The sequence below is a fragment of the Pseudorasbora parva genome, chromosome 15 (genome assembly GCF_024679245.1).
Source record: "Pseudorasbora parva isolate DD20220531a chromosome 15, ASM2467924v1, whole genome shotgun sequence".
Classification (NCBI taxonomy): Eukaryota; Metazoa; Chordata; class Actinopteri; order Cypriniformes; family Gobionidae; genus Pseudorasbora; species Pseudorasbora parva.
Genome location: NC_090186.1, coordinates 42,087,576 through 42,159,664, shown reverse-complemented (window position 1 = coordinate 42,159,664; position 72,089 = coordinate 42,087,576). Strand labels below are relative to the sequence as shown.

General features: G+C 38.4%; 2 protein-coding genes across 2 annotated transcripts in view; one reads left to right on the top strand and one right to left on the bottom strand.

Moving 5' to 3' along the window:
• The window catches only part of tmem121ab (transmembrane protein 121Ab), a 76,457-nt gene extending 75,645 nt beyond the window's left edge, over window positions 1–812 (top strand). The window contains exon 2 of the mRNA XM_067418205.1: window positions 1–812. This exon is cut by the window's left edge and continues 2,451 nt beyond it. Within this exon, the coding sequence (XP_067274306.1) occupies window positions 1–86 (86 nt within the window). The 3' untranslated portion in view covers window positions 87–812.
• A 19,126-nt stretch (window positions 813–19,938) lies between these two features.
• Window positions 19,939–70,295, bottom strand: slc24a4b (solute carrier family 24 member 4b). The gene is made up of 17 exons (XM_067418204.1): window positions 69,716–70,295; window positions 62,239–62,352; window positions 41,643–41,719; window positions 37,477–37,551; window positions 37,180–37,264; window positions 35,676–35,779; window positions 33,956–34,030; window positions 33,038–33,063; window positions 32,879–32,932; window positions 32,617–32,708; window positions 31,239–31,408; window positions 29,860–30,001; window positions 28,978–29,144; window positions 28,707–28,821; window positions 26,476–26,588; window positions 26,258–26,323; window positions 19,939–22,437 (listed from the first exon to the last, which is right to left on the bottom strand). The coding sequence occupies exons 1-17, from the start codon at window positions 69,894–69,896 to the stop codon at window positions 22,288–22,290; spliced, it is 1,806 nt and encodes a 601-aa protein (XP_067274305.1). The 5' UTR covers window positions 69,897–70,295; the 3' UTR covers window positions 19,939–22,287.
• Window positions 70,296–72,089: the final 1,794 nt, after the last annotated feature.

Sequence of the window (72,089 nt, the reverse complement as noted above, 5' to 3'; positions counted from 1 at the left end):
ACTCTGTGGGACACGGACAAGCTCTTCCGAATGCTACAAGCCTCCCACATGAACCCACTCCAGCACGGGAGATCATGGATACATGACCAAGGAACCAAAATGGAGTCTTTTATTTGACCCAATTGAACTTGGAGCCAACAAGGAGCATTTGAGCCAAGAGATGTTAACTGATTAACTGTTTTGGGGTACTTTGGTACATTTCAGCATTATAAGGTGCTCCGTCCTGTTTATGACTGAGGTAAATCAGCGAATTTTGAGCAGTGTTGTTCAAAGGAAAACATTCAGTGTTTTATCATTTGTTCTCCTCCATCTTCTCCACAGTTAGCTAAGAAGTGCTGTTTACTTTCTGTACAGTAGTGGAGTGACTGTGGTGCAAAAATGTTTTCCAGTTTGAGACCAAACTCTTGTTCCCACATCCACTTTTTTGTGTCCGTCTGATTTGCTTCTCTTGCAAGTACAGAACGGTGGAGCTAGACTTTAATGAGTTCATTATTGAGGGAAATAGATAGATGAGGTTGATGATCATGACCATGACCAAATGTTGAGGAGTAGTCCTACATGCCTGCAGTATGTGTTTGCGCTCGTGTTTTATGATGTGTTGATGACATTACAGAAATGAGAATGAATAAGAAAGTAAGACATTTTTATCCGATGACTATATGGAATTTCTTAGGAAATAAATACTTAAATGCACTTCCATTTGATTGGAATATATGAATTATTATTATTATTATTATCATCCTCATTATTATTATATATACCACTTGTGTACTTGTTTTTTTACATTTTTGTTTGAGGACTCTGCTGTGTTTAATAAAAATGAATAAAAAAAACAATTGCTTGAAGGGTTTTATGCTAACAAAATACAAAAATGTGATTTCTTACTTCTTCACATAAGAAGTAACATACTTTCCTGTATTTTACATAGTTGTGGCTTGTGGGAGATAATTGACACAATATCTATGGTCACATTTTTATTAGATAAAGGTCATTTTTTTAAAATGTATTAAATGTTGTAGAATTAGGAAAATGGCCATTTAGGACCTTTATATAAAACATATTAGCAAAAGTAAATTCAATATTTTGATTACACGATATTTGATGAAAATAATTATTTTCAGCTTTAAAGAAAACTTTTTACGGAAAATATTATATTGTTAGGGCCTGCAACATCTTGTGATCAATGACAATGAGTAAGCAAATGTACAATCGAACCAAAACGTATTCAGACACTTTCAACATTCTCTCAAATTATCAGTTTATTCACTATAGTTTAGTTAGAAAATGTTATAAAATATGGTGGGACAGAAGCTGCATCTGAGTTGGTACAATTACAACTGCATTGATAATGTTGAGATTAATGTTTTAAAAATAAAATTGTTTATTGAACGTTTATGTGAAATCCTGTTTGCAATCGTGCTCATATTTGAGAAAACAGCATTCTTGATCATGATGATATTGCTTGATTATCATGTTAAAACAGTAAACAAATATCACGATTTCATTCAATTACTTTTTTTTCCTCTTTTTTTTTCAATCATGAATTTGTGGGCATTTGTATTCATTTTTGACATTTTTTGACAATTGACCCAGCTAAAAAGAAATCAATTTAGAAATACATTCAAACAAAAATGTATTCCAAGTCTTTCTCACATTAACTGCAGTTTATTGGCTATGGTTTAGAAAATGATAATTATTAAAATAGGACAGCCTCACAGCTAAACTGTGTCAGAACAAAATAATTTGTATAATGTCAGATAACTTTGATAGAAAGGAATGTAATGGATTACAACCAACCATTCAGCTGTTAAATTTACCAACAAAATTAGATAATACCAATTTAGCTCAGCCAATGACCAAGCAATGCTTCATTTTGTTCAGTCTGTGGGGTCAAAGGTCACATTAGCAATTAAAGAAAAAACACAAAACATGCTCAGGTCAAAGTGTCTGAATCATTTTGGTCCCAAATTTTAATAAGTATGACCGGTAGTCACTGTATGAAGCATTTTTGGGTATAATATGTCAGTTTACATTGTTTAGCCATCCTCAGTTACAGAAATAAACAATAGTGTCCTGCATCCACTATTTCTGCACATTATATTTATAAATGTTTAGATATTTGTACTGGAAAGCAAGACAAAAAATATATATATATATATTTTTTTTTTTTTTTTTTTGCAGTGCTCTTTTTGTACAGATGATCACACACTTCTATTTCAGCCCTTGTTTAAATCAGTTCCTCTAATATTTGAGTAAACACACCGTGTCTTCGGAAGCAGATGGCAGAGTAAATGGCATCTGGGAAAATGAAATAAATTACGCATGGCCCCCATCAGCAGGGACTCACCTTTCTAGAGCCACACAGCGTGAAACTGATTCCTAAAACACTAAGACCTAGACACTCTTCTCTCTGTACGCAGTGCGAAAACCATTTACTATCCACGTCCGATTTATTCAGCATATGTAGCAAGCTGATGTTTTCCATTTCAACAACATGAATTTATTGCCACCTGCATATGGTGGGCGGTCTTGGGTGGCGTTGACTCACTTCACTGCGTATTGTGCTTTTTAAGAATTTCTCTACTTTAGCGTCCACCCACCATCTGACAGCTTGAATACCCCTTTACCGTAGACTTACAATGTTTCATATGGCAACATACCATTTACTTCACATCAACACTATTTAGAATAAAACAAGATGGATTGCGTATTTCATGTTTTTTCAGTGAAATTGTAAAAATGCATTTCCTAACTGCAAAGTTTTTTAGATATGTTTATACATTTTTGCAATTAAAAATATAGTGTTTCTATTAGTATAACTATCATTTAAATTATGATAGAAGAATGAATTCCAACACTGAATTGTTCCAATTGTCCCTTTAAAACAATTTTAATGAAATTACTAGTCATATTTCATATATGTTGCCTATATTATAATTGCTGAAAAGAAAATATTTAAATTAAAAGGAGAAAGTGATGCTTAAGCAGAACTAATATTATATATATACATAAGACACACACACAACATTATGACCAATATAACATTATTTATCTCTGATGATCTCTTCATCACAGCATCTGTTAGCATGTGGGATATATTAGGCAGCGAGTGAACATTTTGTCCTCAAAGTTGATGTGTTAGAAGCAGGAAAAATTGCTAAGTCTAGGGATTTAAGCGAGTTTGACAAGGGCCAAATTGTGACGGCTAGACGATTGGGTCAGAGCATCTCCAAAACTGCAGCTCTTGTGGGCTGTTCCCGGTCTGCAGTGGTCAGTATCTATCAAAAGTGCTCCAAGGAAGGAACAGTGGTCATGGGCGGCCAAGGCTCATTGATGCACGTGGGGAGCGAAGGCTGGCCCGTGTGGTCCGATCAAACAGACGAGCTACTGGAGCTCAAACTGCTCCAGAAGTTTTCTTTTAAATCACATAGAGGGTCTGGTGCGTGTGCATCACTTACCTGGGGAACACATGGCCCCAGGATGCACTATGGGAAGAAGGCGAGCTGGCGGAGGCAGTGTGATGCTTTGGGCAATGTTCTGCTGGGAAACCTTGGCTCCTCCATCCATGTGGATGTTACTTTGACACGCTCCACCTACCTAAGCATTGCTGAGACCATGTTCAGCCTTTCATGGAAACGGTATTCTGGTGGCTGTGGCTCTTCCAGCAGGATAATGCTCCTGACACAAAGCACAAATGCTTCAGGAATGGTTTGAGGAGCACAACGAGTTTGAGGCGTTGACTCGGCCTCCAAATTCCCCAGATCTCAATCCAATCGAGCATCTGTGGGATGAGCTGAACAAACAAGTCTGATCCATGGAGGCCCCACCTCACAACTTACTGGACTTAAAGGATCTGCTGCTAACAGCTTGGTGCCAGATACCACAGCACACCTTCAGGGGTCTAGAGGAGTCCATGCCTCGACGGGTCAGGGCTGTGTTGGCAGCCAAAGAGGGACCAACACAATATTAAGAAATACATACACACACATACATGTATACAGGTTTATTTTTGGATGACAAAAGTTAACTGGATAAAAATTACATGGTTGAAACACAATAAGTGCAATTAACATCTGACAACATAATGAATATGTTGTAATATTATATTCCAGAAACTTTCTCTGACTCCCAAATATGTAAATATCATGTGCATCCCTGAGAAGTGGATGCAGTGAGAGCCCACAGTTACATATATTACTGTGCAAAAAATATATATTTTGTGTTATTTTCTTTGATAAATATTAAAGATTCAGCCTTAACCTTCAGCCCTGCAGCATTACACTGTGATCTATAATTCAGTAGTGTGGCTGTTTACCAAAATATTTATACTGTAAATGCAAAAAGTGATAGAATTGAAAAAATTATAAATCTGAGAGTGCAAATATTATGGATCTGCTATTATAAAATGTCAAATGAACTGGAATTGATTTTTGTGCACAATGCTGGGAGACACACTTGTTATAGTTCACACTGTATGAAGAGCAAAGAGATGAAGGAACATCATTTGAAATGCATCAATAAACCACGTTCAGATGTCAGCAACCCCGCAGGCACTCTTAGATTTGCTTTACAACATTAAAGATTCAGATTCACTCTAAAACCAGGCAAAGGGACTCTACGCCTTCAAATGTGTGTTTAGTGCTTAAACAACAAGGAGAGAAAGATGGCAACACTTGACTTGAGGCCTGTATATATAATGCACTATTTAAAAAAGGATTTTCAATGCATCATAAGTACATTCACGTGCCAATGTCATTTACTCAAACTTGCGTCCTTTACGTGGTTGCCCTTTTAAAGACTCAAATGGGTAAAACGTTTGATGTAAGATATGAAATTGGTTGTCAATCATGTGCTTTTATAAAAATAAAAAGATAAGTAGGTCTATTTTATTGGTTTCCACTGGCAAATAAAACCTGAACATATCAGATATTTTAAAAGGCATGATTGCCAAGTAATAATTAATTAAATAATTTGAATATTATGCATAAAATCTTGTCCCCTATGGGATTAATAAAATTGTAATTGTAAACAAAAATAACAAACAAAAACAGTAACGATTAAAAGACAAAAGACATTATATCTTTTTCTTTCACATAAAGTTATAACTCATTGCAAACAATATAATATGATTTTTAAAGAGTTAATAAGTAAGAATTTTCACGTTGGCCTAGTAATCACTTTTTATATTGCCAATGTGTGAACAACTTAACAACTTTAAAACTTAAAAATGAGACCTTCCCCGACTTACGGTTGTCGATGAGAGCATTTTATGTGAAGGGTACGCACCTTTTTGCCGGGAAAATCAAAAAAAAGTCCGAATATTTATGTGAACACCTCGCTTCCGTGACAGATGAAACGCGTTGAATAAACTGCCATGTCATCCAATTTGTTTCTTTCAAAACTTCTCTTAACTTTTCAAAGTAATTTACCTAAAAAGGTAGAGCAGTATAATTGGACATGGAAAAAGTACGACTGATTTGGTTGACTATTAGTTGTTCAAACTAGTTAAGAGTGTAATTCAATGTCTCACAGCCAAATCTACATAGTCTAGAGTCTTAAATATACTTCATAATCAAACTATCATAACAGTATAATTATAAAATAATTTTAATTACCTCATCTGTCGACATGATGCCGTGCAGAGCTGGTGCAAACCAAGCCTGTAGTACTACTGTAGATCTCCTCTCAGAAACTGAACTCCGCGCCTCGATCGCCCCCAGGTGGCCAGTCCCGGTATAGCTCAACCCCCGCCTCTGTATTATAATGGACGCGAAACAAACTAAACAATCAAATTACACTTCAATTTTTTTTCTAAAGTTGGTTTCTGTCATTGTATGCAGTTTTTGTCATGATGCTTTAATTTCACGTGTTCGTTTTTTAAATAAGTTTGGTTTTAGTTAGTTATTTGATGCTATAAAAAAACGGGGACCTGATGTCATGATTGACAGCTGAGATTGACAGCTTCTCTTTCACACTAGCACTTTTGGTGCGCACCCAGGTTCGGTTGACGTCAGAGTTCAGCTGGTTTGGATGATGTGAACACGGTCTTCAACATTGCACCCGCGAACCGCACCCGAGTCCGTTTAAAGAGTTGGTCTGGGGTTCGTTTCATGTGAACTCCGGTACGGTTCGCTGCTGATGTGAACGCAATCTTACTAAATCGTGGAAGTAAACCACTATTAATGACATACGAGTTGATAAAAATGTGTGTTTTGTGTGCGTTTCACTCATTTACCTGACGAGCGTCACTGACATACTGCAAGCAGAGTGCTGTAGATATCATTTCTGCTCGTCTTCGGATTTCTTTAGAGCATTTGCAGTGCATTTGCGGCGAATAGACGCAAGTGCCATAACCTACAGAAGTTTTGGTAACAAAACCAAAGTTCAAAAACAAAAATATAAAAGTGACGGGAGCCACACTATGCATTTCGCTGCCTTCACGCTCGCTGTCGTTACTAAGCAACCGTGTAAACAGCCGCTGATTTGATGACGCAAACAATCCAAAAAATATAATATGAACACAGTCCAGCAGGGGCAGGGGGAGGGGGGAGCAATCAAACTCGGGTTCGGTCCAGGCAATCGAAGAGTGCAAGCACCCTAAGTGAAGTATAGTCACTGAGGCACAAACAGACTTTTTCAGGATCTTCGGAAGGAGATTGGTAGCCTGGTTTTACCAGACTCTCGTACATTTCATTTGTACATAGAGTCTGGCCACTCTCCATTGACAAGGGTTTATTTCCACAAAGGCGGGCACCCTGTTGAGGTTTAAAACTATTGGATCTGCCCTGAGCCACTCTGGATCTGCCATAACCAATCGCTAACGTTTGGTCATGACATATGTCATGCGCCCTTCGCCTGTGCACATGTGCATGCCACCTCAGTAATAAAACTATAGGATAAAACCTAAAACTCGTGCATTCGGAATGTGATTTATTCACGCCATGGTGGAGAGGAGAGTTTTGTTATCGGGAACGCGGTGCTCATGTCGTCCGTAACATCATTGTATGCTGTAAATAAATTGTCATATGCTTGGTATGATAATAAATGCTGCTGTAAATAACGGACCAATTCAAATGTTTAAGTGCTTTTATTTTCATTTGTTTGAGCGGTGATGAAATATATTGCTCTTCTAAATACTTGCCAGCATTTTAAGGAAATACAAGTCTATGCATCCTAATAACAGCAAAGCAACCGTATGATGTTCTGCAGTGGTCAAAAATGATTACAAACAGTGAATTTTGAAGTGATATATTGTTGAAAACTCAGAGATGTGGATTCGGACAGCTGTTACATCAACACCACCTTGCGTTTGTCAAAAGCAGTAGGTTAGGTAACTCGGCCGGGGATTTTTCCGCGGGTGGTGAGAGACGGACGGCAATAAAATAACTGACCAGTCCCTGTAACTTAAATGATGGCAATACCTTCCGACCCCAAGGGAAACAGTTACCGTCCGAATAGCTTCAGCAACTCCTTCATCACAAACGAAGTGAAAATCAAACTTTTCCCGAATTTACCCTGTTGGAGGGCCACAACATCATGGCCACCAACAAACCCCACAATGCAATGAATGTTTTAGTTCGCATCTTTCTCCGCCGCCATTACTGAACTACATCTCAAACTAGCGCTCGACATCAACGTCATCATTCTCAGCCACGCCGTCTGTTCGCTGATTGGACCGGTAAAAATTTGTTCAGAGAAAACCTAAGACTACACAGAAGTCCCAGAAGTAGTACTGAAGGAAAATGAAAATTGAGCGGAAGTACGTAGGAGGGCAGAGCCAGGCTAGGAGATTAGAGCTTCAACTTCAACTTCTACATTTCCATAAATGTTTATTTTGCATCAACATGAGTTGTTTTGCAGTAATCTGCACTGGCCAAGTGTGCCACACAAGTCCTGAAAGGTGAAGCCAAAGCGTCTTGATCGCCCCCAGGTTGTTTGTCCTAGTATAGGTCATAAACCCGCCCTCTCCATGTAATGTAATGGGATCTGAGAAACTAAACTATAATAATTATTTCCAAAGATGATTTCTGTTATTTTAGTTATCACGCTAATGTGAGTGTTTGTATTTATTAAATAAGTGTGCATGAGTGCGAGCACGAGCAATAGGTTGCTGGCTGCAGTTCACTTAATGGCCACCGATGTCACTAATAACAAGATTTTTCTGAATTATACATACAGCCCCTTTAAAATCATATTCCAGTAATTATAAATGACTGGAAAAGTCACAAATTCATTTGTTAAAAGGTGTGGGAACCTTGAGCGTAAAGTCTTCCAGGTTACTGCCAATATTTCTCCGTTTCCTGTAGCCTATGTTATGGATTTTATTACAATGATGCAGCACATTATCAAAAAAGCAATTTGCATTAATAAGACTGAGGCAGATTTATAATGTTAGAAAACGAAGGTGCAGCTTGTTGCAATCACACGCTCACCCGTAAATGTGTGACTTGGGCGTCCTCCAACACTAATGCTCATGAACTCCATCATAGAAAACATCTACAAGCTTCCATTAGAGCGCTCAGGATCTGCCATCATGATTTGTTAACTTCAGCAGCCACAGGTTAAGCAATTTTGTGATCATTTTTGATATGGGGAATTCTGCCATCGTTCAGTATTTCAAGGCAACTTATGGAACTAATCCAGAATTGCAAATGGTTTATTTGGGAAGTCTACCATGACAGGTTCGTTTAAACTCTAATTGAATAGAAATGCATTTTGTGTGCTGGCACGATTTGTATGGAAAGCACAACGGAGCTCGTTTTTAGAAGGACAATTTTTAATTAGATTGTGCTAATGAAAACAAGTTGCTTATATGCATACTATTTTGTAATCTTTGTTAAAATTTATTTGTTTCAATATCGCATTGCACATTGCGCACAAAGTGTTGACCCAACTCAACCATAAGCATATTTGTACATTATATATATGTAACAGAGGCCAGCTAGTCAATCAATCAATCAACTTTATTTATATAGCGCTTTTACAATCACGATTGTGTGAAAGCAGCTTCACAGTGTCAAACAGGACAACATTGCAACAAAATTTGATTTGGCTATACAGTCGTTCTGGAGAAAACAGTGAAAACATCATCACAGTAGTCCATATGAGACATCAGTGGGTTAATTAGAGTCTCTTGAAGCATCCAAAATACATTTGGGTCCAAAAATAACAAAAACTACGACTTTATTCTGCATTGGCTTCTCTTACGCCTCAAGTAAAGATTCAACCGGTCATGAATCAGCGTTTTGATTCATGATTCGGATCGCCAATGTCATGTGATTTCAGCAGTTTGACACCTGATTCGAATCATGAATCGATACACGTTTGAATCTTTATTTGAGGATTGAAAACAAACGCGAAAGAGAAGCCAATGCTGAATAAAGTCGTAGTTTTTGTTATTTTTGGACCTAAATGTATTTTGGATGCTTCAAGAGACTCTAATTGTCTGATGTCTCATATGGACTACTGTGATGATGTTTTTATTCCCTTTCTGGACATGGACAGTATAGTGTGCATACTGGGTTAAAACAACCCAACTGCTGGGTTAGTCCATATTTTACCCAACATTGGGTTGTTTTTTACTCCGAATTTTTTAGAGTGTATAGTGTGCATACACTTGCATACGCTCCCAGACTAAATATAAAATATCTTAAACTGATGGCATTAGGGTGAGTCATTAATGACATAAATTTCATTTTTGGGTGAACTTACCCTTTAAAGTTCTAAATAACTACATTCTTTGAAACAGCAACAGTAGTAGGCTATTTGTAAAAGGATGGAGATTTGCTTGGTCGCCATAACACTCTCTGGGAGAAATGTTGCACGCAGAGTGATACAAACTGTAGCCCCTTTCACACTGCACATCGGACCCGCAATATTCCCAGAACATTGCCGGGTCGCCTTCTGTGTGAAAGCAACAACGTCCAGGAATTGATTACTGAATTGAACCCGGGTCGGGGACCTAGTAATATTGCGGGATTCAATCCGGGACGAGCGCTGTGTGAACAAAAGCCAAAACTAATGCCGCAACGTGTAGGCTACGTGCCTACTGTAGTTATCGTGCGACTCCTAGAGCTTGTTTTTTCAATAATACAACCCTGCAGTGCCAGAAGAGCTAGTCGGTGTTTTAAACGCAGAGAGTGTTCGTATACAAAAGAAACTAAAATTAAACAAGCAGAAATGTGCACAAACTGGACACAAGTCGAGACCACGGAGCTCCTTACTATCCGCGCTGAAGCTGAGATCGCTCGCCGTTATACGTCACATCAGGATGTCACGTGTCAACTCGATCCGGGACCGTTACGGGTTGTGTGTGAAAGCGCACATATTACGGTATTTCGCTGGCAGTGAGAATGGACCAAATCTAGCGGCCCGGGAACAAATGCCGGGTTCGCATTATCCGTGTATTTGCTGGAATCGCAGTGTGAAAGGGGCTTGTGAAACAGTTAAGCCCCTTTCACACTGCGATTCCAGCAAATACACAGATAATGCGACCTGGCATTTGTTCCCGGGCCGCTAGATTTCGTCCATTCACACTACCAGCGAAATACCGTAATATGTGCACTTTCACACCAAACCCGTAACGGTCCCGGGTCGAGTTGACACGTGACATCCGGATGTGACGTATAATGGCGAGCGATCTCAGCTTCAGCGCGGATAGTAAGGAGCTCCGAGGTCTCGACTTGTGTCCAGTTTTCGCACATTTCTGCTTGTTTAATTTTAGTTTCTTTTGTATACGAACACTCTCTGCGTTTAAAACACCGACTAGCTCTTTTGGCACTGCAGGGTTGTATTATTGAAAAAACAAGCTCTAGGAGTCGCACGATAACTACGTACACGTTGCAGCATTAGTTTCGGCTTTTGTTCACACAGCGCTCGTCCCGGTTCGAATCCCGCAATGTTACTAGGTCCCCGACCCGGGTCGAATTCTGTAATTAATCCCGGGACGTGGTTGCTTTCACACAGAAGGCGACCCGGCAATGTTACGGGAATATTGTGGGTCCGACGTGCAGTGTGAAAGGGGCTTTAGAGTGCCGTTAATGGAAGAATATTACATGGCTCTCAGCCAATCAGATTTGAGAACCACAAAGTTTGAACAAACTGTTGAATAAATATATAAATATGACAAAGCCTTGACTAATGGATGGATATATAATTGAGACATATGTGACTTGACAACCACAAACAAGCATAAAAGGCACATGCAAATTCCTGCTTGTTAGACGGGTCTGTGCAAAAGCTCATTAGGGAGAAAGAGACCAAGAGATCCGCTTCTCAGCACCAACCCCCTGGTGTGAGTCTCATTACTCAGAATCAAGTGGAAGGAGTTTGTCTTGAGCTCAGATGGGCGAAGACATCTGACGGATCACTATTATCTTCAGACACTCTCATTACGCTGTCAAATTATCTTACGTCTGTCGTATGGTTTGTTGATCGGATGCACGGCCCACTCTGAAATACCTCTCATTCGTTTCGTAGGCCTACTTCTGCATATTCAACTCTATGCCATTAGTGGTTTTGATTATCGTGGATTAAAACGTTTTGTGATGGATTGCAGTCTAAGATTGAAATGTTACCGAATGAATGAAAACAAACAAGTGTGTGTGAATGCAATCTTTACGCTAGTAAAAACGTAATAAATAAAGTCCCTGTAGGATAAAAATGTCGTGTATATGCAGTTATGAAAATTACAGTCATTCAGCTAAAGGCAGGTCAATGCTGAAAAAGCCCTGACAGAGTTAACCTAGCAGGCTGTTTTATCCGCTTGACTGATAGAGCAGAATCGCAGCTTTACCAGTCAAACTGGTGTAATTATGGAGCAAATGCTCCAGCACTGACAGGTGGTGAATTGCCCCCTTGATAAGAGGTTTTACCTGAAAATGAGGGAGTTTAGCTTTTGCAGATGGTTTATATCTCTTACACACAAATACTCCATTAAATCAGACATCATTCAGTTTTAAAAGCTCAGATGATGTGGCTCACAGAAGATTTTAAAAAAGGTTTATAGCCAAAGGCTTTTACGAGAAAAGAACAGTTAACTAGATGTGATCCCATTGTATTTATTCTTTGTCGTCGCACATAGGCTAATTAATGCACATACAGTGACCCCAAAACACATTTGCACACTTTAAAACGTCTGAATGTTAAATCAAACCAAGTCTCAAAGCTAAAATGCTGCAGGAGGTTTTATATGCGTTTTCATCATTCATAACAAATGGGTTTTAATGCATCTAATACAAGCATTGAGACATACGTGCAAATATTATCTGTGGATCCCTTGATTCGTTACTGCAAAATCTCTAAATGAAACAGTGGTGTTAGTCTGCCACCTGCTGGTCATTGAATACAATCATTTAAGCATTTGAGGTTATGGAGGGTGTGAGGGATGCACTTGTTCTTTTTTAGAAATAAGTCATTATAATCATTTCTTAATAGCCTATTTAATTGGGTATGCCAACTTAATTTACAGTTTTTTCCAATTGCTAACACACTAAAATTACATGCACAGCACAATTATTTAAACTGACACATGGAGCGCAAAACCTCTACTCAAGTCTACTAAAGTCTAAACACATTTTCTGCTTTACACACATTTTGCAATTCAAAATGGCTCTTTTTAAATGCGCTGAACACGGTTTTCTGCATAAGACACAACAATCTGAAATAAAGTCACATGTCTGCCATTTTAAAACATTGCCATTCAAAATGACACTAGGCCTACATGAGCTAAAGAGCCACCTGGCCAAACACCTCGTTGGTTAATGGTTAACACTTCCATCAGGATGGAAAGGACTATGAAAATACCACAGGTGAGCACCTTTTTTATTTTGTTTTTTACAACAATGGAAGACGTTGCAGAGAGAGGAAGAGAAAGAGGGAGTTTGCCATTTTCTTTTTCAGCTTACTGTTTTTTGAGGGCCTATTTTGTCCAATGTAAATATATCTGCTGTGATTATGTTGCACTGACTCATTTGGTGAAAATGTAAATAGTAATGTTTTAACAGCATGTGTGTGTATCTGCATTTCTGTGCATGTGAACAATCTGAAGAATTTTCTACAATTTGAACTTCACATATTTTTATATTTTAGTATTAAGGCAAAGCCTAAAGACGAGAGTCTGTTTCATTATGCACAACAGTGTGTAGTTGGTTAGACAAAAATCTGGTAAATGAATTAAGTGTGTGCCATTTTGTGCAAAAGTTTGATTTTGAGAATGCTATATGTAGTTTTGGTTGCAGTGCTTCATTTTGCAGTATATGTGGTGTTTTGCAGTTTGGGTGTGCGGTTTAGTTTGCAAAACTGTGTGTTAGCAATTGGAAAAAAACTGTAAAGACCCATGTGATGAATAGGTATGTATGCAATGAGAGAATATCTGCTTTCTTTGCACTGTATGTAATGACGCAATGAAATGGACCTTGCTGTAAGGCAGTCATACTTCAGGAAAGGATTTCTTTGGGTTTTATTTTATTTTTTTGTTGTTTTTTGTTTTTTGCAAAGAAGAAACCGAACTGTATTTGAAATACAAAGAACATAAAAAGAAATGGGGAAATTATAAAAAGCCTAAACAAAGGAAACCTCATATTGTAGGGAAGATAATCGTCCTGATTCTTAAGAAATGAATTATTCTTAGTAGGCTATTATTTGTGATTAAGAAATTTGTTTTCAAAGCAAAGTGTTTGAGACATTGGTTATTTGAATAAAAAAAATGGCAGTGTGATTTATCAGGCTTTACAAGACACACAACTGATTGGTTCTTGCTACATCAAAGAACTCAACGCTCAACCTTCAAATACTTGATCATTTGCTGTAGCCTTTTGCAGCGCGCTCTCAGAAACCCTCCACCTTCCCCAGCTCCACCTGTATAGATCTGCTACGGGTAATTCATGTACACTATATTGTACAGCAGCAACAATAGCAGATGTATTCCGCCAAGACCAAACATATCAACATATCCATAATAAAAACACTCATAACAGAAATAATATTCACGTAGACATACATGTACCGGCCACTTTATTAGGTACACTTGCTAGTAAAGGTTGGACCCCATTTTGCCTTCAGAACTGTCTTAATGCTTAATGGCACAGATTCAATAAAGTGCTGGAAACGTTCCTGGGAGATATGGGTCCATATTTCCATGATGGCATCACACAGTTGCTGCAGATTTGTCGGCTGCAAATCCATGATGTGAATCTCCTGTTCTAGCACATCCCAAAGCTGCTCTACTGGATTGAGATCTGGTGACTTTGAGATCATCTGAGCTTTGTGACACAGAGTGTTATCCTGCTGGAAGTATCAGAAGATGTGAACACTGTAGTCATAAACGGATGGTCATGGTCAGCAACAATACTCAGGTCGGCTGTGGTGTTTAAACGATGCTCAGTTGGTACTAAGAGGCCCAAAGTGTGCCAAGAAAAGCCCATATTAAAGCACCAGCAGCCTGAACCGCTGATACAAGGCAGGATGGATCCATGCTTTCATGTTGTTTACGCCAAATTATGACCTTCCCATCTGAATGTCGCAGTAGAAATTTTCTCAGAGACAATAATGTTTGTTTCCACTTTTTAATCGCAGCAAGACGTGTTGTGCGTTCAGAGATGCTCTTCTGCAGACCTCGCTTGAGTTATTGTTGCTTTTCTCTCAGCTGAACCAGTCAGGTTCTCCTCTGACCTCTGGCATCAACAAGGCATTTTCTCCCACAGAACTGCCGTTCACTGGATATTTTCTCTTTATCAGACCATTCTCTGTAAACTCTAGAGATGGTTGTGTGTGAAAATACCATTATATCAGCAGTTTCTGAAATACTCAGACCTATCAACAACCAAGTCACTTCTAATGCTATTTAAACTTCAGCAGATTGTCTTGACCGTGTCATACCTAAATCCACTGAGTTTGCTGCCATGTGATTGACTGAATATATATTTGCATTAATAAGCAGTTGAACAGGTGTAGTTAATAAAGTGGCGGCGAGTGTACAATTCCTTCTAACCACACAATCGGAGGACTTCCACTAACTCTTCCATTAACTAACCCTCATCAGTGTGCGGTACATCTCACACGGCAACAGAAATTGTTCTAGTTGCAAAAATATACTAGCTTAACATTGCCTTTATCACTCCGTTTGACTTCTGTCGTTTCTTAATTGTCCACAAACATTCAAAACACAGCCACAAAAACAATGGCATTGTTTAATTTGTGACATTTTAAACATTCCTTTCTCAAAGATTCATATGACAAATGTACAGGAATAATTCTTTTCACATATATATTTATATATTTTTTATATTTATATATTTTTTTAATGTTATTGCTTTACAGTAAAATGCATTGTTTGGATACTGTATGTCCATTAAAGCATGACGATACATTCATATACGTTTTACAGATGTATTCAGTTATGGTTCATAGTAACTAACTTGACATGAAATAGATACATTTATATTTTGATCATCATACATTTATTAATATTATTATTGGCATGAATCCCACATCACGTTGAGTTCACAGTGAATGGGGTCGCAGTTCATACACGTATTGAATGAGTGTGCGCTTATTTTGTAAGTTCCCATACAATCCACAATATGAAGAAGTACAACAATTATGCCATCTGAATTCTACTTGTTAAAAAAGTGACTTCATAAACAGATATGTGATACATCATTAATTGTGTGTGTGTGTGTGTGTGTGTGTGTGTGTGTGTGTGTGTGTGTGTGTGTGTGTGTGTGTGTGTGTGTGTGTGTGTGTGTGTGTGTGTGTGTTAATATACAACAAAACCCCAAATGAAGTCTCAAATGAAGACCCCACCAGTTCAACTGATGGTAAATCAGTCATTGGTCAAAGCATCTCAAACATATGTACAAATAATCTTTATCTAAAGAACAAATAAGTTGCAACAGCTGTAAAATTCTGCATTATCAATATGTGCATTTCCAGGGCAAGTCCAGAAACTGTCCAAGTCAAAATTCACCCACAAATAAAGATATTATATTTTGCATAAAGAAAACAAAGTCCAAAGGACCAAGATATTTTGCACAGAAAATATTCTCATGACAATTGCAGCACATTTCCCTCAAATTTTCATTATTAAAAGCAAATAACTGGTAGGCAAATAAAAACCTGATTATTATTGTAACGCTACGGAGCTTCTAGAGGGACATGGCGGTGAAAAATTTGGGAGAAAAGTTTTGGCGTTCGCTCATAAATCATTTTGCATTACCACGGGAAACTTTGTCTTTGCTCGTAAATAGTTTTGCATTCCCCCGAGAAACTGAAAAACCTTCACGTACTGAGAAACTCTGCATTCATTTACAAAACCTTTGCGGTTTCTCAAGAAACTTTGCAGTCGCTAATGAAAAACCTTCAGGTTCTCGAGGAACTTTGCGTTCGATCATGAAAAACCTTCCGGTTCTCGAGGAACTTTGCGTTCGATCATGAAAAACCTTCAGGTTCTCGAGGAACTTTGCGTTCGATCATGAAAAACCTTCCGGTTCTCGAGGAACTTTGCGTTCGATCATGAAAAACCTTCAGGTTCTCGAGGAACTTTGCGTTCGATCATGAAAAACCTTCCGGTTCTCGAGGAACTTTGCGTTCGATCATGAAAAACCTTCAGGTTCTCGAGGAACTTTGCGTTTGATCATGAAAAAAAACTTCGGTTCTAAAAAACCTTCACATTCTGAGAAACTTTGCGTTTAATCTTGAAAATCTTTCACTTTCTGAGAAAATTTGTGTTCGCTTTTAAAAAACCTTTGCGGTTTCTTAAGAAACTTTGTGTTTGCTCGTGAAAAACCTTCACATTCTGAGAAACTCTGCGTTCATTCACAAAACCTTTGCAGTTTCTTGAGAAACTCTGCGTTCGTTAATAAAAAACTTTGCATTCGTTCACAAAACCTTTGTGGTTTCTCAAGAAACTTTAAGTTTGCTCGTAAAATGTTTTGCGTTCCCCCGAGAAACTGAAAAACCTTCACATTCTGAGAAACTCTGCATTCATTTACAAAACCTTTGCGGTTTCTCAAGAAACTTTGCATTCGCTAATGAAAAACCTTCAAGCTCTCGAGAAACTTTGCGTTCGATCATGAAAAACCTTCAGGTTCTCGAGAAACTTTGCGTTCGATCATGAAAAACCTTCAGGTTCTCGAGAAACTTTGCGTTCGATCATGAAAAACCTTCAGGTTCTGAAAAACCTTCACGTTCTGAGAAACTTTATGTTCATTTACAAAACCTTTGCGGTTTCACGAGAAACTTTGCGTTCGCTTGTAAAAAACCTTCACATTCTGAGAAACTTTGCGTTTAATCGTGAAAATCTTTCACTTTCTGAGAAAATTTGCTCGTAAAAAACCTTCACGTTCTGAAAAACCTTCTGGTTATGAGAAACTTTGCATTCTCCGATAAACGTTGTGTTCCCTCGCAAAATGTTTGGTGCTCCAAGGAAAACTTTGCATTTGTTCACAAAACCTTTGCGGTTTCTCAAGAAACTTTAAGTTTGCTCGTAAAATGTTTTGCGTTCCCCATTGAAACTTTGCATTTACTTGCAAAGAACACAAACGATTTTGCGTGTAAACGCAAATATTCTCATGGCAATGCAAAATGTTTTGCAAGAGAAAGGTTTTTCCTCCATCTAATTTTTTTATTCTTCACCATGTCCATTTAGGGTCTCCGTATTCACAATGGGGAAAAAATAATATGCAAAATATAATATTGTCTATGGATCTGGGGTGAAATATGGACCTTTTTGTTAGATTTAACCCCTTTTCTTACAAAATGGCACTAGAGATTATTCATCTATGCTCGGTTTTGTTCTTTATATGTTCCTTTGTCAGACAGAAATGCATGAAGTGTCAGTGCAAAAAGTCAAGAGGAACTAATTGTCTCTGGGTGAAGTTGTGAGGGAAGATATCATCTCAAAAACACCTTCATGGTCTACATCCTTTCTCACTGAAAGTCGTCTTCCACTGAAAAGTTCAAGGCGGCTCATAGGTCCGTGTGCGAGTCTTGAACTGCCCTGTGAGGAGGAAGTCAGCACAGACACTTCCTCCCTGCATAGTGTCCACAATAAGTCCAAATCCTATTGCTATTTCACTCCCAACATTCATGAAGAAAATGCTTTTATATTGTCCCCCTCTGACATCCGGAATGATGTGCACAGAAACAGCAGTGTTCATATTGCATAAACCCACAAAAGCAGCTGCGGGTTCCCACAATGTCTGTGTCACGTTTTATCCCACATGACGTCTCCACAGAGGTTCGGTTCTGTAGCTGCCAGGTCGAACTGGGCAAGGGCCGTGGTTGCCATGGAGACGGCTGTCCGGAGATCACCTCGGTGGAACGTCCCACAATGCACTGCAAGCGTGTGCTGTTGGTGGCTGCGCTCACGCTTAAAAAAAAAAATGATGTCCTTCCACAGTATTTTTGTCTTGTTTTCTATAGTATAAGTGTCTAAACATTGTTAAATTAAGATACAATCACTTGAGAAGCAAAATGACTTAAGATATTAAGTCTCCCTTTGTAGAATGTGTCAAATTAAGTCAGTTTATGCTTAAAACAATCTGACAATGATGTAGGGAAATTATTCAATCATTGGAGAATTGTTATAACCTAACAATATTTAGTTTGATTTACACTTAAAAAGAAGATACATATTTAGAAATGCAAGAAAAATTTAGTATTGCACATCATCCATCAAAAATATAAAACATATTTTTCTTGTTTTAAGCAACAAAAAAAACTTCGTTTTGACACATTTACAGAAAACAAGACTTAATATTTTCAATCATTTTGCTTCTCAAGTGCACTGAAGATGACTGACTGAATGACTGAAGATATTAAATCTTGTTTTTTTTGTTTTTCTTTATATATGTTAAAATTAAGTTTTGCACAAAACAAGAAAAATACATAAAAACATTCAATCATTGGGAGTTTTTGGAGGAAAATGTGCTTAATTTCCTTTTCTTTTCTTTTTTAACTTAATGTGCAAAATATAATGTAGTCTTGTCTTGATTTGATTTGGGGTGAAATATGGACATTTTTATTAGATTTAACCCCTTTTTATTACAAAATGACACTATAGAGAATATTCATATTCATATGCTTGGTTTGTTCTTTATATGTTCCTTTGTCAAATAAAAAATGGATGATACACATTTCTAAATATTTTTATTCTTTTTAAAGAATAAATCTATAAAACTACATTTGAAACTATTTGTTAGTGATGTGGAAAAATCTTAATCAAGACACATTTACTTAAGAAGAGCAAGAAAAAAACATCTGCTAATGGGGTCAGAAAAATTTCTCTTGTTTTCCATCTGAGTTCCGTTTATTTTTCTGATAAATGTTTCTTGTTTTAAGCATAAACTCACAGAATTTGGATCAATTTCTACCTAAAAACGGTCATATTGCTTCTAAAGTAAATGTATCTTGTTTTAGGAATGTTTAGATAATTGTACTGAAAAACATGACAAAACTAATGAGGAAGATTTTCATTTTTTTTGCAGTGCATGGATTGGTCAGGTGAGGGACTGTCGGGAAGATACACGCAAACACACACGTCTGACAGAGGGAAGCACTTTGAATGAGACCAAACCGCTCACTTGCTTTAAAGTGCTAATTTCTCTGTTTCACAATGAATGAGCTCCATCAGAAACTAGGGGACGGAATCTCATGAGCATCAAGACCACATTAGAGATGCTCACTTATAAATTAACATGATTAAATCTCTTCATAGGCAAGTTTATATTCACAGAGCCCTCAAAAAGGCTACATCAAAACATGATGAAACGAGTTAAATTCAACAACTGCACTGCAAAACGAAATGATTCATTATCAAGTGAGGTTTTCTTTTTTTTAAATCGAAAAATTCCTTAAAACAGGATAATTGCATTTCTTGAACTAAGCAGATTTTTCTTACACCATGAGAAAATAAGAAAACTTTGAAAACTCTTAATAACTCTTAATATAACAGAAACTTTTATGTTAAAATCAATTAATCGTGATTAATTCAATTGACGTCACTTTTTATGCTTAAAACTTTTTGACTCTTGTTGTTTTTCTGGTGTACTTCTCTGTTGTTGTTTATAAGATAAGCTCACTATAAATAAAAGTATTTTCATTATTAAAACAATTTGCCAATGATAGAATGAAATAAGCGAAATTGAGGTCATACTGAATGCATCATTAAAACTTTAACACAGTCATAATATTCTAATTTAATTTCCGCCTTATTTGTTCAAAAAATGTATACTCTCATTACAATAACAATAGATTATGTGCAATATTTTTCCTTTTTTAATCATTATATAACTAAATTGATTCAGGTTTATGCCTAAAACAATTTGTACAAAAATAACACAAAATAAATCTTAAAGGGGTACTTCAGCGCTGGGAAGATGAATCTGTATTTAAACTGGGTCATCAATGTAGTAGAAATGTGAAATTATTTTTGAATTTGGTGTCTTCTAGACTGAGAAAAGACAGAAAATGTATTTTTGTCCCATGGGGATGAAAGACTACAATTCCCAGAATGCTTCGCTGCCCTGTGCCATTCCCAACGCCACCGCTACTGGATTACTGTGACTGAGTTGGAGAAGACACTACAATTAAAAACTGAACGTGTCTGCTCAATATAATGAGTGAGTCACCGCGCGAGTATCACAGCACTGAGCACTAACTGCACGAGTGATGAGAGCTGAGGTAATCGCGACTACACTCGCGGCATACATTCACAACGCGAGTTCAGTCTGGCGCGTTTCAGTTCATGCCTTTACAAGCTTAACTTTCATAGAAATTAATTTGAGAAGTTAAAAGACTTACATTGCACACCATAGCTCCGTTTAAATGAGTGCCTGTAGCTGTGGGCTGAGCTCTCCCTGCAAGCTGAGTGTAATCTCCCATCCCCCATGCGCGGATTCAAAACATGCGGAAATGGCTCCCTCTGCTGGCTGTAGTCTTTAGCCTCTGGGCAAACATTCCTCCTATGATGCAAAAATCGTCAATTTGCATCATAGAAGGAATTTTTCCAGAAATAAAATGCATAAATCTCTTGTCTCAGGGAGATATGAGGGGGGAAAGCACAATAATTTGAATATACTCCAGGGTTTCTACTGATACAAAGCCATATGCTAATCGCTGAAGTAACCCTTTAATGAAGATATATTCTGTGCAAACTCTTAATAACTCAAAGTTTTTACAGTTGAACTTACCAGTTATTTTTTTAATCATAAATCAAATTAAATGTAGTACATTTTATGCTTAAAACTATACGCCAATAAACAAATGCTTAACTCAAAATCAAAACTTATCTTGTTTTAAGGATGTTTGGATTTTTTAACCGGAAAACAAGCCCAAAAATTCTGATAAGAAGAGAAAATCATGTCCTGATCAGGTACAAGTCACGTTTCCAATGATAATTAATCAATATGTCTGCAATAAAGATGGATTATTTTGAATAAGTAATTAGTTCATGATCGCTAAAAAGTATTTTCTCTATAGTATGAATGTAATCCGGACGTAGTGCATTCGCCATGTTGTCATTATCTTGAGTACTGAGTACTTTGAGTACTTCTTTTGTCACATTTCGTTTTTTGCCTACTATATAGTAGTGAAGTATGTGATTTCAGAAGCAGCCAGTGTCACTCCTGACACAACATTGTTGATGATTAATATGCAGATATTCTGGACCAATGATATTTCACTGTGGGCGGAGCCACCCAGCATGACAATATGTCACGACTGGCTCGCACAAACATTCGCAGGACGATCGCACCTGATCAGGACAAGGTGAGAAAAGCCCTGTACGATACCATAATAATAGATAATGTGCAATACTTTCATTTCTTTTTCATTCCTACAAATTCTGCTTCCTTTTAGGCCAAAAAAATGTGATATGCTGCAAAATAATTCACCAATAAAGACTTCATGAAGAGACGTTTCTTACAAAAAGACATTTTTCAACAAAGTGACAAAGGAAAGGAGAGTGTATAAAAGGGTGAATGTTTCTCCAGGCGCCCAAACGCTCCTGATGCAATCCATATTTGGCGGACACGCAATGCATTTTGGGATATTAAAGATCTCAACTGGAAGAGAAGAGCTGCCAAGGAGAAGTTCCTCTTTCTGAGTCGAAATTTGGGCTTAGAGGTCAGAAAAAATGAGCTTGACTGGAAGATCTTTTCCATCCACAGTGAAACGCGAGTCGCAGTGAATCAAGCGTTAGTCCTAATGAAGACTAACATTCATCCGATCTGAGGTGATGATGGTTCAGGAGTGCTCAGGATGATGGTGTCATTCTGGGATACGGTTCTAGTCTTCCCGACACATGGGTATATTGACAAAAGTGAAGACGTTGTATTCGATCATGATGGAGAAACAGAGGAAGATGGCGTACAGCACCAGCACATAAACGCCCAGCTTAAAGTCCAACTTCCAGCCATTCAGGTGGATCCCAAGTATCTACAGGTGAAGGAGATTTACATTTATACATTTGGCAGACACTTTTATCCAAAGAGACGTACATTGCATTTTAAGGCCGGAGACACACTGCAAGCCTGGCGTTTCTGCTGCGTGTCAGCCGCGGGGCGGCTGCCTGGCGTTTTCTCTGTCTTTGCACACCAGAAGCGTGTCTGACGCGGCGCTGCTGCTGCTGCTGGGAAGCCCTATACATCATGTTAAATATAAATATATATTGCCTATTGATACAGCAAAGACAATGTCGGCAGTAGCCTATTGACCATACATGTATATGGCATTGACGGCAAAATAGGCTACAGAATATTTCGTTCTGTATTGACAGGTTTAATATTTCAAAACGATAATTATGTTGTTTTTTGTTATTACAAGTAGGCCTATATCTGCATTTATGTTAACCTAAAGACTTTCACACATGAAAATGTAATTTATTAATATGTATTCGTGTCAAAATGGCATATGAACTCCTTTTCCTATGCTGTTTTGCCTAGAAACGCTTCCAACACGCTAGCGTGTCGCGTGAAAAATAGGCGACTCTTCTATTTGAAGAATGCACGCGTTTTCCGCGCGGCTGACGCAGGCAGTATGCAAGCGCTAACCGGTTAGCATGGGAGCCGAAATAAAAACGGACACGCCACGCACCCGAGACACGCTTGCAGTGTGTCCCCGGCCTAAGGCCCTGTCCACACGAACACGGGTATTTTCAAAACCGCAGCTTTTTCTACGCGGTTTGGCTGTTCGTGCACACGCAAACGCTGTATCCGGTTACTAAAACCGGACTTTTTTGAAAACTCCGGCCAGGGTGAAGATTTTTAGAAACTCCGGTTACAGCGTTGTTGTGTAGATGGTGAAACCGGAGATTTCGGCTTTTTTAATTGAAGTGCGCGCCGTTCTTTCCTTTGTTTGATATCAGATTTTCCACTTCTCCTTTTGATTTACGTGAGTCGATTCTATGCGGTGGACTCCACTAACAGCGCTTATCACACGTATATAGATACATGTTCAGTTATTTCATTGTATTGCAGAACAAAGGCGCCAGAATGCAATAATACAAAATAGTAAAGCAAGTGTGTAAAGCTATTACAGTCCACTTCGGCCCTGCACCTGTGTATACGGTTACCTGTCACTGAGTCCAAAGCAAAGGAACTTGTAGGAAGTGTTTCACTTGAGCCCATGGCATCCCTCAGTCAGTGCAATGTGCATCGGTGCAGTGAATGGGACCCACATGGAAATCAGGCAGCCAATCATAGCATAGTTTTGCGTTCTCATGTGGACAGAATTTTTTTTAAAACCGTGCTTGTGTGGACGCGATTGTTTTTTAAAACGGAGGAGGAAAAACTCCGGTAATAAAAATACCCGTGTACGTGTGGACTAGGCCTAAGACACACATTTTTTACATTTCTGTCAATTCTTGCTTTCCCTGGGAATCGAACCCATGACCTTGGCGTTGCTAGCGCCACGCTCTACTGTTTGAGCTACAGGAAAGCAATAAAAATAACGTACATCCGTTTGTGCAACTCAGTACACTCCCAAAAAGACAAAAGAACAGTGGCCGTCACAGGGGTGGTACCCTTAAGGGTCAGAGAGCTGATGTCCTGCAGAGTTTAGCTCCAACCCTACCAACCCACCACAGTTTAAAAGACACAGCTCCCAGCATGCATTGCAGCTCTAAGTATGTCACCATTGTTGAGATTCATATGCTGTGTACGTCTAAACATTTTCCCCCTAGAATGCATTTATGAATGTATTTAAAATGTCAAATATATAAAAACCATAATTCAGAATGTCTTATCTTTGGCAAGAAAGTATTGTTGGTAAATATTATTTATTAACATTTTTAGTCAGTGATGAGATTAGTCAATCAATTTTTTTCCATGACAAATTTTGTTAATGGCTTCTTTTGATTTGAACAGATTATGTGGTTTGTTAACACTGTAACACAAAAAATAAATAAATAAATAACTCACATAAAAAGCCAAGCGTCAAACTGCCCAACTAAAGGAAACACTGATCTCCATAATGGTGACCAAACATTTTCAATAAAACATCAACATCTAAACCTCTGTTAATTCTTAATGAGAGCTTCTATAGACATCTTTCAGGGTTGGAGCCAAACTCTGCAGGACAGCGACTCCCTAGGACCGAACTTGCCAACCCCTGCTCTAAGTAGAAGAAAACATTGGTATAATTGTACCCTACGGACCAATTGTGTACCTTTAAAGGTACCTGTGTACCTGCACTGTACCTTTTTTTCTGAAATTGTACTTATGTGAAGTCTATAAATGAATAAATATTGTCAGGCGTGGGCGCTACACTTTTTCCATAAGTTGAACATGGAACAGAAGGCGATTAATTTATGTTTACGTGATTTACGTAATAGATTTTTTACAAAATTTTACAAAATATTGATTTTAATTATCATAAGCAGCATTATGGTCATGAGCAGAATTATTATCATAAACAGTATAGCAGCATTAGCAGGGATGTTTATTTCACTATAGCCCCGTTTCCACCACAGGAACTTTACCCAGGAACTAGGAACTTTGGGTGGTACTTCGTGTGTTTAGACCGCAGGAACCAGGGTATAAATGAAGTTCCGGGTAAATATTTCCCCCTCCAAACGGCCCTGCTCGCGAGGTAGTACTTTTTCAAAGTTCAGGAACTTTCGAGGGTGGGACTTGGGCGCTGAACATGCTGATTGGTTGAGCTGACGCAGCATTTTATTTCAACCGGCATTTTTAAAAGTCTTTTGCGAGGTTCGGTCTACGTTCAGTAATTAATATCAGTCTTGCTCTCTGTCTGATGGCGCGCGGTCGTCTCAGCCATCTCACGTTCAATGTCCGTAATAGCTGATAATAATATACATTGTCATTTTAAATCTAGCTTTACAAGCTTTCTGAATATGCTGCATGCTGCTGAATCTGCATATTAGTGCTCTTTTCTGTCGTTGTTAATTTCCTCTTTAGTAAACCTATACATAACCAGCAAAAGCAGCACAGCTTGAATCTCTTCCATACTCATTATTAATTTTTTTTTCACCATGTAAACGACCTGACCGATTACTTTTAAGTGTGTGTCCTTACATGACGTGACGGCGCGCGCCGCTCTCATGTTGACGAGAGGAAAGTTCATTTTTCTGAGGGGTAAACTTTTTATTTCGTAAGTTATGAAGATAATGTTGGAGTAATGACACAGCGTATATTGCCCCAGGCAGTTTTTACTTTAACTGCGCCTGACAGAAGATTTTTTCTTTCTGAGATGATTATTACACTTTACAACAAATAGCTATAAATAATACTGTATTAGTCCTGGTGGCCGTTAAGAGTTGCTATGGCTACAGTAAACACACTCCAGCTGCTGGAGAAAACAGCGTTGACATTTTTGGTGCGGCAGACAAACTGCATGTGACAAAATGATTGCGATTGAAAGTCATCACATGTAAACACCAGATCGGTTTAGATAACGTCTCATGTAAACAGTTCACTACATCTTTCAATCGGTACACTTAAAAATGATTACTGTCCTTCACTGATTTTGAGGAGCAGTCGCGCGTAGTCCTACATCACCGGACTAATCTGCCTAATCTTCTCGGAACTTTATCGCGGTCGAAACGCAGACAGCTGCAGGTCTGGGGGGGAGAAAAGTTCCTGTAAAAAGGTTCCTGGTACAAATTGTTCCGGGTAATTTTGGTGGAAACGGGGCTTATGAACGCCACCTGTCATTCAAAAGTCAACTTTCTGAAATCTTTTCAGCAGAGTTGACAGAGAAACGTGATTATGAGTCAGGAATGTGCTGATCTACTCACGGTGAGAGCGACAGAGCCCAGCAGAAGCACCACTGAGTACACGAGCCCCCGACTGTTTATCATCACCTGTATACGGAGGAGGAAACCACATCATCAGCCATTAAACCAGTGCAGCTGCGTTTCAGACACACTCGACAGAAGCTCTAGGCTTCTGAGGAGCACAGCTTGATGTCTGTTCAAACAGAAAGAGGTTTTGCCAAGCGGCTACATGTGCTTACAACTGATCCATAACTGACTGCCATGGTCTGCAGCGCCCAGGGAACGCCGAGCCCCACCAGAATGTCAAATACATTGCTGCCGATAGTGTTGGACACCGCCATGTCTCCCAGACCTACGGGAAAGAGAAGAACCGGCTTCAAATTGAACAAGCAGTGCCAACTCCCCTCAGAGGTCACATTTCAGAGGGAAAATTCAGAGGGCACATTTCTTTTAAAGAGATGCAGTGTGATGTATATGTAGACTTTCAGGGCCCTATTTTAACGAACTGAGCTCATGGTCTGAAGTGCACGGCGCAGGTGCTCTTATGGGTCCTGCACACTGTGCGATTTTCCAAATCCTTTGCGAATGTTGCTTGTCAGACTGTACGAATATGATCCTCGCTGTAAGCCATGCCACACTGTAAGATCTCAGTTGTGATTAAAGTCAGACTGTACGACAGTCAAGGCGCGCTAAAAACGGACGCACAGAGTTTTATATCATCAATGAATGACGCGTTTGGTGACGGTGAGCTGCATTACACGCGGGACTGAAATGGAGGCTACAGAGAAATCTCTAGCTCTCGTTTTGGTCATAGTTTGTCTTGAAAAACTGAGATATTTGACAGTCGTAGGAGAAGTCACACTGAAGGATTGTGCGGCAAATCTTCTGACACTGCCAGAATTTCTTCTGAGGTCAAATTTGATCGCAGCGCTCATTAATCGGCTGCCGGTGAACATGTCAAACTAATGACCAAAGACTTCAGATTTTAGCCTAGGATCAGAGGAATCTTTTAGGATTTACAAAATTTGTCTCAGACGGCCAAATCGTGGGCAAAATCACACCGTGTGCACCCGGCTTTAGGGTGCAAATCCACTTTTGCTAGTTTAACGACGGGAAAAATGGTCGGCGTACCAGATGCATGGTCTAAAATGGAGTCCCTCGTCTCTTAATGAGTCATGGGTGTGTTTTTGGGCATAACGTGCAATAAACCAATCGGAGTCTCATCTCCTTTTCTCTTTAAAAGCCAGTTTGGCTCACACCATGACGGATTCGCTATTTACATGGCAGGATTTGCGAGTGGAAAGACTGAACGCTTCTCTCGAGAGGAAACGGATCTGCTCGTCCAATGACGTCTGCTTGCTCGTCTTTACTGCAAATAGGTCATTCTGATACATGCAATGACTATCCATTATGACATGTAGGCATTTTTATATTTATGAACACATTGATAATCTTTTACTTTGTAATTTAAATATTTTAAAATATGTGTGTGTGCTGTTGCACGTCCCTGCTTGTTTAGGCTCATATTACTAGCACACCCTTTAAATAGCACAAAAAAATACAGCGTTATAGAGCAGTTTTTTATTGGTCAATGGTCAGTCGTTTTCAGTTCCTAAAAATAGCAACGCTCGAGCAATGCACCTGAACACTCCTGGTTTAGACCAGACGCCCATGGGGGAACAGATGAGCCAGTGCATTTGATATTTAAACAACGAAACGCTGGACGTGAAAATGATAACTGCGTCAGACTGAAACTAGCAAAAAACCCTTGCATTGCAGTCTGTCGTCACATTGCCCCGGGTGTGTGAGAGAGGGCACCTAACCTTTAACTTCGAGATACATACAAACATTGACGTATGATCTTCAATATTTTTCAAAAGAGTGAAAAGACAACCATCAGAAACTCATCTCTTTCGGAGTGCAAGGGACTGTGTGTAAGTCGTTCTCTGATTTGAGATCCACTAATACACAGGACAGATGGCACTGAGATGCAGTTTATGTGATTGATAGTGACACAGGAACAGGAAATGTGTTTTGATCTGATCCTGCACTGCACTATGTGAAGCTAAAACATTCGGCTTTTCATGTTAAAGGGATAGTTCACTTTAAAATGAAAATTCGGTCATTCTTTACTCACCCTCAAGTTGTTTCAAACCTGTATGAGTTTCTTTCTTCAGCTGAACACAAGGGAAGATATTTTGAAGAATGTCAGAAACCAAACAGTTAACTTTATTAGGAAAAAAAATAATATGGAAGTCAATGGCTCCAGTTAACTGTTTGGTTACTGACATTCTTCAAAATATCTTCCCTTGTGTTCAGCTGAAGAAAGAAATTCATACAGGTTTGAAACAACTTGAGGGTGAGTAAAGAATGACCGAATTTTCATTTTAAAGTGAACTATCCCTTTAAATCTGCATTCATCCTGCCGCAGTTTTATTGATCCGCCACCAGCTGTATAGATCTGATCTACCTTGACGAGCCACGATCAGACTGGCAATACAGTCAGGGACGCTCGTGCCCGCGGCCAGAAACGTGATGCCCATGATAACATCAGGGATGCCGAGCGTGTATCCGATGATCGTCACCTAGGAGACAGCGTATGGAGGGAGGTTAATAAAGTCTAGAAAGACAAATCCAAGAGAGAGAGAGAGAGAGAGAGAGAGAGAGAGAGAGAGAGAGAGAGAGAGAGAGAGAGAGAGAGAGAGAGAGAGAGAGAGAGAGAGACACATAATCACACATACCATCCACACCATAAAGTAGGAAAAGACGGCGATCCAGACGGTGGAGAGGATGAACGATAGCATGAAGTATTTCTCCCAGCGAGACTTGGCACAGTTCGGGATGGTGAAGAACAGAATCAACAATAACGGCCAAGAGATCAGCCATTTAGTTGTGTTCACACATCCGCCTGAAACACACACACAACTAACACGATTATTTGTTGTTTTAAAGGAACATTGACACATAAACTCGTTTTCCGTTCTTGTTTATGATCAGATACGAAACTAGATGCTGCTTATAGAGCTTCAGTTGTTTAATGGAAACTGTTCCTTCAAAAGGCTCATATTTGCTGCTAAATGCACCATTCTGAGGTACATTTCTTTCTTTTCTGAATGTATGTGGCAATTTTAAAGCATATAGTGATGACAAAAGTGTAAATTAAACCAGTGAAAAAAAAGTTACAAAAAGCAACTTTTAGCAAAAAAAAACTTTTAGCAGACAGAACGATAGGACAACAGACAGAACGATCGACAGAACGATAGAAATTACAGACAGACAGATATATAGACAGACAGACAAAACAATAGAAGGACAGACAGAATGATAGAACGAAAGACAGACGATAGAACATGTGGGCCAGATGATATAACAACCAACCAACAGACAGACAAATAGATCGACAGTGGTTTTGTCTTCTGGTATGTTTCCATTCTCGACAGACAATACAAAAGAACAAAAGACAGAACGACAAAACAAACAACCGACAGACAGAGAGAATGATAGAACGACAGACAGACAGTACAATAGAAAGACATGGATGGATGGATGGATGGATGGATGGATGGATGGATGGATGGATGGATGGATGGATGGATGGATGGATGGATGGATGGATGGATGACCTGGAAATCTGAACGGAGAGGTGAGTTCACTCTCTTTCTCCTCAGTGGTTTTATCTTCGGGTACGTTTCCATTCTCGATGTCTGGCTTCCCGTCCACCACCACCGTCTCCACACCATTGGCTGACTGCACCAACCTCTGACGCTACACACACACACACACACACATTGGGGAACACATGATTTTTATACTGTACAAACTGTACATTCTATCCCGAAAGTCTTACGCCGCATTCACACTGGGCGTAGGCGTTAACGCTTGACGGAGGGCGTGGCTGAAGCTGGGTGCTGACGCGATCGTCATAGTGACAACAGCCAATCACATTAACTTGCCGCTTGGACCAAAACACAACACAAAAAAAGCGCCTTTTTATGACAGCTAGTCTGTGAGACGAAATGGATGCCGATTTGGTTGTATGTGCGTGTGTGATTGCCCGTGTAGTTGTTGTCAGCGCACTGCACAGGTGCACAAAGCTGTTAAGTACATTAAATCCTGAAAAAGCGACGACAGCGGGAAGAATATCACATGTAGTGGTCCAGGAGCTGCGTCTGGATTTTTAACGGGCTATGGTCTGGATGGTTCACGGAGCAGTAATGAACGCAATTGGCTAGCGTCTGCTGTAGGATATTTGCATACGGCGATCTGATTGGATGACGCCTGCGCTGGCGCTTGAAAAGTTGAGAATTCTTCAACTTCTGCCGCTTGCAACGCGAGTGAAGCGCCGCGACGGAACCCACAATTCAGTTCGGCAACGGATGATGTCACCCATTCAAAGTAAATGGGAAGCGTTAACGCCTACGCCCCGTGTGAATGCGGCGTTAAGGGTTTGGAACGACAGGAGGGTAATTAATCATTAAATCATTTTTGGCTGAAACATGCTTCAAAATTAAAGGAACTGTATGTAAGAAATGTATTTCAATGAATCATAAAATGGCCCTGATATGTCACTAGACATTATGAAATCATGTTCATTTCAAATACTTCTATCACTGACAACAGTAGTCCGCCCAGGATATTGTCATTTAAAAGTTGTTGTTCAGCCCAAAACTGATGTTGATGTTGACATGTTGTGTTTTGGCCTGAAGCTCCGCCCTCCACCTATCGACCAATCACGAAGTTAGTAGTATTTCGGCATCCGGGTTGCCAGATCTGCTCTAGTTACCACAGCTGCAGATCTACAAATGTTCCTGCTGATCCTGCAGCCAATCTGGCAACCTCGAGTCAGGGGGGAGGGGGAGGGGGACACACCGGTCTACAGTCATTTGAAAATGATTGCAGTACCAGTTTTGGCCACAATCTTACATACACTGCCTTAAATATGTATATTTTTTTATAAATGTTGTAGCACAGTGTGGTCTGTACATTCAGGCGTCTGCCGTACCTCGGTTATAATGAGACGACTGGCCATGCGCAGACGAGTCTTCGGTCCAAAGTGGTTGGTGACCATGACACGGAGACCCGCTTCAGGGAAACGGTAATTTGGAGGACTGGCGTTAATGATTTCATCAACCATTACCACCGAACCGCGACTGTAGACCTTACTGGACTTGACTTGAGAAAGAGGAAATTATTAGCCGATAAAATACATTAAAAAACACAAATAAAATGATATCATTGATATTCTAAAATAGCATTTTGCTGACATTTACTCTGCTATCTATTAGCTGCATTCTCTGTGGAGCATCAGAAAAAGAGTGTGCAGAAAAGTTAATGCAGAAAGGTTCAGTAAGACCAAACAGACAGGCAGGGCTAAACGTCAAACAAGCAGAGACTCAGATGAAGAATGAGGAAAGAGACGAAAGATCGCAGAGAGAAAGAAGTGATAGTTACCTCTCAGTCAGAGACGGACAGAAGCAGAAAGAAGCAAAGGGCTGGGAAAACAACCCCTTCTCGTATCTGCTTTAATACTGAATCAGGAGGACGTTTCTCTCACAAAGACAAGAGACACGTTCAGTCATGCTTTTCAGAGCACGTGCAATAAATGTCTAAGATGTCCAGGAAATCTATAAAACAAAATCTATAAAACAAATCTAGTTTAAAACAAATGCACCATACTTTTTAAAAGACATCTTTTTTTTTCTCTTTTTTTTTTTGCTTTGAAATGTTGACATTTTCTTGAAGTCTTATTATTTAACAAAAAAGTCAAATGTAGCTATTATATATAAATGAATATTTAATTGATATAAATTATCTATTTTTTTTTAAATAAAAACCTTACTAAATGCCCATGAAAAGAACTACGATAACTAATACTACAATATTATGCTTAATTGCTTAATTTTTTTTTTTTTTACAAAAAAACTATTGATTTTCTAAAATAATAATAGCTTTTTAATAAGATTTTAATTTCATCATTATGAAATCTACTGTTTACTGTCTATATGAATATATACATCCACATATTATATATATAATTAAAAATATATATGTCAAAATATGTCAATATTTTAAAATGAAATGAGTTATTAAAACATGAATTAAGTCACTGTATAATAATTGCTTTTAAATAAGAATTTTATTTTATCTTTATTTCTAGTAAAGTCCCTCTGTGTTCTTATACAGTATCACGTTTTCTACTGTCTTCTGCTGTTTGTTCACAAACTGAGGACAGATGATCTCACAACTGAACTGAAGGTGAAGGGGGTATGGAATTATGAACTTGTATTAAATCTGACTTTTTAAAGCCTGTCTGTTTAGTCTTACCTGAGCCAGCAGCGGTAAAGATGGATCATCCCATTTACAGTCTAAACTGTCTTTACCGTCCTCCAGTTCACTGCCGGCCGCTGCGTTTCCATTGGCTACATTCTTATCGCTCCGTCTCGTGAAAAACTTCTGCAAGCTGGAATTAAACCTAAAAAATTAGACACGGAGGCAAAACAAAAGAGGTCAGATTATGAGCCTCCACAGGTTATATAACAAAATGAGCGTTATCTTCCTGAATGCCAACGTGTTCCGCTCTGGATGACCAAAATATCATGCTAAAAATATACACAGTATGATACTCCTGTGAATAATACTCACTTCATAATGAGGATATATACAGCATACATGAGCACCAGCACCAGACTCTCCCACCTAAAACACACACGAGAGAGATTTATCCAATCAAAACCAGACGTCAGATCAGATGAAGGTTTACAATAAAAGAGAAGAAGACAAAACAGAGGAACAGAGACTCACCACACAATCTTTCCATCATAGATGAACTGATTGAATTCAAACAAAAAGATAGTCAGTGTAGTTACAGTCTAGTTTCAAAAAGTAAAAAAAAACAACTAAATAAAATGTAATATTCTATATTAAAAAATTATATAAATCACGTATTTTTAGATGCTTTAGAGCAGATATTCCTATGGAGCCCCTAAAGGGACAAGTTAAAGGAAAAAATATGAGATGGAGGAAAATGATTTGTCAATGCTTTTGCATTTTGTAAATTTTGCAAGAGAACGCAATGATTCTCGGAGGAGGGCAAAGCGTTTTGTGAAAGAACACAACGTTTCTTGTGGAAACTAAACATTTTTTGATTATACATTAGCAATTTACACAGTTTCTTGGAGGAACGCAAAGGCGGTAAAAGCGAACGCAGTGTTTCTCATGGGAGCACAAAATGTTTTTTGAGCAAATGCAAAGTTTCTTGTGCAAACGCAAAACATTTGCGAGAGAACACAAAAGCATTGACTTCTTATTATCCCTTTAGGGGCTCCGTATTTTCCCAAATGTTTTGATGTTTCCTAAAAGTACTCCTGAAGTTAATATTTCAATTATTTATTCACGGCAAGGTTCTCTGATGCCAGTTAATGGTCACACTGCATGCATTACATTACATGTCCACCATTTATCCAATTATTGCATATTTTTTGTGATTTATTTTTATTATAATAATAATAAAAATAACAATTATATTAATACTTTTATAATATATTTTATTATTAAAAACATTTTTATTTTACTGTATAATTGTATGTAAAGTGATATGTTTCTTTATTAATCTATTAAAATAAACGTTTTCGTAATCACAATAATTGGCCACAGGCTTTCCTATTTTTTGGTCTGCATTACAGGATGATGACGTTATAGTGTGTTTCATTTGAGACTCACCACTATCAGAGCAACTACAGACAATATGTAGAAGAAAGAATCACGGAAAACAGCCCACCAGGTCAGCACAACCACCTACAGACACCAACACAAACTACTGTTAAATAAATACATCAACACACAAAGAATAATGAACACTGAATATGGCCTGCGATGCATACAAAGTGTGAGAGAATATGAAAAGAGAAATGGTTCAATATATAAATATTACATGACATGCATAATTTAGGCAGAGGCCTCCAGTTATTATCTCAGAAAGAAAAACAAATTCATTTTGAATCCTATTTTTTATTAAAAAACCTTTTGGCAATCCAATCAGAACAATAGATAGAAGCCAAGAAAAAAAAATCACTCTTTTGTGGCTTTTCTTAAAGGTGTCATGAAGTGGCTTTTTTTTTTTATTTTTTTTTTTATACTGTTGTCTGAGGTCAACTGATGACGTTCGTGTGGTTTTTACATTCAAAAACATCATAACTAATAAGTAATAGGCTATTTTCTGCACTGCTTTGAGGCTCTGTCCTGAACGCTGGAGACTTGGAAGTAAACGCCCACAGCTAGGATTGGATAAGATTTGCATATTTAATGAGCTCCAGCTCTCCTGTCAGTTCAGGGAGAGGAGAGAATGAGGGAGAAGCGGCAACCAGAATGATTCTCTCGATCGCAGGGCTCGTAAACGTCTTTATCAAGGAAACACAATGTTTTATTTCTCATCGACCTGCGATTGATTGGACAATTATTTTTATATTACACATAGCCCGCAAGATCAGACAATATAAGCGCAAACCGCGCACACACACATGCGTGCCGCCCTTCAGATGTCAACTCGAGAGAGAGAATAGCAGAACAAGAAGGGAATATAATGAGATTGATCGGCCTGCCGGGCTTTGAGAGCCCAGGTCCATACACATAAGCAAAACGATCTATAACAATGCAGTACTATTACATATAAAAACACGTTTTACTCACATCGGTGTGTTGCACCATTCGGTGTGTTGCACCATCGACCGGAGATTTGTTTACTAACGATCCCGCAGTGAACTGAAGTGAATATGTCTTCCCCATGTGAGCTGGAACTTCATTAAAAATAAAGTTCAACCACTCATTCCTAATATCAGGATCAGAAGGAAGCTTATGCAGCGACTGTGTTCTTCTACAACCAGGAATAGCGCAATATCTTAATCTTCCTCATCATGTTTATTGTTGTTGACCAGCTAGCACGAGACCGCCATGAGTCGGTGGGCGGGGCTACTGGATTAGACGAGTCGGTGGGCGGGGCTACTGGATTAGATGAGTCGGTGGGCGGGGCTACTGGATTAGACGAGTCGGTGGGCAGGGCTACTGGATTAGACGAGTCGGTGGGCGGGGCTACTGGATTAGACGAGTCGGTGGGCGGGGCTACTGGATTAGACGCGCTGTAGATTCTCTATAGCCGTGTTTGGTCGCGCACTGACGTCAGTATGAAGCACAGGACCGTTTGCTGAGCCTGGTGTCTATAAAAGCTTTTCTTTGACTAACAAGGAAGTTTTCAGCTCTGAAACTTAGAGGATAATCTTATATTACCATGACCTTTTATATATCAAAAGCTCAAGGGAAAGTTGATCTCTCAGTTCATCACCCCTTTAAATGTTTATTCCACACCATTATATAGATGGGGTTCCTATTTTGAAATCTTGCTGACTTTAAGGCTACTTTTGGAGAAGGTGCACACACACACACACACCTGCCCGGCAAAGATCCCACAAACTCCAATGATGCAGAGGATATTAAAGACGGCAGAGCCGACGATGGTGCCAACTCCAACATCACCGTGAGTGATGAAGACGCCTGGAGACAGAAGAAGAGCCGATAGATTTACTTGACATAATATTCCTGATACGGATAATACGGATGTACTTATATAATGATCTACTATTTAAGCTTAGAATTATTATTCTTAGCAAAATTGTAAACAGTATCTAGAGTTTTAATGCGACAACCACCAAACTCCGGTCAGACTGTTCTCACTCGGGTTGCTGTATATTTTCTAACTCATTCGACTTCGTTAAATATTTCGTCAAACTAAAAAAAATCATAGACTTTCAATGAGGGGGTCCAAATAAGACTTATGGTGTATTTAAGCTGTCCATCACTAGCAAAGCTACAGCATGCTAATTCATGTTAGCAAGGTGCTAAAATGTGTTAGCAACATGCAAATTCATGCTATCAAAGAACTTCAAACATATTAAATAATGTTGACATGCTAAAACATGCTAATTATTTTGCTAAAATGTGTCAGCAAAATTATAATTCATGTTTAAAAATGTGTTAACCTGCTAATTCATGCAATTGAATGTGCTAAAACATGATAGCCAAATAGTAATTCATGCTAACAACGTGTTAAATCATACTAGCAAAATGCTGATTCATGCTAACAATGTGCTAGAACATTTTAGCAACATAATTCATGTTAGCAATTTGATAAAAACCTGCTAATAAATTTTAACAAAGTGCTAAATCATGCTAACAGTGTGGTAATCATGCTAACAAAACATGCTAATTCATGCAAGCAATGCCTTTCTTTCTTTCTTTCTTTCTTTCTTTCTTTCTTTCTTTCTTTCTTTCTTTCTTTCTTTCTTTCTTTCTTTCTTTCTTTCTTTCTTTCTTTCTTTCTTTCTTTCTTTCTTTCTTTTTTTCTTTCCACCCAATGAACTTTACTCATCTAGTTAAAATAGTTCCTGCCCAAGGCATATGTGGCTCATGTGTGTGTTGAAACTGGCGGTTATGGTAAGGGGAGGGGCATTTCCAAACACACTCAAAGCCATTGACCAATCACAACACACTGCTCTAGCCAACCAATCGGAGCACATTGTGCTTTTCAGAAGGAGGGGCTTCATAGAGACAGGAACTAAACAGAGCGTTACTGACAGACTGGGAAGAGAGGAGCCGCAACAATGGAGAATACGAGACAATCAATGTTTTATGAACATTCAAGCTTGATGTAATAATAATAGATCTCCTTTAAAACAAGGAAAGATATCAGCCAATGGGCTCAAAAAATAAACTTAATTCAAAGGGAAAACAAGGTTATTTTTCTGACCCCGTTGACAGATATTGTTTCTTCATTTTTTCGCTTCTCAGGTAAATGTATCTTGATTCAAGAATGTTTTGATATTTGTTCTGAAAAACAGGACAGAAATGCTGAGGAAGAACATTTTGCAGTGATGATTGTGACTGTGTGACTTTACCTATAACAGATGCGAAGAGCTCTGGCGCTGAGCTCCCCGCCGCCATGAACGTGGCTCCAGCCACATCCTCGCTCAGATTCAGCTTCTGCAGAACACACAGTAACAGCAGACGCTTCACATCCAACAAAGCCTTTGGCACAAACCCCGTCCAAAACTGGAGCAGTATGTTTTATGAGCTTCTGAAAGCCTCAAAGTGGGTCAGAGGAAGAACAGTGCAGATTCTGCTGCTGTCATTGTACCACGGTATTACTCGGATGAAATGGGAATTCATTGGGAATCGTTTACGAACAATCCTACCTCGCAGATTTTCTCAAGAGACATCACAAAGTAGTCGTCGCACACGATCGCCAGGGCCAGGAACATGTAGAGAGCCTGTCAGAAGACAACAGAAGATCCCTGGTCAGACGTCACCACCTCGGCTCCAACTAATCGCAAAAGAGATTTCTTTAATATCTCAATTATTTTTGCAGTGAAAAAGAAACACACACTCAAAACTTGTTGAATTTACATTAAAAAAAATCTGTGGTAAGTGGTTGCACACAACTATATTGACCAATTTTAACAAATAACAATTTAGTTATAAAAAAAAACTGGCACAATTTCTTTGAGTAAATACAAACCATTTGAAATTGTCACTGTTACATCATATTTATATGTGCCCTTTACTTAATGATGTTATGTTACATTTTTTAAATTGTATTATCTAAGGTGAACACTATTATCAATTTAATTTCCCTTTAAAAAAAACAACAACAAGCATATTTTTTAAAATAAAATGCAAAATTAACTACAAATATTGAAGTGAGAGCAGGAATTCCATCCAATGAATTTGTATATCAGTGCCCACAGCCTAAACACACACACACACACACACACACACACACACACTCTCTCTCTCTCTCTCTCTCTCTCTCTCTCTCTCTCTCTCTCTCTCTCTCTCTCTCTCTCTCTCTCTCTCTCTCTCTCTCTCTCTCTCTCTCTCTCTCTCTCTCTCTCTCTCTCTCTCTCTCTCTTCTGCATAATGATAACCACAAAATGACAGAAACTCCTCAATGTCCAACATAACTGAACATTAAACACTAACATAAACTAATAACATCTTTCCCTTTACTGAAAAACACATAAAATAACAGTTTAATCCCCACATGTTCTCTCCTGGCGCAGTCCCTTGCAAAGCATGCTGGGAACTAGAGAGCCACTGCCCAGTTAGTTATGTCAGCACAAATATTTCATGTTTTAAAGCAAATTAATTAAGTAAACTTCAGTTTTAAATATATCAGGCTGATTAAACACATTTCAACACAACTTAATGTAATTAGGTAAAGTAAACATCATTTAATTGTGTCTTATTTATGAAGGGCCTGAATCTTTTTTTTGAGTGAAGTCAACATTCATTTTATGTTTGTTATTTTATAGCTGAAACAGACCATTGGTTGCCAGAACTTACACCGTAAAAAATACAGCAGTAACATTTTAGGTTTTACAGGACAGTACCATAATTTAAAGGTTTGGCAATTACGGTTAAAAACGGTTTATTTAACAGTTCAAAATTGTATAATTAAAAAGTGCACAGTACACTAAACAATTATGGTAAAAAAAATAATAATAATTTAAATAATATTAAATTACTACATTATTAAAATATTAATATCTGTTATGTACCTTTGATATAGACAGACAACCACCAATCACAGCGTTGATGAGAATCACGTTATGAATCAAAGCTCATCACAACCAGCTTTTAGGAGGACAATAATAATATAGAGTCATTCACACACACACTAAACACCAAACACCATCATGGTAATACACATCACGACATTTTAAAAATACAATAAACATTTATTTAACAACATTAGATGTAACGTTAAACCTTAATGTACATAACGGATTAGAAAAAACTAAGAAGAAGCATAGTTAAGTCAATGAAAATACATTAAATGCGAAGTGTAAAGCAGGGAATTCGGGTCAATGTCAATTTACGTTTTTTTTTACTGTAAATTACACAATGACCTTCTTTTTCACTTCGAAAAACTAATTGTATTAACGGTATTTTACTGTAAAATTAAATAAACTCTATAAACCTTTTAATTATATAGTTTCAAACTGTAAAATAAATGTTTTCAACTGTAATTATTTCATTATAAACCTTTAAATTATGGTGCTGTCCCGTAACACTACAAATAATATTGCAGACCTGGCATCCCTTTGACTACGGGTGGTTCAGGGTCAAATAGCTTTAGCCTCGCTATTTTTAACTGTTAATGCGTTGTTGTTGTTGTTGTTGTTGTTGTTGTTGTTGTTGTTGTTGCTGTTGTTGTTATTGTTGTTGTTGCTGTTGCGTTAACACCCTAAATTCAACACAAGAGAGATTTTCTTCACACACAGAATGGCTGCTCCTGAATACGTATATCTCTTGAGTAGGTACTTATTTTGAATAAATAATTACTTCACTACAGCTAAAAAGTAATCCGGACGTCCTGCATTCGTCATGTGGTCATTATCATGTGTCCCACCAGAGTCAGTTACATCGCTTCACTGCTGTTCGCAAATCCTCTCCCGTGGCCTCATGGGATAGGAAAGTGTCCATCATATGCACACTTGAAAAAAACGTTGAAAGAAGTAGCTCAACCGGGTACTTTTTCCTGCTCTTTTATGAGTACTGTGAATTTATTTTGCTACTATATATAGAGGGAAGTATGGGATTTCGGATGCAGCCTATGAGCTGCAGACTGAACACGTTTTTTCGGCTGATACCAATAATTGGCAGATACATCAGTGCATCTGCTGCATCTGATGTACATGCAAGTACATGCTTGCAATGCTGTATGTCAACTGCTGACCAAATGTGTCTATTTCATGTCTCCTAAATAGAGAGCCATCAGACAAAACCTCTGAGCAATGAAACCTTCCTCTGAGGAGGCACACAAAACCGTCCGCCTGCTGTTTATCCTCGCTGTCAGGTCTTTCCTCCACTGAACCCTTTCCTCCTGTGAATGCACAATGTGCCCTGACTGCTTCACACCTCTGGATTCACATCTGTATTCATCGCAGAGCCTTTCCTCGTCTAGCGTAATGAGCCGCCCACACAATAAAAGCTTCTATTTATCCACGATTTGAAACCAAAGGAAATGCAAGGAAATGCCATGATGACCTTCAGACAGCATCATAACATGGGTCATACTCTTCGCGTTTCTCTTCTTGTGAATGTATAATGGTTATTTCAACAAAAACAAATGACTGAAATGTTACGTTTATATATGCAAATGATGCATATCTAGTTATCTAATTAAATATGCAATAATTTGCATAAAGCTCCAGAACAGAAATCTGAACATTGGGTTCAAAAATCTTGTTTCATTTTGTTGACATTAAAGGTTTTTACAGAAGTGGATTTTGGACCCATCTTTATTAATCAATACTATTTTTTTTATTTTTGTTTCACTGTAATTTTAGAAAAGTTTATATAAAACAGGTGAATAATATATTTAGATAATATATTTTTTAAAGTTTGGTGTATGTAAATCTTCTGAATAGGAGATTTCTGACTCTATGTATTATACAGATATGTATTATAATAGAAATCTATAGACACAGGGTTGTAATCACCATATTTATTTATCATTTATTTCCTTAAATCCCTTTTAATCCTTTAAATAAACAAATAAGACCAATACCCCCCAACACACACACACACACACACACACACACACACCCACATGTACATTTTGGATATTTTCTTTGTAAGAGTCTGCAAGACGACATGTTATCTGAGCAAAATAGCCCAAAATCTCAGAATTGACCAGTGCATGAAAAAACTGCACTGGGTGTTAAGTTGCAAAAAAAAAAAAAAGTGCAAAAAAAAGTGCGCAAAATATGCACTTATCCATCTCTCGCTCTATTGGCTGGAACTATCCAGAGTCATTTGAATTTTGCCCATTGATCAAGCCTCTTGTGCAGAAGAAAATACAGAGCAGACTCCCCAGACCAAAGTCTTTGCTTTTTTTTTCTCTGCAAAAAAAATAGTGTTTTGTTGTCTGTTTAATCATAAAAAAGCATCAATTCCCTTGACAAGAAAGGACTTCACAACAGCACAAAGCTTAAATTATAGTTCAGCGTTCCAGACATGATCCATTCCAGCCACAGGGGGCGCCAGAGGAAAAGAGAATTCCCACACATGAATGCATAATTCAGACCTGAGCTGTGCTTGTGCGTGATGCCAAACATTAGAGCGTTACATAACCAGGGGCGGATTTTAATTGTGTTGCTCATGGGTGACGGAGTTAAATCATATTACCAGAAGATTAACCCACACTGTAAGATCCGGCTGAAAACAGCAAAGAGCTGCATCATTACTGGGAGCAATATCTCTTCTTTATTATATTAAACTTTAAAAAAATGTTTTTAAAAAAACTAGTCACTTGATGTTTTGAGGAAAGAGAGAGTCAAGTAGCCTTTCTTACCGCTATAATATGTAGCAGTACAGCACCGCTCTTCCGTTCGGCATTGGTGAAAACATCATCTGGAAATTCATTGATGGCTATAAAGAACAAAAACAGGCATTTACATTCATGCATTTAATCCAAAGCAAACAACATTCACCATATGACCAAAAGTTTTGGGACGCCTGCCTTTACATGCACATGAACTTTAATGGCGTCCCATTCTTAATCCGTAGGGTTTAATATGGAGTCGGCCCACCCTTTACAGCTATAACAGCTTCAACTCTTCTGGGAAGGCTTTCCTCAACGTTTAGGGGAATTTTTGACCATTCTTCTAAAAGGTTTCCATTTTCGGTGTACAACTTTATCTGCCTATTGTATATCTGCATTGTTGCTTTTTATGCTTTCTTTTATATGCACTTTGTCTTATTGTACAGCACTTTGGTGTAACTTTGCTGTGCTTTTAAATGTGATATATAAATCAAATTTGACTCTAATTCATCTCAAAGGTGTTCTATCGGGTTGAGGTCAGGACTCGCTTTGTGCTCTGGAGCGCAGTCATGTTGGGACAGGAAGGGGCCATTCCCAAACTGTTCCCACAAAGTTGGGAGCATGAAATTGTCTGAAATATCTTGGTCTGCTGAACTACCGGGGCCAAGCCCAACCTCTGAAAAACATATCAGATCAGACAAAATCAGGCTACTGTTTAAAATGTTTATACATTTTTATGTTTAAAAAATTATATTGACTTTTGTCTCACCTAAAACTCAAAACAACAACAGTTTAGAATACAACAGTGCTTATTCCATTCTGAACCAGTGCCGTTTCTAGGCATAGGCAAACTAGGCGGTCGCCTAGGGCGCCAACAGCTGGGGGGCGCTAATGAGTCCCCGCCCCAACAAGATTTTTTAGTTATTTCATATATATTTTATTATTAATATTTCGTACTTTTGCTATTTCAAGGCATTATGATTAGTTGCGATTATTGGAGTGAAGTCGCCATGATGGTGATAGTGGCACTGCTGTAATGAAATGAGATCATGTAGAGGGCGGCAGGGAACGTCGTCATCCGTGGCGTTGTAACGCTTGTGTCCGAGTGAAAAATGCGGATAGCTCACTTAATGTAACTGGAGTGGATGCAAACACGGAGGCGATTAACATCAAACAGATCGCACTTTATTCCCCGCTGAACTCTCATCACAAACTCCCTTTCCGTCCACAGCATTACTTAATAAAACAAAATAACTGACTGTTAGCAATAGAAAACAGAAAATAATCCCCACACATGGGAGCTCAAGACTCAGTGCGCACATTCACAAAATGCAGACTTCGTTTGCAGGGAGCGCGCGCAACTCTTAAAGGGGCCACACTATATTTCTACTCGTTACAGCGTGCTTTAGTTTCATCATCATGAAAAGGTCAAAGCCATCAGGGGCTCAGTATCGTAAAAATAAAAAAGAGGAAATATAAAAAAAGAAAGCGAAATATACAGGTATGTTAGCCTACTTATTGGTTATTTGTTCTCTACTAAGCTGGTCGCTCTATCATAACGTTGAGCAAAACATTACACTGAATATTAGTACTGGACGGACCACACGCCATGCTCATTTCAGGTGCAGAACATTATAGCAGTTAATTTAAAAAAAAAAATTTTTTTACATCAGAGATAGCTGTTTAGTGTAAATTGATCAAGTAGGCTAATACTCTCATAACCATGGGCCTCACTAGGCCCTTTTTTATGAACTTATGCCTCAGCCCCCCCTAAAAAAATATGTGATTAACCTTTAAAACATGAAACTGGCGCAAGGCTTCGGCTACGGCTTCATCCCGTCTTTTAGTCTTTGTGTCAGTGTGTTCTTCAATCCGCAGCGGCGCCGAGTGACATGGTTTTCAAGCTATTGTTGTCTAATTTTTTGGCCTTCAGAACATCTTAAAATACACATATGTAGATCATAGAAATCAAAATTTTCTCGGGGGAACATGCCCCCGAACCCACCCAACATCTGTGATCTCAGTGATAATAAACCTAGCTACATTATTCGATTAATGCATGTACAATATGCCCATGAAATAAGGAAGTCATATTTACTTAATAAGTTGTAGTTTAAACAAAAAAAAAAAGGGGGGGGGGGCAACATATGAATCTCGCCTAGGGTGCCAGAAAGGCTAGAAACGGCCCTGTTCTGAACATTTACATGCACATTTACGCATTTGGCAGACGCATTTAACCAAAGATAGACCGGAGAAATATGGTGTAAGGTTCACGGTTCTGTTAGTGTTTTGGACTTTGAGTTGGTATTTTGATTCGTTCCTGTTTTCCTTTGTTCAGTTTCCCGCTCTTCCCTTGTCCCCATGGTTACCCTCATTAGTTCATTTGCCCAGCTGTGTCTTGTTAATCATCTTGTTTCTACTCTCTGGTTAAGTTGCACCCTCACCTTCAATCTTTGTCTATTCACTGTTATGTTAGAGTGTGTTTCCCTGCCTTTCTGTTTGTTCCTGAGCATCATTATCAAAGGGGTGTTTGCGTGCGATTTCACTTTTTTAACTTTAGTTAGTGTGTAATTTTGCTGCTTGAGCATAAACAGTATCTGCGAAGTTACAGTGCTGAAAGTTCAATGCAAACAGAGATATTGTCTTTTAAAGTTACGGCAGTTTATTGCCTACAAAAACGGCCGGTTTGGACTACAACAAGCTTCCTCCCAGGTTGGTGACATCATAAACCCTCGCTAGTCTCCGCAGATGTGACTTCTGCCCGTAATGGGAAGGGGCGTGGCCTTTCCGGACAACATGTGCTTGGCACTTCAGCCAATAAAAATACAGGAAACTACATTTGGCCATCTAACAAATCTAATGCATTGTGTTTTTCAGAGGGATGGGCTTCATAGAAGCAGGAAGCAAATTGAGCCGTTCAAAGGACAGTGAGACAGCGGTGTGGAATAAAGGGAGAATAGAAGAAAAATACGGCGTAAAAAAAAGAAGAAGTATTAAGACATGTTACACTGCGCCCCATAAACACAACCAAGCCTAGAAAAAAACCACGGAACCACCGCTTTAAAGGTTGAGTTTGTATTTTGATCTTCTGAGTCTTCAGCCTGTTCCAGGTTCAACCAACCGTTGCAATAGTATTTACTTTGGAACAATTTTCACTCAACAATTTTTACTTGGATGGAATAACTGATGGACTGAATGAATAAATAATAGCAATAGGAATACAATACAGATGCAAATTATAAATATAATAATTCATTATTAATATAATGAATGAATGAATGAATGAATGAATGAATGAATGAATGAATGAATGAATGAATGAATGAATGAATGAACTGAGATGCACAGAATAAATAAATATGACTAATATACACTGAATGAATGAATGAATGAATGAATGAATGAATGAATGAATGAATGAATGAATGAATGAATGAACTGAGATGCACAGAATAAATAAATACAACTAATATACACTGAATGAATGAATGAATGAATGAATGAATGAATGACAAAACTAAGATGCAGAAAATAAATAAATAAAACTGATATACACTGAATGAATGAATGAATGAATGAATGAATGAATGAATGAATGAATGAATGAATGAATGACAAAACTAAGATGCAGAAAATAAATAAATAAAACTGATATACACTGAATGAATGAATGAATAAATAAATGAATGAATGAATGAATGAATGAATGAATGAATGAATGAATGAATGAATGAATGAATGAATGAATGAACTGAGATGCACAGAATAAATAAATACAACTAATATACACTGAATGAATGAATGAATGAATGAATGAATGAATGACAAAACTAAGATGCAGAAAATAAATAAATAAAACTGATATACACTGAATGAATGAATGAATGAATGAATGAATGAATGAATGAATGAATGAATGAATGAATGACAAAACTAAGATGCAGAAAATAAATAAATAAAACTGATATACACTGAATGAATGAATGAATAAATGAATGAATGAATGAATGAATGAATGAATGAATGAATGAATGAATGAATGACAAAACTAAGATGCAGAAAATAAATAAATAAAACTGATATACACTGAATGAATGAATGAATGAATGAATGAATGAATGAATGAATGAATGAATGACAAAACTAAGATGCAGAAAATAAATAAATAAAACTGATATACACTGAATGAATGAATGAATAAATGAATGAATGAATGAATGAATGAATGAATGAATGAATGAATGAATGAATGAATGAATGAATGAATGACAAAACTAAGATGCAGAAAATAAATAAAACTGATATGCACTGTATACATGAATGTATGAATGAATGAATGAATGAATGAATGAATGAATGAATGAATAAATGAATGAATGAATGGCAAAACTAAGATGCAGAAAATAAATAAATAAAACTGATATACATTGTATAAATGAATGAATGAATGAATGAATGAATGAATGAATTAAGATGCACAAAATAAATAAATAAAACTGATTTGCACTGTTTACATGAATGAATGAATGAATGAATGAATGAATGAATGAATGAATGAATGAATGAATGAATGAATGACAAAACAGATGCACAAAATAAATAAATAACACTGATATATATACTCTCTATAAATGAATTAATTCATTAAAGAATGAATGAATGAATGAATGAATGAACGAATGAATGAATGAATGAACGAACGAACGAACGAATGAATGAATGAATGAATGAATGAATGAATGAATGAATGAATGAATGAATGGACTGAGATGCACAGAATAAATAAATGAATAAATCCCAGTTGACATTGTGTCAAGGTCAAGTTGAGTGCATTGCATTGTGGGCCGCAGCGTTCTTCAGGGTGTGTTCTGCTCATACAGTAGGTCATGCAGATATTCAGTGCATTCAGAACATTCCCATACGCTGCACAATACACACGCCACTGCAGAAAGTATTATAGTAGCACACTTTCCCAACGACAAGCCACTTCCACAGGGATAATCCTGTGCAGCAGGACGTCATTAGAAATGGCAAAACCTGCAAAAGCAGCCCGGCCCTCACCATGAGTCAACACACGAGTCTGCTCAGCCGGCTCTAAGAATAGCAGCATATGGATTCACCTCCTGCAGGTCAAGGTGACTTTTATGCTCCATTTCAGGCAATGGATTAATTAACCTGTCGCTCGTCATGTGTGCTCTTAGTTTTACACGACACGTCGATATTCCTCGACTGAAAACACGAGCAAGGACAGCGAAGGGATGCAATGATCGCAGCTCCGTCTGAAATGATCAATAAATCATCTGTCTGTGTGTTTTCACACATTCACACGCAGCTTTATAATGTGATTAAAGCAGTGCAGTTAAACGGGAGCGCGTGTCAATCAACAGAATTATGTGAATGTGCTTAAACTTGTAATTAGAGTGACAATAATCACAGTGAAATCCAGAAACAGAACAGCTTTACGTGACAAGGCCTCATGTGTGTTTTTACCAGCTTTTCCATCAAAACAAACGACGCCAAGTGCCCTAACCAGTGAACATTTACCATTTCAATCAAGCCGATGAAAGCAGCAGCTTTACTTTGTGTTGTTGGCTGGTGTATAGCAAGTGAACAACAAGAACAATGGCAGTAAAACAACCACATTTCATTGCAAATCATCGAAAATATGCCGCATAGCATGTAAACAGAATTAAAAGAAGTGTTCAAAATGCAAATACAACAATATTCTTTCGCTTTCTGCAGTATATAGTGCTTATAAAAGTGCACTAACAATCAAAAATAATGAAATAGTTCTAGGAATTACAAAACTGAGATACACAGAATAAATCAATGAATGAATAAATGTCAAAACAGTTGCAAAGAATAAATAAATTGAGATAAATAAATAAAACAGGCTACATAAATGACAAAACTGATAAGCAGAAAATAAATACATTTAATAAATAAACAAATATAAATCAAGCGAATAAACAGCAGCTTTACTATGGAGGACCAAATTACTCAAAATGAAATAATTAAATAAATAGTGACTTCAATAAAACAACAATTAAATGTACCAGTTTATTCTGAAATAATTAAATAATTTATTTATTGATTTAATAATTAGATAATTAATTTAAATAAATAAATAAATGTGTCTATTTATTTTTGTAAAATTACATGAAATTGTTTAATATATTTCACAATTACCTCTTCCACACACGCTATTGTTAGGTTTAAAAATCAATTTTCTCATTATTTAATGTGCTTTTTCAAAAATAAGTTTTTCATAATAATATGCTGCATTTACGAATGACGCCTGTTTGACGAATCATGCATTTCCACAGCAAGATTTTCCCAAAGATCTTTTTCATAATAATAGAGGACATTTCACAAATGCCAATCAACAGCCAGTGGGTGGTGCTTAAGCGGTGTTTAAGTAATTGCGTTTTTATCTTGATCAATTCCTACCGCCATATTCATTTCCAATCAGTTCCCCTATTTCCCCTTGCCACTTGCCTGACCCAGACAGAAAAAAGTCATCAATCTGAAATTATTATCCAATCAGCGCCAAGCACCAATTTTTCATGATAACAGACAACATTTCACAAATGCCAATCAACAGGCAGTGGGCGGAGCTTAGCGCTGATTGGATAATCCTTTCAGATTGATTCCTTTTCTCTGTCTGGGTGTGGCAAGTAGCAAGGGGAAATTGGGGAATTGATTGTAAATTAATATGGCGGTAGGAATTAAACATAATAATGATAATAAATAATAAAAATGTGATAAAAACACACTTACTTAAGCACAGCCACATTTCTCATCGTTTACAGGTTTTTAGAAAATTCAATAGAGTCAAAATACATTTTCAGTCACAAATAAGAAATGAGAGGCACCCTTGGTGTTCCATGATGTCACCACACCACACACAGATCAAACAATCATTTAAACCAATCAGCACCAAGCCCCTCCCACTGCCTGTTGATTGGCATTTGTAAAATGTCCTCTATTATTATGGAAAAACATCTTTGGGAAAATCGTGCTTTGGAAATGGATGATTCAACAAATGAATCAAGTTCAAGCTCGAGTGTCAAGTTCGTAAATGCAGCATATTATTATGAAAAACGTCTTTCTGAAAAACACGGGTGGAAGAGGTAATTGTGAAATATATTAAACAATTTCATGTCATTAGAACAAAAATATATATACATTTATTTATTTGATTAATATTTAATTAAATTCATTATTTAGTTATTAAACCAATTAATTAATTATTGAATTATTTCAGAATAAACTGGTGCATTTAATTGTTATTTTATTGAATGCATTATTTATTTAATTATTTCATTTTGAGTAATTTGGTCCTCCATAATATGTGACATTGCAGAAAAAAATATTAAATGTACTGACCCCCAAACCTTTGGTTATGAGAAATGACATTGTGTTCAATAATTCATACTATTCTGTAGACAATATACTCTTAGTGAACACACAGCAGGCATTGAGTTATGCCAATAAATAAAGCTTTTTTTTTTAATAAGCTTATTTTTTGTAGCAAGAACTGTAAATATTGTCAAAAAAACTTCCCATAATCAGTGCAGAAGTCCAACAGTGTTTTCTGGATTAATAAAAACTGATTGTGTGTGAGGATGTCGGTCCTGAGACTCATCTGTGCTCATCAAGCGCTCACGATAGCTCAGTGTGGACACGCGTCTGTCCAGTGTGTCGCGGTTAACGTGCCTCCCTCGTTCACGGACGTTTGGCCACAGTGTTCTGGCTCAATGCATTTCTCAAGATTACGATCATCACAGGAAATTTGGCTAAGCATCTGAGCATGATGAGAAGATGGCGTCAGCTTCCATAACGTGAAGATAAGTGTCCTACACATGACGATGAGCCGACCGAGAGCCAAAGATGGCACGATTAGCAGAGAGGAGGAACATGCACTTAAACAAAGCCTAGGTGTGGATAGAGGCGGACAGTAGTGGAGTATTTCCACTTTCTACTCCAGTAAAGTATGTATATACTTTATCAGTGTTTTTCTTTGGAAAACTTTACTTCATTACACTCTCAGAAAAAAAGCTACAGTGCTGTCACTGGGGCGGTACCCTAAGGTACAAAAGTGAAAAGGTACATCTTTGTAAATCACCCCTAAATGGTACATATTAGTACATTAAAAGGTACAAATCAGTACTTTAAGAGTGCGTATTAGTGTCATAAAGGTACTTATTACACTCAAAAAGAAATGAACTTATGATGCTGTTCACTTTATTCAAGTAACTCATCTTGATTTAACACCATTATATCAGGTTTCTGGTTCTAATGTAATTGATTCATGTTAAACTGACTTAAAACCGTTACTCTTTGACATAACTTGATGGTTTTATTTTGAGATAACATGATTTAAACAAGTAACCCAATCAAACAGGATATTCACTTCCCATCATGCTTTGCAAAGGGGCTGAATTCGGAGAGTAAATGTCTAAATAAAGTGATATTTTATGCATTTATAGCGAGATGAGAAAATGGAGAGACTTTTTAATGTTTAATGTTTTATTATGTTGGTATTTAAAAGTGTGTGTTATGTTCGTGTTTTTGGACGTTATCTTTGTGGTGAAGTGTAGAGCATGTGCTTGGGGTAAGGATCTGCTAATAACTATTAAAGTTGCATTAATAATAAAAAAAAAATGACTTTTGGCAGGCCATGGATGTAACAAAACCATCCCAATGCCATCTTTTAATGTAAAAGGTTTTGTAAATGTTGTAAAAAAATAGCATTTCACTAAATAAAATCATCAATTAAACTGGATTACTTGTTTTGTTTTTTATATTCATTTCAGAGTAATTAAACGTAATAGTTTTGGACAAAATTAAAAATGCTAACTCCTAAATGGCATTGAATTAACTTTACGTAAAAAATTACATTTACCGAAATAAACAATGTTAATTAAATTCAACATAACCCAATTACGTAGAACCTGCTGACATAAAAAAATTAAGTAAATCTAAAGTATCATTTTTTTGAGTGGGCAAAAGGGCAAAAGGTACAAAACCAAAAAGACTCTACTCTTTTTGGTTTTGTACCTTTTGCCCAAGAGGCAACCTCCCACGATCTCTCTTGAAGCCGATACGGAAGTAATGTAAACGGCAATTCCTCAACGGGCCACTAGAGGCAGGCTCCAGAAGGAGCAGAATCTCATTGAGCCTCATGTTAAAATTCTCAACTTTACAGCAGAAAAAAACATGTTTACAGCCTGGGACAAATTGTAGTTTTGGCCTATACGGCTAATTTTGATCTTCATGACAACTGTGAGGGGGGTGAATTTTTTTATAACTCATTCATTTACGTTATATAAAGCCTTAGAGTTCTGCATAATTAAGGGCGTGGTTACAAGTGGATAGCCATTTATCTGCTGTCTATAGTCATTGCGTCACCTCAGCTCCGCCCACATCCCGCCTTTTTGCCCATTTTCTGTTATCCGGGAGTGACACGCGATGACTCGCTCACATGATGGCGACGCCCAGCTCGACCCTACTTTAAGCTTCAGAACGGCTTATCGGAATCCTATGGGTGACGTCACGGACACTACGTCCATATTTTTTTACAGTCTATGGTACCGCCCCATAGGTTTTCTCACCTTTAATACTTAATTACATAAAAAATGCAATACTTTTTTTACTTGCAAAACTTACTCAAGTAAAACTTTGAATTACTTTTACTTGAGTAAGAGTATACAGTACTACATTTTTAATGTAATTAAGCATTAAATGATATTCAGTATGGAATGTATTGCAGTAAAAGGTTGAACATTATGTTTTGAAATGTTGTGAAGTAAAAGTTTTCCCGAAGGAGAACACTGATAAAGCACATATACATGAAAAACAAAATGACTTGTAAAGTAAAAATCTTTGAGTACTGTCCGCCTCTGTGAAGTGATGAATTATCAATGCCATGACCTTGGACATTTCTTTATCAATAATTCATGATCAATATCCCTAACCAGTGTTGAACCTCTTCCTGTTATAACTTTTGTGTCATTTGTTTGACGTGGTGGACGGTAAAGCTGCAGAAAGCTTCATTAAGTTCAGTTGGATGAATATTGCCTTCTGTCATGTTTCGATATAATGTAATTAACCTCTAATCCTGTAATCTTTCAAATGTATGTGTGTGTTGCGTAAGAGAGATCAGTGAATGGGACATCTGTTGCAGACGCACGTGTGGGCAGACACAAGCTCTTTCCAAAATCAAAAGGCTTACGGGAACAGCAGAACTACATCTGCAGATAATAACGTGATTTCACAGCGCCGGACGCTTCATGAATGAACTCGCTGAACAACTGGAGCACGAGACGCGTTCAGCCCGCGCTCTTCAGCTCATGATGACAGGACAGGACGAGCATCAGCAGGTCAAGAAATGGTCACCTCTCTAAAGTCTGCCTTCAGGACACTAGCCACGGTTTCCAGCACAAACACAATGCATAGATAAAAGGATATATATAAAACTAATATTTATTATAAAAATTATACAATTTTATATAATTATAATAGTTTACTGTGTGTATATAAGTATATCATATATCATATTATAAAGAAATTATAAAAATAAAACATATATACATATTATTTCATTTAAAATTATTTATTATAAGATGGTAATATTTTCATTATATAAATATAGAGAATGAAAAAAATATATATCAATAAAATAATCATAATTGCCAACATTTTATTCATCTTATTATTATACAGTGTAATAACATTTTTGATCAATAATTAACCAGTAAGTAGCTATTATTATAAATTATAAACATGATTAATTATGTAATTCATTTTTACAAATTAATGTTTTATTTAAAATTTCAGATGCAAAGAGGTCTAAATATAATTCAAGTTAATTTAAATTATTGATTATATTATTTAATTATATAATTAAAGTAATATAATACATCATTTATTATATTAGACCTCTTTGCAAATGAACTGATATCCTAATATATGGTCTAAAAAGAAGCAAGGTTTTAAATATTCACAATCCATACGGTTATGAGTATAAATAACAAACACCAGGTGTGTGTGTGTGTGTGTGTGTGTGTGTGTGTGTGTGTGTGTGTGTGTGTGTGTGTGTGTGTGTGTGTGTGTGTGTGTGTGTGTGTGTGTGTGTGTGTGTGTGTGTGTGTGTGTGTGTGTGTGTGTGTGTGTGTGTGTGTGTGTGTCCAGTGAACTTTGAGTGTCATCAGCAGAAGAGGCCAGTGCAGAGAAATCAAACGGCTCAAGTGTGTAATGAACTGAATAATGAAGTAATGGAGAGAGAGAGAAAGAGAGAGAGAGAGAGCGAGAGAGAGAGAGAGAGAGAGAGAGAGAGAGAGAGAGAGAGAGAGAGAAAGAGAGAGAGAGAGAGCGAGAGAGCGAGAGAGAGAGAGAGAGAGAGAGAGAGAGAGAGAGAGAGAGAGAGAGAGAGAGAGAGAGAGAGAGAGAGAGAGAGAGAGAGAGAGAATGACTCAGCGTGATTCATAAATAATCAAGTCATTCACATAATAAAACTTAGAACAACACAAATCTTGATTATTTTTACAAATACATTAAAAACAATTCTAACATCATGACATAAATGAATAATAATTGTAACTAAAAAAAGCCTTAAAAATGGCTTCTCACATATTCTTAATCACGGGTTAACTGTTTTTAACCCTGGGTTAAAGCAATGCTGTTATTTTGAAAGGTGGTTAACTGCATTTAACCAGTTATGAAGAGCTCAGCTGTGTGAAGATGCAGTGCTAGAATATAACCAATCATAAATTAAACAACATTTGCCTCATTAAATATTCATGAGCTTAGTACATTCACTGAAGCTCACATGAACATACACACACGCAAGCAAGACAACAAGTGATTAAATACGGTCTGCACACTTTAAAATATATATTTTATCAGAGCGAACACACACTCAACACAAACACACACACTCAACACCAGTCCAGAGCCGTTCCAAGTATAAATCAGAAAGAAGAGACTGAAATGACCGTGGCCGGACGTTTGACCGGTGGGGGTAAAGGACACACAGTTGGTGGACGCTGAGCTCAGACTGATGACTCGAGGCTTTGTGACGCTGACTCACGACTGCCGGAGGAAACCATCTCACACAAACACGAACACACACTCACACGAACACACACTCATCACAAACACACACACTCACACGAACACGCTCATCACAAACACACACACTCACACGAACACACACTCATCACAAACACACACACTCACACGAACACACTCATCACAAACACACACACTCACATGAACACACACTCATCACAAACACACACACTCACACAAACACGCTCATCACAAACACACACACTCACATGAACACACACTCATCACAAACACACACACTCACACCAACACACACACTCACAAGAACACGCTCATCACAAACACACACTCAACACAATCACACACACTCACACGAACACACTCATCACAAACACACACACTCACACGAACACACTCATCACAAACACACACACTCACATGAACACACACTCATCACAAACACACACACTCACACGAACACGCTCATCACAAACACACACACTCACATGAACACACACTCATCACAAACACACACACTCACACCAACACCCTCATCACAAACACACACACTCACACCAACACACACTCATCACAAACACACACACTCACACCAACACACACTCAACACACACTCAACACAAACACACACACACACACACTCAACACACACACACTCACACGAACACACACTCAACACAAACACACTTACTCACACGAACACACACTCAACACAAACACACACACTCAACACAAACACACACACTCACACGAACACACACTCAACACAAACACACACACTCACACGGACACACACTCAACACAAACACACACTCACACGAACACACACTCAACACAAACACACACACTCAACACAAACACTCACACAAACACACACAAACATGCACTCATCACAAACACACTCACACGAACACACACTCAACACAAACACACACACACTCACACGAACACACACTCACACAAACATGCACTCATCACAAACACACTCACACGAACACACACTCAACACAAACACACACACACTCACTCACACGAACACACACTCATCACAAACACACACACACTCACACACTCACACAAACACACACTCATCACAAACATACACACTCACACAAACACACACACACTCATCACAAACACACACACACTCATCACAAACACACTCACACGAACAAACACTCATCACAAACACACACACACACACATTCACTCACACTCACACTCACACAAACACACACTCACACAAACACACACTCATTACAAACACACACACTCACACGAACACACACTCATTACAAACACACACACACTCACACAAACACACACTCATCACAAACACGCACTCAACACAAACACACACACTCACACTACACACACTCATCACAAACACGCACTCAACACAAACACACACACTCACACTACACACACTCACACACACTCAACACAAACACACACGTCTTCTGTCCGGTCACTGCCCTGGACCAGAGCAACTGCCCTCGGTCTCATGACAAACACAATGGCCTTTTCTTTTTCTGTGATGCCAAGTTTTTCAGCAAAAAGCAGCTTGTGAAATATGCAGAGTTTCCCCGCACAGCCCCGACTTACGTAACCCAGAGCAAACATCCCACTGAGAGAAATTACATCCTTTCATAACACTGACTTCTGCTATAAACACTATTACATGACTTCAGTGCCATATCACTTCACACTCTCTAAACAGGTTTGGTCAAATCAACAAATCAAATTTCATTAGCCCCTTATATACCTATTTACACCGATCAGGCATTACATTATGACCAGGTGAAGTGAAAAACAATGATTATCTCTAGCCAGGATGTCAGACAAACTTAACCCCGCCCACAACATTTGAGCTCGGGAAGTTCGGTCTGGACTTGATCCGTTGTGGAGCAACTATGCTCCAACCAGAGCTTTTCGGACCAATCAAACTGTCAGGATGGGCTTTATAAGATGATGGACAGATGATCAACAAAGAGCGCTTGGGTGGAATTATTTTATAACAAAGATGTTCGTATATGCATTCACAGTTACTATTTCTCTCAAAAATGATGATCGTGTTGTAAATACTCAGAGTATCCTTAAATATTTTTTACAACACCGGCAAAGATCGATTACACTCATCTTCTTCTTCTACACTGTAAAACAAATGTTGGATTTTAACTTAAAAAAGTAAGTAACCTGGTTGCCTTAAAATTTTGAGTTTATTGAAATTAAAAAAAAAGTTGTTGATACAATGAAGGAAATTAGTTTAATAAATAGAAACTCAAAATATTATTGTATCTGAACCACATAAAAAATGTGATAAATCATGAAAATAGCACTATTTGGCATGTTTCACTGCGTCATCAGAAATAAAACACACACAATTACCCAATATGCTTACAAAATCTCTTAATAATATTTTAATAAAGATTATCGAATCTCAAAAAAAGATTAATTGTATTAACTCAAAATTTTAATTTCAATGAACTCAAAATTTTAAGGCAACCAGGAAACTTTTTTCCTAAATATTTTTTTACAGTGTACTTCCTTCAGCGTTCGTGCAGTTGAGTTCTGTTGACTACTACACTCTTCAAAATAAAGTTTCTTAAATGTTCCTTTGGCAGGGTGTATGGTTCCATGAAGAACCTTTCCATTGCACAAAGGGTTATATGTAGTGCAAAAAGGTTCTTTAGACTATAAAATGGTTAGAAAAAAAAATTTCTTTAAAGAACCTTTCACAAAACGGTTATTTGGGGAACCAAAAATGGTTCTTCTTCTATGGCATTACAGTGAAAACCCATTTTTGTTTCTTCCTGGCACCTTTATTTTTAAGTGTGTATGCGTAGCTCGTCACTTACTCCGTTGCTTTGATTGGTTGTATGTCTAACCAATTGAGTGCAGAGGCATTTTCTTTCCTGGTTCGGTTGGAAAGAAAGCTCTCAGATTTCATCAAAAATGTCTTAATTTGTGTTCTGAAGATGAACGAAGGTCTTACGGGTTTAGAACGACATGACGGAGAGAAACTAATGACAGAAATTTCAAAGACAGAAAGTTTTTTTCGAGTATGGCTCGGCTTGACGTTAATAGAGCGGAAGGTCTTTGTATGAGCCGTACGGGCTCTTCTCCCGGTAGGGTGTGCACGCGTGACTAGAGCGAGAGAGGAAATGCACGCCCATAAACACTCTGCGCCGCACTCGATTTGAACACAGAAATGACGAGAAGCTTCACAACATCACTTCAGTCGCGTCGCAAAAGTGGATCTCCACCGTTCACTGCTGTCAGGACTTTACCAAATCATAACAAAGAAGTGTGTTTCTGACGGAGTGGTCCCAGCGATAAAGGTTCGGTCCTGCTTTGGAAGCAGCCGGTGAGTAAAACTGCTTCAAATGTCTGTGCTGTTGGCTATCGGCGTGTGAGTAAACATCAGTAAACGACACGATCGCGTGCTTCGTCATTCAAATGCACTAACGGTTACTCCATTGCTGTTCTCTGTATAACGTTACACTAGTCTGACGTGCAAAACCGTTTTGCTTGCTACTGCTAAGGTTTAGTCGCATACAATAGTCCATAAACCGAATCATGTCCTCATAAACTGAGAGTAAACACACACAAATGTTGACAGGCCACTAAATACAGTCCATACCACAGAGACGGACGTCCTGCTGTTGCTGTTTCTCCTGTTCAGTTTATTTCAGCCTCCGAATGATTCTGGATCATATATCTATTAGCTGAGATCGATACCCATGGGCTTCTCCACGCTTGAGGACGTCACCGCTTTGTGCGCTCGTCATTCTTTAGCTCCGCCCACTCAATACGCCTCCAGGCGCTCGGTTTTTTCCGGAAAGACTCGGTACAGCCCATATTTCTTTTATAAATATAATAAAACTAAAGACTTTTCGGAGATATGAAGGATGCAATACTACTCTATAGGTACTCAAGATTGACATGAGATTGACTGAAACTGAGTGTTTCACCCTCCCCTTTAAACAACCTCCTAATATATAGTTCAAAGAAACACACCGAGAAATGCTATACCTTTAATTAAGTTAGACCTTCAGAGTCTTTGCAGCGCACTTATCAGGAGACCCAGCCCAGGTCATTCTCATCTGACCTCTGGCATCAACAAGGCTTTTTCTCCCACGAACTGCCATATTTAACACTGGATATTTTCTATTTTCTGGACCTGTCTCTGTAAACTCTAGAGATGGTTGTGCGTGAAAATCGCAGAAGATCAGCAGTTTCTGAAATACTCAAACCAGTTTAGCAACAACAAAAAAACACTCACAAAATCTAATTAAAAGCTGCATTGTCATAGATGACATAAAACAAGAAAATGAGGCCATGAAGATGGTGAAGAAAAGAGAAAGAGGATGCCATTGCCGTTTGCACAACATGCTGAAGAAGAGGAGGAAATAGTCAAATGTAATCTTCAGAGATTACAAGATTTTCATCTTGTAATCTTGTCAACTGGCACGCTCCAACTCAGATTGAAAACTTAGTGGCAAAGGAAGAGGTGAGAAAGACGAACCGAGAGCTGCAGATTCAGAGCTGTGCCGATTATTCCAGAATGATGTCGACTGAAAGGAAAATCATGAGGTACTTGAAGCTAATTCCTCCAGTTTTCTTTGCTGGATGATCAAAGAATATAAAAGGCAGAGGCTATTTACACTAACTCCGCCCACTGGCGTCTGGTTGGGCCAGACAAAATTACAGAAGACGTTAGAAGCACATAGCAGAAAGTTTTGATGCAAATCGACCCATTTTCATATCCACCTTTTGCCCAACTCGCTCTACTCCCTTTTCCCATCACATATCAGATCAGAAAGGCATTTATTTTCAAAAAATATTCAAAAAGTGGAAATAAAGTGTCTAACGTGTTTACGAATAAAGTGTCTAAAGTGGTTAATTGTAATAAATCTAATAATTTACACTGTATGTAATTATTACATACCATTTAATGTACAAAAACTCTGAGGTATGTATCTGCCAACTAACTAGTATTTACATTTAGCCTATTGCAAAGAAAATACTGCTATTTTTATATAAAGCATAGTAAATCAAATCTATGGCTATTATTACTAAATAGCTGATGCCAATTTAAAAATGCAAAAATTGAAATATGAAAAATAGGCATAACATTATGACATAACATTGTGTTGTTCCCCCTTTGCTGCCAAAACATCCCTGACCCGTTGAGGCATGGACTCCTCTAGACCCCTGAAGGTGTGCTGTGGTATCTGGCACCAAGATGTTAGCAGCAGATCCTTTAAGTCCTGTAAGTTGTGAGGTGGGGCCTCCATGGATCAGACTTGTTTGTTCAGCACATCCCACAGATGCTCGATTGGATTGAGATCTGGGGAATTTGAAGGCCAAGTCAACGCCTCAAACTCATTGTGCTCCTCAAACCATTCCTGAAGCATTTGTGCTTTGTGTCAGGAGCATTATCCTGCTGGAAGAGCCACAGCCACCAGAATACCGTTTCCATGAAAGGCTGAACATGGTCTCAGCAATGCTTAGGTAGGTGGAGCGTGTCAAAGTAACATCCACATGGATGGAGGACCCAAGGTTTCCCAGCAGAACATTGCCCAAAGCATCACACACACCCGGCCATCCACGTGATGTAAAAGAAAACACTGTTAGCACACCATCTATCATCTCGTATCACTTTGCAGACTCTGCTCTGGCTGTGAGCGTTCATGTGTTTTGGAGGAGGTGTGGCTTTGTGGATCTCATGCTTTCAAAGCTAGATTGTTATTGCGAACCTTTCTGAAATTGCCTACTCTAAGATTTGATTGAAAAGTTCTTGTTGGACCAAAAAACTTCTTCTATGGCATCAGTGTGAAAACCCCCTTTAGGTACCTTTACATTTAAGAGTGCTAATTGCATTTTTATGATTATTAAGGTTCATGTTGTTATCTTAGAAAAGCAAAAACATTGTTATCTGACACGCAATGGCCACGGTCTGATACGCTTTTATGTTTATGTTAAATTGAATGTATAAATCTGAAAGATTGTCACATTTAAACTGCTACTAACACATGTAAAATGACTTCAGATGTCCTCGAATATGCATGAAATGAAGTTCCACGGCCATAAAGACGAACAACATCAAACTCAGTGCAGATTCTAGTAAATTATGCCTGACTTCAAATTTATGAAGCTGAACAAACAGAACATCCACGGCTAAAATTAGATTTTTAATTTGAGTTTGAAAGAATTTAATGAGAACAACCACAGTCGGAATAACAGCCGTAAGTCCGGGACAGAGTGCACTCCGAAGAAACCGGGTGTCAGCTAAACGCAGGCCTTTCTCTCCAGACCAAAGCTGATTAAAACTAAAAAAGTGAACGGCAAAGTCACATTAAACCTTAAATCTCACTGGAGTTACAAAAAACAGCCTGACATGGAGTTAAAATCTCATCAAAGCTCTTACTTTAACGCATTTCTGTGAAGTTTTCCATCTGCTGATTAACTAAAAACAGATGATAATTCCGTGTGGGTCATTAGTACATCTCAAAGAACCTAAACATAGTCCTAAAAGCTCAGTCTAACAGCCATGGCATATCAGTACATAACACCACAAACATCTGAACACTATGATCCATAGAAAGGGTGAAAAATCAGGTGCAGAACAATCTGAAAACACTGAGGTTGTTGTAAATTGACAGTCAATGTTGGAAACAAATTGTTAATGAATCGCTGAATCATTTTAAAAAGTCAATCTACCATGCATTAGGGTTTGCCCACTTTTTCCATGACTTTGGTTCCAGAAGTATTTTTCCCATTTAAAAAAAACACAATAAGTCATGAACCAAACCAACCAACTACACAATGAATCACAACACTACAAACTTTGATTTGAAGCAAAAAGGTTATAAGACTATCATATTCTCAACAGCTTTAATAAGGAAAAGGACTACAATCCCATGAAGTGAAAAAAATATTTTCATAACAATATGGCTGCGATTTACACTATGTAAAAAACAGCAGTATTTTCTTTTTAATCAGTGTAAGTAGTAGTTAGGTGCTATTTATGCTTAAACATAGTGGCAGATACTATTTCACCACAGTGCTGCTGCACATTAAATGGGATGCAATAATAACATAGAGTGTAAATTATTGTATTTATTGTATTGGGACAATAAAGTCCTCCCTACACCTATACCCCAAACCCTCTCTGATAAACACTTTATTATTAAACACGAATTAGACACCTCATTTGCACTTTTCAAATATTTTCTCCATTTTTATTGAAAATAAATGCCTTTCCGATCTGATATGTGAAGGGAAAAGTGAGTTTCTTCGAACTTTCATCTATTTGCGTCAAAACGTTCTGCCACACACCTCACCCCTACACTAAAGCTGCTGTTGACAAATCAGCGTCTTCATACATTTTGCCAGGCCCAATCAGACGTCAGTGGGCGGAGTTAGTGTAAATAGCCTCTGCAGGCTTTTGCACTTAATGTAAACAGACATATATGCCAAGTTTTCTGAAAAATATGAATGTATAATTGTGTTAATAAGGATTCAAATGAATACCAGTAATACCATTGAGTAGCCTACTGTGCATCAGTACTCTGATATAGGATTCGTCAGCTTTCAGGTACTCTGATCCAATAGTGTGGGGGTGGCAATAACATTTTAGGGTGGCCGTGACACCCCTTACACACAAAGATTTTTTGATATGCTCTTATTGGAATATCAACCCGATGGCGCCTTAGACGACCGGCTACTTTGTCTAGGGATGCACCGAAATGAAATTCTTGGCCGAAGCCGAAACCGAATAATAATGAGATGCTTGGCCGAAGGCCGAATACCGAACGCGGTGTTTCACATTTTTTCGGCCATTTTTTTACCATTACAATAATTAAATAGTAAAAATTAGCTTTTTACTATTTTGTGTTGCTTTTCAGAGAAATAAATCAAATAAAAATACACTCTGTATGTCTAAAACCTCAAATGTGCATTGAATAGTGCAAAAAAGGTGGATGAACCCACACAAAAAAAAAAACTGTCCTAGACATAAGCTTACTTAGCCTACTTCTTCAGGAAAAGTGGCAGGTTCTTCTTTATGAAAAGTAGCTTCTCTGCTTTCTCACATGAAAGTCGGTTCCTCTTCTCATCGATGACATGAGATGCAGCACTAAACAGTGCTTCCACACTGCTGACATGCTTGCTGCATAAAGCGCCCGCCTCTCACTCTACGTGGGTTACTATTTGATCGCGTCATTAAAAACGTCATTGTTCTGCAAAAATTATTCGGCCTTTTTACTTATTCGGCCGAATACCGAAAGTGCTTTTTTTGGCTATTTTCGGCCGAATAATTTCGGTTGCCGAACATTCGGTGCATCCCTAACTTTGTCTATGCCTGAAAACGTCCCTGGCCACTCTATTGTGCTGAAATATTTTTATCACCAGCCAAACCTTCACGCCAGATCATTTGTCTGCTGCTGATGTTTCTGCCAGAGATGCAAAGAATGCGATCTGCTCTCCGAAGGCATTTGTTTAGAGACAGACGAGGACGTCACCTCACCTGGCTCTGTGCAGTTTTTCTCCTCCGTCGCATTATCAGGTGTCGATGACATCAGCCGCCGCCCCCAGTGGTCATGTGACTCCATATGCGACTCCTCCACAATCATGCCATGACCTAGAAAAAACCAAACAGTGATCAAATCACTAGATGACGAAGAGAGAAATACATATGGGTTTGGAACAACATGATAAACCTATCACTTTAAATAGCTCAACTCAGACTGTAACCCTCAAAAATAAGTAGATAGAAACTTTGCAATTATTGTACCCTTTTATCAATTGTAATATGTTGTTGTGGTGTGACAGGCAGCCGGGCGAGGGACCGCGAGAGCGGGCCGGTGATTAATGTTCACGAGTGCCAGCTGCGTGGCACACCGGTCTCGTCTCGCGGCCATGTGACGGGAGCATATAAGGAGGAGCAAGGACAGCGGAAGACGAGAGAGGACCAGGCCTGGAATTTATGTTATGTTTTGTTTGTGTGTTTGCGGGCAGTCGTCCGTGAGGGGCTGCCCGCGGTTTTACTTTCATTTTGTTTATTTATTTTGAATAAATGTTTTTGAACGTTCGCCGGTTCCCGCCTCCTTCCTTCCCATCTACAAACCGTATTACAGTTGTATTATGGTGTGAAAAAATAGTCTAGGAATTTAAGTGAAATTGATGTCATTAACTCCTCCCCCTAATGTCGTTCCACACCCGTAAGACCTCCGTTCATCTTCACACACAGTTTAAGATATTTTATATTTAGTCCGAGAGCGTATGCAAGTGTATGCACACTATACTGTCCATGTCCAGAAAGGGAATAAAAACATCATCACAGTAGTCCATATGAGACATCAGTGGGTTAATTAGAGTCTCTTGAAGCATCCAAAATACATTTGGGTCCAAAAATAACAAAAACTACGACTTTATTCAGCATTGTCTTCTCTTCTGTGTTTGTTTTCAATCCTCAAATAAAGATTCAAACGGTTATAAATCAGCCTATCGATTCATGATTCGGATCGCCAGTGTCACGAGATTTCAGCAGTTTGACACGCGATCCGAATCATGAATCAATACGCTGATTCATAACCATTCGAATCTTTATTTGAGGAAAACAAACGCGGAAGAGAAGCCAATGCTGAATAAAGTAGTTTTTGTTAACCCACTGATGTCTCATATGGACTACTTTGATGATGTTTTTATTCCCTTTCTGGACATGGACAGTATAGTGTGCATACTCTTGCATACGCTCTCGGACTAAATATAAAATATCTTAAACTGTGTGTGAAGATGAACGGAGGTCTTATGGGTGTGGAACGACATTAGGGGGAGGAGTTAATGACATCAATCTCATTTTTGGTTGAACTAATCCTTTAAACATAATGATTATTTTTGTATGTGGTAATAAATATTGTAAATTAATATCTTAAAATGAATATTTATGTATTACATTTTATTATTGTAAATGTATTATTCATATTAATTTAAATATTAACCATAATTAAATATAAAGATTCAAATATGAAATTAAAGTATTATATTGTGCTATATACAGTGTTTTTTTAAAGCAGCTTCACATTAACAAACAGGAAAATAATGCTATAAAAAATTCATCAATTATGAAACAAATTAAATTCCAGCTGTAAAGTGTCATTATTCAGCTCAGTTCAGTTCAATGCTTTGTCAATGCTGCAAAGTTCATCAAGTATGAAACGAGTTCATTTCTCTACAGAGTCATTAAGTCAGATCTGTGGTAATTCAATTCAGTTCAATAATATGGATGTTGCAAAGTTGACATCATTATTCTGCTCAATTCAGCTCCTATTTTTATTCTCATCTAGTGTCCGTGCAGTTAAATCAGTAATATTACTGAATACACTGAAGACAAAATTGGCGTAGAAACAATTTTCACGTACAAATTAAGTAAATGTCCCAAAGAAACAAAGTAACACACTTAATTAATTATGAAAATAGTATGTAATCATCTTCAAAAAAAATGTCTTCTAATCACCAACTTAACTTTCACATGTATTAACCTTCAAATTATTTTAAATGCTAACCATAAATAAATGTAAATATTATTTCTACCACCATCAGAATGAAATAATATACACTGATAAATTCAACGCTCAAATAGAGCCGTTGAATCTCATTGGCATCGGTGTGTTTGAGTGACATGATCCCGCCCACTGATTGTTCATTTTTCAGGCATAAAGCAATAAAGCAGGCGACTTGTTTCTTTAATGTGCTCTGCTTTAACGTGAATGAATCATTTTCTTTTCTGAATGACTGAGCAGCGCCGGTAGCGTTTGCTCCACAGCAGGTATTTGGTTCAATCAAAGGGTGTCAATTAAAGTAAACCGGCCTAAATTCAGCCCAAACGACTGTCCTGAAATGCTGATAAGGCACTCACACAGACTACCTGACAAGCTCCAGGCCAGAGCCATTTCTCAAAAGAGCTCAGATTGAGAGCTCTGGAACATCTCAGAACAAAGGAAAGGATTTTCACTTTCCCACAATTAGTACTGTCTCCCATTAATTCTGAATCAAAGACACTATTTGGGAATATTGTACAGTGAGATGAAACTGAAATTACTTTTTAGTCAAATTTAAGAAAATAAACAATTTTGGTGCCCGATCATAAGCCGGCCGTAATGCAGCACCAGACACAAGTGTTTTTTGCTAGTTTCAGCCTGACAAAGTTATCATTTTCACGTCCAGCTCCATTTTGTTTAAATATCAAATGCACCGGCTCATCTGTTCCCCCATGGGTGTCTGGTCTAAACCAGGAGTGTTCAGGAGCATTGTTGGAGAATTGCTATTTTGAGGAACTAAAAAAAGGACTGACCGCATGCATTGACCAACACAAACCTGCTCTAAAGATTATTACACACACAGGGACGTGCAGCAGCACACACACATTTTTAAATGTTAAAAATAAAAAGATTACAATGTAAAAATAATATTATTGTGTAGATAAAAACAAAAATGCCTACATGTCATAATTAATAGTCATTGCATGTATTAGAATGACCTATTTGCAGTAATGATGAATGAAAGTGGCAACTATTCAGCCAATTGTGGCATTGCACACATGCATTTAAACTGACTCGTCAGGTTGAGAGTGTCTATATTTCTCCATGTAACTAGTGAATCCGCCATGGTGTGAGCACAACTGGCTTTTAAAGGGAATGGGAGATGAGACTCTGATTGGTTTATTGCATGCTCACACCCAAAACACACCCATGACTCATTAAGAGATGAGGGACGACCCTTTTGTTGCGTCGACTGTTTTTTCTGTCGGTAAACCAGCAAATTCAGACATGCCACAAGAGCACCTGCGCTGTACGCTTCACACCATGTGCTTAGATCATTAAAATAGGGCCAAAAATGCATAAAATAGGAACAGATAAGAGTGACAGTATTGCTTTTGATTTGCCTGATTCAAAAGGGAGGGTTATTCCCTCTGTCTCTGATCTTTCATTCCTGAACCATTATGAAGGCACCAAGAGTCTGACGTTTACACACACATGCTTTTAAGTTATTGTCACGAGCAGACATTCATGTTTCAAACGTCGTGCTGTGAGAAACAGATTTACTATTGTCTGTACGGTATCAGTGCAGAATAATCTTTTAAGCTTCTTGTTTTTATTGTAATTAACATCTTAGTGTCTGATGCAGAAGGCTTATATTTCATTTGTGCATGACATTTCGGTTTGAGTGATACCTCAGATCGAGCGGCTTGTGTGTGCTTGTCAAAGAGATCAGACTTTTCACTTGGTAGATGATAGACATGCAGGCAAAATCTGGAGGAATCCGAGTCACTTTTAGAGATTTGAGGGTTTGGACCAGTAAGCAGCAACCAACCAAAAACAACCCACTATGGCGGTGAATTTTGCATGCAAATTTGGACAATTTTAATGATTTATAAGCAGATTTGGAAGGCTGCTATAAAAGACTCTATAAATCTTGCATGAAATCTGAACACTGTGTGTCTGTGAAGCAATAACACAAGACCAGCCCAGTACGCGCTGTGCGACGCCATTCACCATGTGACTCTTCACATTACAGAGCCAAGCAAGTTAGCAAGCAATACAAATCATTATAATCAGGAACTGATTTTTCCTTAATTAAAATGTGATTAAGTAAATTAAAGAAACATTCTGATCCTCTAACGGAGATGTGCTCACCAGTCACTTCTTAATAAGTAAACTTTTTGGGGGGAATCTATTGTAAAATGTTTGCTGTAACAGCAAATGTATTTTTTATAAAAAATACAAACTGGACATAGAAATATTACAAAGAAAAACAGGGTTAAACGGGATCTAATATGCCCTTTTACAAAGGCTTGGTTTTGTTTTCGGGGCTCTACAATAATAGGTTTTCATGCTTGAATGTTAAAAAACACCTTATTTTCCTCATATTCTCCACTGTTGCGGCTCCTCTCTTCCCAGTCTGTCAGTAACTCTCTGTTTAGTTCCTGTCTCTGTGAAGCTCCTCCTTCTGAAAGCACAATGTGCTCTGATTGGTCGGCTGGACTAGAGTGTTGTGATTGGTCAATCGCTTTGAGCGTGTTTGGGAAATGTCCCCCCCTTACCATAACCTCCAGTTTCAACACACTACTAACTGACTCGACCAAGCTCCACATGTATGCCTTGGGCAGGAATTATTTAAATCCCCCTGTGGTGTTGATATGTCTATATGGTGGTTTTAAAATGCTTTAAGACAAACCATGTGCAAATTCATCAGTCAACTCCTTCAAACTGCAGTGAATCAAAGACAGTATCAAAAATGCGGTTTGAAATCGCTGGTGTTTCTGACGTCACAAACTTCCTTATAACCAATCACGTCAATGTGTGATCACTAACGAGCATTGACAGTAAAAGAAATGGGCACAGCGTTCCCATAGACATCAACAGCAGAAAATGAGGTCAATCAGAGGCACTCACTTCCTGATGGCTGAGCGTACTGCGCAGGCTCAGACTGAGCTTGACGATGTGGATGTGACGTGCAAGGGGGTAATCTAGCGCTCGGAAAGCGTTCCACCCATAGGGGCGACCATTGCTAACCAAGCCATCACCTGCTGTTAGCATCCCATTGACTCCCATTCATTTTTGAGTCACTTTGACAGTGAATAACTTTACATCTGAGGTGTTTAAAGACTCCATTTGTCTATTGTTTATTTATAAAGATACACAACAATGCATAAAAGGCTCCATTACCTTGTATCTGACACTATCGCCCTGTAGAAGCTGTTTTTGTAAAAATAGGCTAACGACTGCGTCATAACCAACGCGACTTTGTCGCACAGTTGTGAAATTACTGTATAGACAGGAGGAGACGCTCAGAAGCAATCTTTTACTGTCTATGAGACAGTCGGGGGGACGTGGAGACATAAAGTCTGATAAAGTCAAGGGGGAAGAATGGGGAGAAGCCCATAGTGAGCCAAAAGCAACGGGAGAACATACTTAAACAACGTGATTCAGCTTTCACTTTCCACAACTACTAGAAGACCTACAGCTGTCCGGCAGGAGGCTCACGTCACATCTACGTCGTCAAGCTCAGTCTGAGCCTGCGCAGTTCGCTCAGCCATCAGGAAGTGAGTGCCTCTGATTGGCCTCATTATCTGCCGTTGAAGTCAATGGGATTGCTCTGTCCATTTCTTTTACTGTCTATGGTGACGTGAGCAACCTCTCTAACAGTTGTAGGTCTTCTAGTAGTTTTGCAAAGTGAAATCTTAATCACATTGTTTAAATTTTTTGTCCTGTTGCTTTTGGCTCACTATCGGCTTCTCCCCATTCTTCTCCCTTGACTTTATCAGACTTTATGTCTCCACGTCCCCCCGTCTGCCTCGTAGACAGTAAAAGATTGCTTCTGAGCGTCTCCTCCTGTCTATACGGTAATTTCTCAACTGTGTGACAGAGTCGCGTTGGTTATGACGCAATCGTTAGCCTATTTTTACAAAAAACAGCTTCTGCGGGGCGATAGTGTAAGATACAAGGTAACGGAGCCTTTTATGCATTGTCGTGTTTCTTTAGAAATAAACAATGGACAGATGGAGTCTCTAAACGCCTCAGATGTAAAGTTATTCACTGTCAAAGTGACTCAAAAATGAATGGGAGTCAATGGGATGGTAACAGCAGGTGATGGCTTGGTTAGCAATGGTCGCCCCTATGGGTGGAACGCTTTCCGAGCGCTAGATTATCCGCTTGCTAACGAGTTGGTGATGAGTGAGTGGAGGCGGGGCTAATTTGCATTTTGATAGTACCATTACTAAATAAGGCAAGGGTGTGGAGTTACATTCAAGAAAACCGTTTAAATGTCATTTTTGTGATAGGGATAAAATCATTGATAACAGGGATGACTTTGGAATATTATGACGTGTTGGTTCCCGGAAGAAAACTTTTAGGAAGTTCAGAAACAGTGACACTGATATAATAACTCCCGCTGGAGGGACTTTGTGATCAGAGCTTTTTCATGCTCCAACCGCCACACTAAAGAAAGATGAACATGTATATTCAATTCCACATGTGCAAGATCCATGACGGATATAAATAAAGCATCATTTGCTTTGTTGTGTATGTGCGGCTCAGTTCAGTCTCAGTTCATATCGTGATGTTTTATGACATCAGAGGAATGTGACTTTCATTTGCCCCAAAAGAACCAGACTGCACACTGACACACATCTGGCCATGAAAGACAAATCACCAGAGGAGAATAGTGCATTAAAAATCTATAACCCAGCGTGCATAACAGACCAAACATACTGTCTCCACACACTGCGGCATATGAGACTGAGCATCGCCACCAACACACACACACACACACACACACAGATTTAAAACCTAGCGTTCTGTGTACCTACACATATTTGTGTGCATCAATGCAGTCTAGATGGGCAGCTCACTGTGGTTTTAAACACAGCCCTAGTGTAGCGACCTGATAAGAACAGGTCCATCTGCCTCTAATACATCTCACAACCACAAATATAGCCTATGTATGATGCACAGACAGGAGACTGCCAGTAATGAATCTCATAGAACACAATGATGCACAATCTTATACTTGTATTTATGGACATATTTTTCTGTATAATGTCATGCAAACTGAATTTCTAACATAATCTGGCAAAAATGGGAACAAATCAATTTAGAAACCAGATATTTTCTTAAAACAGAATTTCATTTTTATATGCTTTTCATGGTTATTTCTTGGAGGTTATTATGACACTAATTTATGACAGAAAAAATACAATGAATAAACAGGAATGTGTTTATCCACTAACACAGAATTGCATTAATAGTTCAGTTCTTATTGAACATTAAAAGGAAATCCATTACTGGTTCTAAATACCATAAGTAATGTTTAAAGAATTTGGGGTTAAACTGTCAATCAAAAGCTCTTCTGACAGTGAACACTTCTTATAATCTGTGGATTACTGACCCTCTCTCCTTTAGGGCTTTGACTGACACCCAGACCCCGGTTCCGCTCGGACTCACCTGTCCTGGTCAGGATGGTCGACATGCCCCACGCCACGAACAGAACACTGCAGACCAAACACACCTGCGCCGACAGCATCTCCCTCCTCTTGCGCACTTTGAACATCTTGGCGATGATGGATTTCTTGGAGACCGTCGTCATGGTGTGGTCCTGATGCTGCTCCGGATCCGCGCTGGTCATCGTTGGGGCTTCAGCGAGCACTGACGGACGGATCGCACCGCTGCGGGTAATGCGCAACCGGAGAGAGCGCGATCAGAGGTCTGGATCCAGATACAGCAGCGCAAAATCCCAGCCTTCACTGTCCCAGATCCCTGCTCTCATCAGATTCCACCCCGCCGCATTGCAACAACGCTGGAAACGTTAAATTCCTGCATGCGTGCATCCTGCAGCGCCGCGTGCGTCTGCCGTGAAGCGCGCGTGTGGAAATACCATCGGTCTCAGGTGATGTCCTTCAGTCGCTCTGGCTGTGAAAGCATTCCCGCTCTTCCCGTCTGGAACGTCGGGAACTTTGCGCTCCTCCGGTGTCCACCCGAGACACGTGACGCTGTGCGATCCGGTGCATTCGCGGGGATCCGACGCGTCACGGCTCCTAACGAGAGTAAAGGCGTTTAACACTGTCATGTTGTCAAGTGCATACACACTTTCATTAAAGCTTGTCCAAACAATGTGTGTGTGTTGTAATTTATACCATGTGTAAATTATTATTCATATTAAAGTAGTATCTCTGATTACAAAGTTCTACAAAGCTGTTTATTCCGAATGTTTCCTAAAGAAATAGTTCCAAAAGAACATATAATTCACTAAAAGAATAGTAAACCCAAACATAATTTAAGTAATTTTAAATTCTAAAAATGTGCCTATAAAATATCACTTCCGGTCCAACTGAGATTTTTTTTTAAAGAAATTAATAGCCTACTTTTATTCAGCAAGGATGCATTAAATTGACCTAAAGTCGCAACAAATTTAATTTTATGAAAGATTAATTTTTTGTCCTTTTTAAAACTGTTCTTATAACTTTCTATAAAATCATGGGAAAAAAATATCACCGTTTCCATAAAGATATGAAGCAGCACAACTGTTTTCAACATTGATAACAATCAGAAATGTTTCCAAAGCAGTAGATCATCATATTAGAATGATTTCTGAAGGATCATGTCACTCACTCGCTGTCTATCACTCACTGACTCTCACTCACTGAATCACTCACTCACTGAATCACTCATTCTTACTCACTGACTCTCACTCACTGAATCACTCACTCTTACTTGCTGACTCTCACTCACTCTTACTCGCTGACTCTCACTCACTGAATCACTCACTCACTGAATCACTCATTCTTACTCACTGACTCTCACTCACTCTTACTCGCTGACTCTCACTCACTGAATCACTCACTCACTGAATTACTCATTCTTACTCACTGAATCACTCACTCACTGAATCACTCATTCTTACTCACTGACTCTCACTCACTGAATCACTCACTCTTACTCGCTGACTCTCACTCACTCTTACTCGCTGACTATCACTCACTGAATCACTCACTCTTACTCGCTGACTCTCCCTCACTCTTACTCGCTGACTCTCACTCACTCTTACTCACTCACTCTTACTCACTGACTCACTCACTGAATCACACACTCACTGAATCACTCACTCTTACTCGCTGACTCTCACTCACTGAATCACTCACTCTTACTCGCTGACTCTCACTCACTGACTCACTCACTGAATCACACACTTACTGAATCACTCACTCTTACTCACTGACTCACTCACTCACTGAATCACTCACTCACTGAATCACTCACTCATACTCACTGACTCACTCACTCACTCACTGAATCACTCACTCACTGAATCACTCACTCTTACTCACTTACTCACTGACTTTCACTCACTCACTGACTCACTCACTCACACACCAACTCACTCACTCACTGACTCACTCACACACTCACTCACACACTCACTCACTGACTCACCAACTCACTCACACACTCACTGACTCACTCACCAACTCACTCACTCACTGACAGACTCAATCACTGACTGACTCAATCACTGACTCACTGACTGACTGACTCACTGACTGACTGACTGACTGACTCACTCACTCACTCACTGACTCGCTCACTGACTCACTCACTGACTGACTCACTCACTCACTCACTCACTCACTCACTCACTGACTGACAAACTCACACTCACTCAATGACTGACTCACTCACTCACTGACTGACTCACTCACTGACTGACTCACTCACTCACTCACTGACTCACACACTCACTCAAATGACTCATTCACTCACTCACTCACTGACTCACTTACACACTCACTCACTCACTCACTCACTTACTCTTTGTCCCATG

Coding starts and splice junctions, on each gene's coding strand:
- slc24a4b (XM_067418204.1), bottom strand. CDS start 69,896: ATGACCAGCGCGGATCCGGAGCAGCATCAGGACCACACCATGACGACG. Junction 33,064..33,955: donor CTGTAGTTGCTCTGATAGTG/GTGAGTCTCAAA, acceptor GAATTCAATCAG/TTCATCTATGATGGAAAGAT. Junction 28,822..28,977: donor CCTACTTTATGGTGTGGATG/GTATGTGTGATT, acceptor GCTGTCTCCTAG/GTGACGATCATCGGATACAC.